Raw genomic sequence first — 72,089 nt, 5'->3', positions numbered from 1 at the left:
CAAAATTCTTGATGAGTATTGAGTACCTCATTCTTTGCATGAATTTGAGCTCTAGTCAATACTCCGGCATGTGGATCACCAAGAATTTGTTCTTGTGGATGACTTTGAGTCCATCTATCCATCGGAGGACATGTTGGATCAAAATCTAATGGTGCATCTTCGAACATTTTGTTATTTTCTTATCCTTCACCTGCCTTCGACATATTATCAGTCATATCATGAAAAACTTCAGGTGTATCATTTGAAATATTTGGCAAAGATCCATGTTGCTCCCCCTCAACAATTAGATCAATAATATGTTGCTTCCCCTCAACATTTTCAATTTCTTGATGTTGCACTTCTTTGAAAGTTTGCTCCCTCACAATGTCATTTGACGAACTCAAGTGCTTCCCCTCCACTTGATCATTGGGTAAAGCTGGCATACTTTTGATATGTATTGGAGAATTTATTGATGAATTTAAGTCAGCAACATCTTGTGTAATATTCGAAATATCAGAATGTTTCGACGCTTCATGTACTTGATTATCATCAGCATGCATTTATGCATCAATAGCATTATCAGGAACACCAAAAATTAAATCATAATCAAAATCTAATGAATTCAAACTTTCGGTTTCATCATTTGATTCATTAATGATTGGTTTTTGTTCAAAACATTTTTTTACTCTTTTGACATAATAATCATCAAATGTGAGATTAAATGTTTCTTCAATTTTCCTGGTTCGCTTGTTGAGCACCCTGTATGCCAACAAATGATGAGGGTATCCTAAGAATATTCCTTCATCAGCCTTGGATTGAAATTTCGAAAGATTATCCTTAGGATTCATAATGAAGCATCTGCAACTAAAAACATGGAAAAAATTAATGTTTGGTTTTCGACGATTAATGTTTTCATATGGAGTGATATCAAATAGACGGTGAATAAAAGACCGATCTAAGTAAAACAAGTTGTCGAAACTGCTTCAGCCCAAAGATATTGTGGAAGATTCACATATGTCAACATCGTTCTCGCTGCTTCACAAAGAAAGCGATTTCTTCTTTCAACAACACAATTTTGCTGTAGTATGTAAGGAGAAGAAAAATTATGCGAAACTCCTTTGTTGTTAAGAACGAATCTAGGACTTTGTTCTTAAACTCTGAGCCATTATCACTCTTGATCTTGCAAACCCTTTTCTTCAGACTTAATTCGATGTGTTTGATGAAATCAATCATCACTTGAGCTGTTTCTGATTTTAAACGAAGAAAATATACCCAAGTAAACCTAGAAAAATCATCAACAATAACCAAAATGTAACTCTTTTTTTTAAGTGTTTCAACTGTCGAAGGACCAAAAAGGTCAATATGAAGAAGTTCCAAAGGTTCAATGATTTTCAAATCAATAACAATTGGATGCCCTTGTCTGTGTTGTTTTCCTAGTTCACAAGTTGCACACAAAGTATCATTATCAAATTTTAAAACTAGTAAACCACAAACAAGATCTTTTACCACCAGCTTATTCAAATTATTAAAATTTAAGAGAGAGAGTATTCGATGCCATAGCCAACTTATGCTAGAAGAAGCTTTCGAAAGTAGAAAAACTGAAGGAACACCAACAATGGGTTTGATGTCAAGTGTAAACATATCACCTTTTCGTTTAGATTTCAGAAGAACTTCTTTTGTTTCTTATTTCGATATTACACTTCCTTTTTTGTCAAAAACAACTTGATTTCCAGTGCCTACAACGAAGTTGTGAAACACTTATCAAATTGTGTTGAAGACCTTCGACATAAGCAACCTTGTTAACTGTAAACTTGCCATCTGTCACCTTACCATATCCTTTAACCTTGCATTTGTTATTGTTGCCAAACTTTACTACACTTGCATTTTCCAAACTTCAAAAGTCTCTCAGCTTTTCCTTTTTTCCAGTCATGTGATGAGAGCAACCACTATCGATATTCCATTTATCATCATATTGCTCGTCACTCAAGACTTGCAATGTAACACTCTAAAATTCCAACCTATTTAAACTTTTCAAAAACAACCCAATTTCATAAAGTTATTACAACAAGGTTTTCAATACATTTATTATCAGAGTATTTCCCAGAAACCACAACGTAAACACATAAAAACTCGAGGAGCAGTACGATCATGTCTTTGCCTTGCCACGGTCTCCTGAAGTACCTGAAACATTTAAACCACAACTGTAAGCCCGAAAGCTTAGTGAGATACCCCCAAAATACCAACGCCATACAAACATAACCATATCATATAATCGATACAGAACAGCCATGCACTTCGGGTCTACTGTGTGACTGGTCTGCTGCACCGGCCTACAGTCCACCTGGTCCACCCTCCAAGTCTAGCCATATACATCGAGTCTACAGTGTGATTGGTCCGCCCGCACCGGACCTTCAATCCACCTGGTCCACTCTCTGAGTCTACAGTATGACTGGTTCGCTCGCACCGGGCCTTCAGTCGGCCTGGTCCACTCTCCGAGCCTCGGCACGTCTGGTTCGCCCTCGTGGGGCCTACAGCCTATCCGAACCGCTCGTTGGGCCTGCGGGATAACCGGTCCGCCCTGGGTATGTTGGCCTACAACACAAAGCAGGACCCTCCTCAACCCAACTCCAGCCTAACAACCATGTGCACATAAATATACAATCATATAACAATACGCATCCAACTAAACCGATCTAGCAGATCACATAACATAACATCATCATAACCAGGGTACCAACCTAACCGGTCACTAGCATAGAATCATCCTATATACCAAGATACCGAACTTAACCAGGTCTCTAACATATACCATCCTAACTACCAGGATGTAAACATAGCAAAGCAATAACATAACAACAACACCCGGATTACAATCCAATAAAGGGCCGGCCTTGGTGCCTTAGACCCTGTTGATATAGTGAGGATAACTCACCCCGCAACTGCCAACTGAAAAGATAAGACCGAGCTACTCCGACCACTGACACGATCTCCACCACTAGCCAACACCAAACCACTGAACTCAAAATAAATGCCAACAATTACCAAAATACCCCTGGAAGTCAACTGGTCAACTCTTGGTCAAAGTCAAAGTCCTCAGTCAAAGTCAACCTTCCTGACTGACTCTACTCGCCGAGTCAACCCACTGACTCGTCGAGTCCCTATACTCAGAACTTCCCAATCCATGACTCAACTCGCCGAGTCGCCCCAAGACTCGCCGAGTCCAACAAACTCTGAGTCCTTTCTCACTTAACTCACCGAGTCGTCCCTCGACTCACTGATTCACAGCTCAACCCAAAAAGGTTAGGACTCAACGACCAAACTCGTCGAGTCCAAGAACAAACCCGTCGAGTCCAAGGCAACATTCAACATACTCGCCGAGTTGTTCTTCTAACTCGTCGAGTTCCTGCCCATCTTCATCCAACTCGCCGAGTTCACCCATGTGACTCGTCGAGTACCTCCAGTTCTCAATCCATACAGAGGCTTTCCAGGCCATGCAGGGGCTCCAATCCATAGATCTACTCTCCTAAAAGCCACCCATCACGTAAAGTGGCAAACTTTATGTGAATACAAAGAGATCTAAGCCATACCCACTCTAGGCTAGGGTTTGGGACAAGAAAGCTTCACCCACAACTCAAGAACGGGGACTTTATGATCTTCTGGACCATCTCAAGTCTAGATCTGAGGTAGCAACCTCAGATCCAACCTCCAAACCCAAAATAACTCTAGGAATGCCCCAAAACTCAAGCAACAAAGGATCAAGGAGCTTAAGCAATAGATTATTACCTCAAAAGAAAGCTCCAACTGAAGAATGAACCAAATCTCTGCAAAGCCCCTTGATCCAATCTTCTTGCTCTTCAATTTCCTTCCAAGATTCCCTCCTCCAAGGCTTTAATCTCTCACCAAGGAAATCTCACACGAATCTAGGGTTTCTGGAACTCAAAGGGAAGGTAAAGAGGCTGGGGAAGAGGTGTTATGTTCTTTATATAGGGCACAACTCCCGGGATTAGGGTTTTCTCCATACAGCACCAACTCACCGAGTCCACCTATGCGACTCGCCGAGTTGGTCACTTAACACGCGACCCGAAACGTGACTCGACTTGCCGAGTCTACCCCATCGACTCGCCGAGTCGACCTTCTTATTTACACTTTAGCCCTTCAACTATGCTTCTGAATTTTCGAAATGTTACAATTCTCCCCCACTTAAATTAGGCTTCGTCCTCGAAGCGTACTGCTGCATACACTTCAGAACAAACTCTCGCACTGTGGACTCTGACTTCCCAATCAACTCAGGTTCTTCCAAACACTGCTATCAAACCCCTATAAAGACCAACTCTTTCTCACAGAGTCATGACAACTGCTTCATGCCGGCCACCGGCTTCTTTCCTTGCTAACAACCCTCCTTAACCAAAGATCACCCGAGGATACATTCACCACCCCAGATCACAACCACACTTGCCCTTCACAAAACTAGGCACCACCTTGAACCATCGGGTCCTGACCCGGTACCAAACTGCCATCCCTTTCCTTGACTAGCATAACCTTTATCGAATTCATTTCTGGGACTCATCCCGCTTCCACTCCAAATCCAACTCTTTTCTTTCCACGCTAACAGGATGACACATCCTTCAGCTCCTGAGCAACTCCCATGAGCTCTCCTCTGCAATCACATACACATGTTGAACCTGCTCTAACAACCTCGGGCTGGAAAACCCAACACACTAACGATACCTCCAAACATCCTTCAGGATGAATTACCGCTATATACACAACCTCCTAATCACAACCATACTAAAAATCCACAGCTCCATCCTTGCCTCCCTTCCGAACTCCTATGGTTCTATACCACCGGGAATTCATCCGCAACCTCGACAGACACCCAATCCGGATGCACATGCATACTGCTGGTATCATTACAGTGCTCAGCAACCATAATTGAAATACTCTCAATCATCCATTCTCGCTACTGCTTTCCACTTCCATGAACTAACACTCCCTCTCGGAGTTACATATCTTTCCCTTTCCTTATCCAAGGAAATCTATTTGCTAACCTTGCCACTTTAGACAAGTGCCACATTGTACACACCCCACTCTACACTATCCCTTGTAGAGTAACCGTTACTCCGTGCATCTTACATGCTCTGAATCTGCTCGCAAGGACTCTCGAGTCCATGCACTGCTTTCCACTAACTTGATCAACATTTGGGGCCAGCCCATATCAATCATCATTCCCTTGCGACGCATTTCCTCATTCTCCTCATATCGATCAACTAACACGTACAGAGTCTTCAGTATGTCTGGACCGCCCCTCCAGGCCTTCAGCCTATCTAGACCACTCTCGGAACCTTCAGCATGTCTAGACCGCCTCTCTGGGCCTTCAGCCTGTCTGGACCGTTCTCAGAACCTTCAGCATGTTTGGACCGCCTCTCTGGGCCTTCAGCCTGTCTGGACCGTTCTCCCGAGCCTTCGACCTGACTGGTACGCCTTCTGGCCTTCAGTCTTCCCGGTCTGCTCAACTATCATACATCATTCTAACTACCCTTCTAGGGAGTCCTTCCCATTCATACTGTTCTATCCCCTTAGGGGGTTCCAAACTCTCGTTCTGATCCTGGAATCCTTTCCATGGCCTAAACCCAGGCCTATCATTAAACACTATCTTTCCTGAATCCATGGTCTGCTTCGTGCCCCCACTAGTCTGCCACTTACTCATACCAGCCCACACTCCTGGCTAACTGAAACACCGCTGACTTCCAATCAGCTAATCAACCTCAAATATTTTTCGATCCTCCTGGGAATTTTCCAATTCTCCCCAATTAGAGCACTAACTACCGACCACCAGTGACCCAACCGGCGTTGCGCACCTCGAACTCTAAGGGAGTTCGACTCCCCGCTGACACTTCTCAAAACACAATTGCTATACCCGACAACAAGACAAATCAACCAAATCTGACCATCAATCCCTTGGATGCTAAATGAATTCAACCCCTAACTACCGACCCCTCAATAATACCATAAACCCGAAAGATCGAACGAATACAATGCCATAAATTATGCAAACAAGGCTAGCAGATATAATACTCCATAACAACCATAAGATAAAAAGATATCAAGAAGGAAACATACCCGCAGATGCATCCGGCTCTGCCCTGACCTCCTTTGCTATAAGCTGAAAAGCACGCCCCTGAGCCCTCGGGGGCTCTGCTCCACCCTGAACTCCACCCGAAATCCTCGAAGTGGCCGGTGCTGGAGCCTGCACCGGTCCTGCAGCAAGTTGTGGACAGTTGGCCCTCATGTGACCAACCTGATGACACTGATAACAAATCCTCATATCCTGAACTGGGGCTGACTGACGGCAATCCCTCGCATAATGCCCCTCTCTCCTGGACTTGTGGTACGCACCACCGGACCTACAAACTCCAGTGTGACCCTTCCCGCACTTCCCACAAGTGCGGCTGCTCTGATCTCCCAACCCATAATCAACGGTCTTGGACCGTTTCGGCGCCAGCTGCGACTGTGTTGGGGCCTGCCTCTGCTCTCTCAACTGTAACTCAATCTCCAACTCACGCCGCCGAGCGGCCTCCTGCAATTCCAGCAAGGTCTTGCACCTCTGCGTAGACACAAACTGCCTGATATCCCTCTTGAGCATACTCAGATATAGGGACATCTGAGCCTGCTTCGAAGCAAACTCTGGGCAAAACATTGCCCTCTCATTGAACATCCTGGTGATCTCCGTCACCGACTCCGAATCCTGCTTTAGCTCCAGGAACTCCTGAGCCAGCCTCTCCCTCCCAACCCGTGGAACATAACAGGTATTGAACATCTCCCGGAACTGATCCCATGAAACCGCAACCCTCTGCGCATCCGAATATGACCCCGTGGTCAATCTCCACCAATCCTTCACCCCGTGCCTCAACAGGTTCAGAGCACACCTCACTCTCTGATCAGCAGGGCATGAACACGTGAAGAAACACCCCTCCACGTTTGACAACCATCTCATAGCAACAATCGGGTCCTGAACTCCATCGAAGGTAGGGGGCTTCGTATTATCGAAGTCCTAATACTGAAAACCTCTACTGGCTCCTCCCCCTGCCGCTGCTACAGCCGTCGTAGCCGCCGCGGCAGCCGTCTCTCTAAGAGCTGCATAGCGCTCATCAAAATACTTGATTGACCCAAACAGTTCCGGCAACTCGGCCCGGAACAATGCAGCAACCTCATCATGCAGGATCTCACGAATCCTAGCATCCAACTCATCTGTGCTCAACTGACCAATAACCTCGGGCGGTACTGACCCACCCTGACCGCCCTCTATTGCTCCCGATCCTGATCTGGATCCGCTCCCAGCATGCCTCGTAACCACCATATTGAAATTACCACAAAACATCATACGCTTCTCACTAACCCAAGAACCGACTCTCGACCCAACCCTAGGGGTTGTGACTTCCTTGATACGCATATGGATCCTGTGCTTTCGGTAGTACGGGCCCATACTACCTTCCACACCTACCCATATTTATATCAAGTATCACCACAACGCCCAAGTGAAGAACAGGCATAACAAGCACTCAACCCTCACTCCTAGAGGAACACTGGAAATCTCATACAGAAGGAAACCCTAGGCTAGCAGGCATCATAAATCAGGCAACTCTATCATGCAATTCCTGAAGATCCCTAGCCTAGTACTAGCATGTTGTTCTATCATATCTCATAAACAAATAACTTGTATGGTATTTTGGGGTTACTTACTGGCTCCGGTTGATCGTACCTCTGCGTCCTCCTTTACTTATTTTTGAAAACCCTTTTTAAATTCTCTTTTGAAAACTCTCCTTGATTTGAGACTGGATTCACATGAATGGTCCTCCAATTCACTCAAACCAAGGCTCTGATACCAACTTGTAACACTCTAAAAATTCCAACCTATTTAAACTTTTCAAAAACAACCCAATTTCATAAAGTTATTACAAAAAGGTTTTCAATACAATTATTATCAGAGTGTTTCCCAGAAACCACATCGTAAACACATAAAAACTCGAGGAGCAGTACGATCATGCCTATGCCTTACCACGGTCTCCTGAAGTACCTAAAACATTTAAACAACAACTGTAAGCCCGAAAGCTTAGTGAGATACCCCCAAAATACCAACGCCATACAAACATAACCATATCATATAATCGATACAGAATAGCCATGCACTTCGGGTCTACTGTGTGACTGGTTCGCCGCACCGGCCTACAGTCCACCTGGTCCACCCTCCAAGTCTAGCCATATACATCGAGTCTACAGTGTGATTGGTCTGCCCGCACCAGGCCTTCAATCCACCTGGTCCACTCTCTGAGTCTACAGTATGACTGGTCCGCCCGCACCGGGCCTTCAGTCGGCCTGGTCCACTCTCCGAGCCTCGGCACGTCTGGTCCGCCCTCGTAGGGCTACAGCCTATCCGGACAGCTCATTGGGCCTGCGGGATAACCGGTCTGCCATGGGTATGTTGGCCTACAGCACAAAGCAGGACCCTCCTCAACCCAACTCCAGCCCAACAACCATGTGCACATAAATATACAATCATATAACAATACGCATCCAACCAAACCGATCTAGCAGATCACATAACATAACATCATCATAACCAGGATACCGACCTAACCGATCACTAGCATAGCATCATCCTATATACCAGGATACCGACCTTAACCAGGTCTCTAACATATACCATCCTAACTACCATGATGTAAGCATAGCAAAGCAATAACATAACAACAACACCCGGATTACAATCCGATAAAGGGCCGGCCTTGGTGCCCTAGACCCTGTTGATATAGTGAGGATAACTCACCACGCAACTGCCGACTGAAAAGATAAGACCGAGCTACTCCGACCACTGACACGATCTCCACCACTAGCCAACACCAAACCACTGAACTCAAAATAAATGCCAACAATTACCAAAATACCCCTGGAAATAAACTGGTCAACTCTTGGTCAAAGTCAAAGTCCTCAGTCAAAGTCAACCTTCATGACTGACTCTACTCGCCGAGTCAACCCGCTGACTCGTCGAGTCCCTATACTCAGAACTTCCCAATCCACGACTTAACTCGCCGAGTCGCCCCAAGACTCGCCGAGTCCAACAAACTCTGAGTCCTTTCTCACTCAACTCACCGAGTCGTCCCTCGACTCACTGATTCACAGCTCAACCCAAAAAGGTTAGGACTCAACGACCAAACTCGCCGAGTCCAAGAACAGACTCGTCCAGTCCAAGGCAACATTCAACATACTCGCCGAGTTGTTCTTCCAACTCGTCGAGTTCCTGCCCATCTTCATCCAACTCGCCGAGTTCACCCATGTGACTCGTCGAGTACCTCTAGCTCTCAATCAATACAGAGGCTTTCCAGGCCATGCAGGGGCTCCAATCCATAGATCTACTCTCCTACAAGCCACCCATCACGTAAAGTGGCAAACTTTACATGAATCCAAAGAGATCTAAGCCATACACACTCTAGGCTAGGGTTTGGGACAAGAAAGCTTCACCCACAACTCAAGAACGGGGACTTTATGATCTTCTGGACCATCTCAAGTCCAGATCGGAGGTAGCAACCTCAGATCCAACCTCCAAACCCGAAATAACTCTAGGAATGCCCCAAAACTCAAGCAACAAAGGATCAAGGAGCTTAAGCAATAGATTATTACCTCAAAAGAAAGCTCTAACTGAAGAATGAACCAAATCTCTGCAAAGCCCCTTGCTCCAATCTTCTTGCTCTTCAATTTCCTTCCAAGATTCCCTCCTCCAAGGCTTTAATCTCTCACCAAGGAAAGCTCACACGAATCTAGGGTTTCTGGAACTCAAAAGGAAGGTAAAGAAGTTGGGGAAGAGGTGTTATGTTCTTTATATAGGGCACAACTCCCGGGATTAGGGTTTTCTCCATACAGCACCAACTCGCTGAGTCCACCTATGCGACTCGCCGAGTTGGTCACTTAACACGCGACTCGACTCGTCGAGTCTACCCCATCGACTCGCCGAGTCGACCTTCTTATTTACACTTTAGCCCTTCAACTATGCTTCTGAATTTTCGGGATGTTACATGCAATCAATAAAAGAATTTAGGTCCCTAAGGTTGTTTGGGTCCTTGGTTATTAGAACAAACTGCATGATGAAACGAAGACCCTAAAATCCAATTTCGAAATTTTGATTTTAAACTATCAATTAAGTCCACTTCGTTAAATAAAGGTACAGAAGTGTAATCATTCGAGAGTTTAGAATCAACATTAACTTTCGCCTCTTTCTTCTGAGTTCATTTCTCACTGACTTTTTCTTTCGGAATAGCTCTCCATTGTTGAACAGTAGGATTTCATTCTTTGGATGACGAACTTCCATGAGAAGATTCATTCAAATACTTCTCATAAGCATCCTTGATCTATTCTTGAGAAAATTTCCTGGATTGAAAATTTTTCCTTTTCCTTCTAACCAGTGATTGATATTCTTCACATCAGTTTTCCTTTGACATATGAAGCTTTATGTGTTTGTTTCAAAGGCGGGTTTGGAAAATGAGGTTGTTCTGGCTTAAATTATTCTTTTCGTTTCTCTTGAACTTCCAACTTAACAAAATTTCTTGTTAGCAATCTAGTTGAAACATGTTTTGAAAATGATTTTGATAACCAGCATTTGTTCTTGCAAAGACTTTTTATGTATTCAAAAATCTATTTTGATGTGAAACACGATGATAATTCTTCTGTCCATTTGATTGAAAACCATTTCTTTGAAAATTGTTTTGTGAAAACCTTTTGTTTTGAAAATTATGAACAAAATTCTTTGATTATTGGTGTTTCATATAATTGTCATGATAAGAAATTTGAACATTTGATGTTTGATTGAAATTCAAAACTTTTGCTTTGGTTTTTAAAAAAAATCTTTTTGTGACTGAGTGGGTTTTGAAATTGAATTGTTTTGAACATTAAATGAATTTTGAGTTTTTGTCTTAACATGATCAGTCTTTTTCGGTTTAGACATTTTTGTTAAAGTGTGTTGTTTCTTTTTAGCTTCAAAATTCTACCAATAAGCTTTCTTTCGAGCTCTGTTCATTGAAATTCCATTTTCTTTAGACATCTTTTGAATATCTTCTTTTGAACATTGAGCATTTTGAGATGATTTTTTAAAAACATTGGCATTCGTTTGTTGTTCAACCTTTGATTTTTCTGTTTTAACAACCCAAGTTCGACTTGGTTTTTCTCTTTGAAAAGTGTATAAGTTCTTGGTGAGATTATTTTCTACAGTACTTTGATTAGAGAAAAATCCTTCTTTCGAAACTTTCTTGTTATCTTCTTCAACAATTTTATTAACTTTAGGTTTAACATTCTCTCCATTTCCAGTTGTGACAAATACTTGATTTGGAAAGATGACATTATTAGTGCACTTGAAATTCAGATAAGCAACAGAATTTGGTTCAAGATAATGAGAACCCTTTTCTTTCAGGATTTTGTCAAATTTCTCTATTTCTTCGTAGACCTGATCAACAACAACTCGAGGAATGGTTGTTTCATTCGAAACTTCTTCATCATCATCACTATGTGTTTGACTTTCTCTGATAGTCACATAGTCAGAATCATGAACTTTCGAAGTAAAGGGTTGGTCTTTGTCAACTTTAACCGAAGAATCACAACATTTTCTTTACCCTTAGCTAAATATTGGACATTAATGACAGAAAATTGAGAGCATTCAACAACTTCGTCTTCTTCAATTTCAGTGATATTGTTAAAATCATCTTCAATGTCAGCAAAATTGTTTTGGGATTCAGATGTCGAATTCTCAGTTCTTTTTAAAATCCTGATTGGTTCAGTTTTGGTCAAGGTCTCATTCACAATTTTAACTAATTCATTTGCATCCAAACGTTTATCAATTTTCACTATATCATAAGCATATGAATCATTTGGGACTTTGTCATATTCTAATATTTTCTTTTCACATTCATAGGAAGTTGAATCTATTTTCTCCCTTTCGAAAGCTAAAAAGGGCAAAAGTTTCCTATGATGTTCTTTGTTAATATCTGGTGAATGATGTAAAGTAGTTAATTTGGCATACAATCTCTTAGCAGTGTTACAGTAGATGTTACTTTGTTTATGTAACTCTTTATTAATAGACCTAATATCATCACGATCTGCCATTACATTAGTCAACTGAAAATCTAATTGATCTATCATGGTATTCTTGGTCTCCAATATCCTCTAAGTTTCTAAGAGTTGTGTATTGAACTTTTTGGCATCATTACTAGCAGAAATAACCAGATTATTAACATAAGTAATAGCATCATCAAACTCAGTTAATATCGAATTATATGCAATAGAGGGAATATTAAAAGAATGAAGAAGAATACGAACCTTCAAAGTCATTGGTGTTTTTTCAGCATTGGTAGATACAAAATAGCTTCCTGTGACTTTTTCTTCTTCCACTTCCTCATAGCTTGCGAACATAGCTCCATGAGAAGGATTTCACATTTCTTCATCATCAGATCCGGACGACCAAATTTGATATGTTCCCTCTTCTTCATCCCCTTTCACAACAAGGGATACTCATTTCGTTTTTGCTCTCACTTCCTCTAACCTCTCTGAATAATAAGCTTCATCCTTGACTCTGTTTTTCTTTTCATATTTCTTTCTCAACATGCAATCATTTTCCATGTGATTTGCTCCACTACAGTAATGACAACCAATTCAAGAATCACCTTTGAGTTTTTTTCTCCACCTTCACCGCTGCACCATTTATTTCCTTCTTCTTAATCTTCTTCTCTTCATTTATCTTCCTAGAAAAGGCTCCATTCGCTTCACCTTCTCTTGACATCGCATTAAAAGGCTTTTTCTAAAACTTCTTCACTCGATTGTTTGAATAAAACGCAACAGCTTCGTCATCAGATTTGACGATCAAACCTTCATCTTCCGAATGCTCCTTCTCAGCTACTTCTTTCTCAATCTCTATTCCAGACACTTTTGACACAAGAGCAAGAGTACCACCCAGACTAATCCTCATTTCTTCAGCTATCTCATTCACTTCTGATTTATGTGCTTTCAACACATTGTAGAGATCCTTCAATGAAAATTAGTCAAAAATTTGTTGAGTCTTTACCATAAGACTGACATTTCACCACTCTTTTCGAATCCCCATGATGAATGCTATATTGAACTCCATTGTTGACCTTGTGATTCCATATCTGTTGCACTTGTATATGAGTTCATTCAGACGGTCATAATATAATTCAATGGATTCTCCTTCTTTCTGCTTAAACTTTCTTAACTCCAACAGACATTGTTTAACTGAACTGATTTTTGTTTTCTCACTGCCCTGATACTTCTCCTTCAAGGTGTTCCAGATCTCCTTTGAAGTTTTGCAGCTACGAACATAATTGTATATAACTGGTGGAAGAGCACCACGGTGTTCTCGCATACATTTTCTTTTCATTTTTCAGCAATTTTCAGTTTGTTCATTAACATTTGAATTTGTAGCAGAAGTTCCAACACTTCGAACAGCAGAAGGAGGATGAACATCATCAGTGATGCATTTCCAGAGTTCCTCATCAAGTCCATTCAAGTAGTCCTCCATACGGCCAGCCCATTGATTGTAATACTCAGGAATCCATATAGGAATCTTTGTCGATGATCCTAGAAGATGAGAAAAAGAGGTCATGGTGTTCATGTTAAAGTTCGACATTGTTGTACGGAAGGTTTTTGAGAAAAGCTTCAGGAATTTGAAAATTAATTGATGAATCAACCAGAAATCAGAAATCGAACACTCGATTAAACAATCTAAACGCATAATCAAATCACTACTAAAGATCTAATAAAATTTTCATAATCAAAAGTGCATAAACTTTTGAATTTAGAACAAGACTTAAAATACTTTTGAAACTAGAGAAAATCAGATCAATGCATAATGATTCCTGCTCTGATATCAAATGTAGTGTAGATTGAATCAAGTTTGAAATACAAATTAGAGTAAAGAAAAGATTTAGAACACAATCTAAATATAATCTGGTTGGCTCAATATATTGCTTTCACGGAGTACGTAGAGGAAATAGAGAATACAAGTTGTTCTTCAAAAGCTCTATCTAACTCTAGTACGCATCCTATATTTATAGGGATCAAGAAAGCATACAATAAATATAAGGGACTAGACATTACAATTTTGAAACATAAATGCCCTTACAATAAACTAACATACTGACATTCGACAATCGGAATGACTTAGACAGTTTCAACACCTCACAATAATATTCGACCCTAACAAAGTTTTTAATTGTTTTTATACAGTGAGGGCATTCTATAATTGAAGTGTGGGGTAGGGATCGAATATAGGAATGAAAGCTTACTAATAAAAATTGGAAAAAAAATGACTAGGATTTTTAAAAAAAAATTATTAGAAAGATTTGAAATAATAATCTAAAATAGAATCAGTTTTTCTTGAGGGCAAGCAAAAGATAAGTGTGGGGTATTTTGATATGGTCTTATTTAACTATAATTTTAGGCCATTATCTTAATATATTTGATTAAAATATTATATTTTTAGATATATGACAATTAATATGCTTGAAAATGTTCAATTACAGTTAAAATGGGAGTTGTGATGCAAAAGGAGGAGAACGAAGCTGAAAAAGACACAAAAAGGATGTTGCTAGAAGCTTGACCCCTCGTCAGTATTTTGGCCATATCCCATGACTCGTAACTCCAATTGATGAGATTGAAAATGTGCTGAAAACTAGACACAATTTCGGACAACTTTCATGTTTTGAGAAAATGTTGATTCTCGATAACCACTACATGGTGATCACACCAAGACGTGGTGAATGGAATCTTCATGATTTTTTACGCTAACTTGGAGAATACGGGATATACTCTAGTACCATGTCGCGGTGGAGGTCAACCACGATGTGGTGGCCAAATTTTGGTAATTATATATATATATATATATATATATATATATATATATATATATATATTAGACATTAGATCGATTCTAGAAGGTAGAGGCCTTAGGGCTACAATTTTTACTTCGTTTTTGACGTCCTAAAACCCTTTGGGGTTGATTTTGAAGCTAGAGAGTCGATAAGAGCAAGGATTTGAAGATTCAAGCGCTATTGTATCGAGATTTCACTTCGGGTTAGCTTGATGATCATGTCTCGCAATCGTTTGGTAATGCTTTCTGCTTTATTTTACTGAATATGGTGTAAAAGCCTTTACTTTCACTAGATATTGATGAACCCTTGTTTATATGCTTTGATTTCATTAGTATGATTAACTGAATTTGGTTTTTACTTGTGTTCAATTGATTGTTTTACCTTTCATGTTAAAGTTATGATTTTTATTGTTTATTTCTGAGTATTATTAGGATTAGATGATCATTCTATCTTGATGTAATTGAATCATATGAATCTATGATCATTAGTTTTGTATGACTGGGACTTTGATCATAAGCCTAGGATTAGATAATATTAATCGGCGACTTTGATTGTGTTAGATAGAATTAGATATCCATGCTATGTTTAGATCGATTGTCATGATCATTGACGAGAAATCACTAGATCTTATCGTTCATAGTTCGAATATATTTAATTAATAATGTTTTCACTAATTGCATGATCATTGTGTTAGTTGTTCATTAATTATTAGTATTAGAAAATCCGATCAAGATAACAAGTAATATTACAATTTGGTAATCAACTCGTTAATCCATTGCACTTCTAATAAATCTAACATAAAAACTTGGGGAATTCGAATTCTAGTGGAATTACTTCTTATCTGTTGTTTCTAATTGATTCTCTACTTTCGTTTGTTTTTAGTTAGATCAAGTTTAGTTGTTTTGAACAAAAACCCCATCTTTACTTTTCATAGTTATTAATTTAATTAGCATGTGAATCATTTGATCTAAACCATCACGTTCTCTGTGTTCGACAGCCTTTCTTACCTTAAATTATATTACTTCACGACTAGGTACACTGCCTATTTGTGTTTAAGACTAGTTGAGATTAGATAGGATTTTATAAATAAAAAACTAGTGCACATAAAACACAATCAATATGACATAAACCCTAAAACTTTGTGGGTCGGGGCTGCACCAGCTACCACGTTGTGGCTATACATTGCCACGTCGTGGAAGGCATCTAAAAATACGTGCATGAAACTTTCATGCCACACTGTGGCCGTCTATACTCCACGCCCTGGCACTCAGTCTTTCTCACGAATCCTTCCTTTGATTCTTTCAAGCTCTCGGCTGACCTACACAATAAAACATGTGTTACAGGACGGATCATGTAACAAAGGAACAAGTCATCTTAAAGGGGGCATGGAGCACCTGGGAAAGGAATGGAGCATCTTGGAGCATGGATGTGCCATCCATGATGAAGATGCACCACTTAGAATGTTGGATGCGCCATTTAGGAAGAGGGTGTGCCACCTATAGACAAGGTGTGCCACTTTGGAATCAAGATGTGTCATCAAGAAGGAGGTTGTGCCATCTTGAAGGGGGATGCACCAACATAGAGGAACATGCGCCACAATTGAGGAGGGTGCACCATCTTGAAGGAAGATGTGCCATCTTAAAGGAGGATGTGCCATATTGAAGGTGGATGCGTCATCCTAGAACAAGGTGTGTGACTTTGGTGTGCCATGGTGTACTCTGGAGTATTAATGTTCTGTTGACGTGTTGTTGAAGCATGGATGTGCCACTAATGATCATGATGCACCACTAGGGCATCATGATGTGTCATTAGGTGGCTTGATGTGCCACATATGTTCCTAGTGTGCCACATGTGTTCCTGATGTGCCATGACATCCCTTTATGTGCCACTTATACTATAATGTACACTATGATTCTCAAGATTGTCCATGGATGCTCAAAAGTTGAAGATGCTCAAGGACATGCATAAGAGGTGTCACTCCATGGCACATGATGTGCCGTCATGGCACCTCAACGACGTGTCATGCACTAGAAGTGTCACAAATTGACAGGAGGTGACACTCAATGACACCTGATGTGCCAGTGGTGTATTGATAGTGTCAATGCAATGTCTCTCAAGGATGAAGGTTCTAGAAGCAGTTGTCTGGCGGCTTGTGATTGGTTAACACCTTTCATGGGACTATGGATTAATGGGCTTGGCCTATTAGGGCTCTAGGTTCGATCCCTAGTTTATAAATAGGGATGTCTACTAGTCATTTGTTAAGTGTCTATTGTATCTCTCTTTAAAAAAAAAAGTGTCTATTGTATCCTTAGTGAGTAGGACGAATCTCTATTGAATTGTACTTGTAACCTCTGTTTGAGAGCTTTGTGAATAAAAAATATTCTCCTCCAACCCGTAGACATAGATCACATTGACTAAACCATGTAAATATTATGTCTTTGTGTGCTTTTTGTTTTGTGTGTTATCCGCATTACTTCCTAACAAAGGTCATCAAATCTTGACAAACGACATAAGATTTGTACTGATTCTTGATAAGTGTCATCTGGCTTCCTAACAGTTTTTCATTTCAATATAAGGAACAACTCTTGATAGGGATTTTTCCTTCCAAAACTCCATAAATTTCAAGCCTATTTTGTGGAATTGTGGATGGTTGTTCCTACGTTCAAGAAGGGGATAGGAGAATAGCTATATAACTAAATACCTTCAACATCCCAAATACATGACATTCACTAAAGTCAAGTACAATCTTTGCTCAAATACATGATTCATCATTGTTTCCAAACAAACTATACAAAAAACAACAGGAATTGCTTTAAGTCTCAAAACACCACAAAATGAACTCTTTTATAGTTTAGCCAGCGATTTTACTTATGGATTCTCACCTCCTTCTGTTAGGACAACTAGTCCTTTATGAAAGCCACAACAACCGAACATAATTCGTCCCTGTGTTTGTTGTAACCATGGTTAGCCCCTTCAATGATTTTTAACTCATGGTTTGGTATAATCTTGGCAAACTCCATGGCATCTTCAACTGGGATGACCTCATCAACTGATCCATGAACAGTCAACACCCTGCAATCTTTATCAATTTTAAGTCCTGCTTCATGCATGTTTGTATTCAGACGTTCCATCAGACTTTCTTCAGTCACACGAAACGAAACTTCTCCTACATTTTATTAAACATAACTGTAAATCTGCATAAGGGTCTCCTGTGTTTTTAACTTTTATCATAATTGCAAATGGTTATAACCTGTTTTGGATTTAATGTCAATAAATCCGTCTTTTTTTGCTCTTTCTAAATAATCTTTTCCTAATCTCTCCTCGATGCCCCTATCCATCTTATAGCGACCAGACACGTTGACAACTGTCTTGATATCGTGATGTAAAGATGCATATAAGACCACCACATTCCCACCTGTAAAAAGTGTTTCTTTTTAACTTAATACAGATAGAACGACTTGATAGAAAAAGTCAAAGAAAAGGAGGCTTTCTCCATTAAGTCTTAAACTGTTTGTATTCGTCTATTTTTTACTTCCATTATGCTCAAGTGTGAAGTCAAGTTATCAAATTGTTTTTAAACATTATTTATCTGGATGACACTTTACAAGATTTATTTTTTACCTTTACTGTGTCCAATGACTGAAGTTACAACACGATTTGCTGCAGTGAAGTGTTGGATTACTGCTTTTAAGTCATCGACCTCCTTACTATAGTTTCCAAATTCAAATGAGCCTTCACTTTCACTGGAATACAACAAATTATTACTATTAGAATTTTTGCATTGTTATGTTTGGATAGAATTTTTGAAGTACAATTTCGTAATAAAAAATAAAAATAAAAATCTTGAAAGTAAAATGTGATAATTTGGTAGATTTTTCAAAGTACAATGCCTTAAGAAAAATGTAAATCGGAAAGTATGATGCTGGAATAGAAAGAAACAAAAGCTGGATGCTGTAATACACAACAAGTAAATGAAATTTATGTTGCAATTTAGCATCAAATTCTATAACAAAGTGTTTCTAATTGTATCTTTTTTAATCAACTTTAGTGTAATTAAACAATTTCGTGAAACTAAGATGATTCATTCCCGCTTTGAAGTTGATAATAAGTCAAAATGTATCATTGTCCGCTTTCAAACCAAGGGAAATAGAATCAAAAAAAAAATATTAAATTAAATGTATTGTGTAAAATGATGGACTCACCCATTTCCTGAAAAATCAAAGCGAAATACAGTAATTCCTTGTTTTTCCAATGCAAGTGCAAGATCCACCATCATACTATACTCCTAGAAACAAGAACACACTCACAATGAATCATCCATAAAATCAATAATACTCATGAAATTGTAGGGTTAAAAAGATATTTAAGTATTTTTGAACAACAAGTAAATGTTGTGAACTGAATTATTCCATGGGTTTTAGGATGGAAAGTTGGAATACATCGATCAAAGGATTTCATGAGTTCCAACGGAATTCAGATCCACATTCATTTGCAACCAAACATGGTATTGGAATGGAATCGAATTCCAATTCCAGCCAAATCCCACTGAATCCAGAGTACCAAATTCAATATAAGGCAATGAATTGTTGTCTTTTTGTTGCTGCAGCAGCTAAAAGATGATTTTTTTTGATGCAATATTCTTGTTTTTTATAGCCATGTGGAGCTAAAGCTTTGCTATTTTATAAGCTATATGGTTTTACTTTGTTAATTGTTATGGTATTCTTATTATTTACCTAAATATTTAAAAAGTTGAACATGAAAAGTGGCAAAAAAGAAGTTCATATCATACCTTTGTGCATTGGAAGCCATGGCATATGATTACAATCTCTTTAGACCCTGTTTCGTGTAACAAACCCACAAGTTTTTCTCCGTGTTTGTTTTGTATGATGATTCTTTGCAGTTCAATCCCTAAAACAATGCGAGAGGATTGCAATTATCTTTAAATGCCAATTCTCATATATATTATTAATGTAAAAATAGAGAATGCGTAAACAAGATCCATCTAATGCCCCAAATATATAGAGCCCAGATGAATATGGCAAGGTTACTACTCAATTAGCGGTTGAAATGAGGAAATTGGTGTGAACTTAATGGGGACAAGGCTTAATTTAGTAATATATGAAGCAAATGAGTCCATAGGATGAAATCTGGTGATGTGCTAATCATCAAATCGGAATTTAACCCTAAGAGCAAGTGAATTTGAAGTAAATTTGAAATGGGTGCATCGAAAACTGACCTGGGTTTTGCTCGACGTTTACGGAGGAGGTGGTGGTGGTGGTGGAGTCGCCGGCGGCCATCTGCAGGCTGATTCTGTTTGTTCTACTGTTGAGAGTGTGTGAGTGGTGATTGATGCGTATCGATTGTTTGAAGGGAGAATCTGATAAACAGGAAGTTTTGGAAGTATTTATCAAATTTGAGTGTATAAAATAAACCTTTTGGATCAAGCTCCCCATTCACTCTTTCCAAATATTATCCCGCATAAACTATAAACTATAAAGTCCTGCAGGCACATGTTGAATTTTTATGCTCCTAAACGTTTGGACTTCTCCGAACGAATTTTTTTTTTATTTTTATTTTGTGATGCATATTTTAATCTCAATATATCTTTTAATTGTTTATATAACTAGGTGTGAGACCCATGCAACACGGGTTGATTTAAAAAAAAAAAAAAATTAAACATTAAAATGTAAAAAAAAATATATTTTTTAATGTACGACTTTAAAATAAAAAAGGAAAAAACGTATTTATTGTAATTTAATATCATATATAGAATATTTAATACTTTACATATATAAGTATATGACTTTAATTTTAAAAATTGAAACAAACCAAAAATTGACAAGTGGTTAATATTTATTTCAAAAATACCATAAAATGACAAGTGTCAAAACTCATGAGAGATTGATATGTGAAAAAAAAAAAAAAAAAAAAAAAAAAAAAAAAAAAACCTTGATTTATTAAGGAGGATAGTATTATACATCATAACCAACTTAGCGAGTGCAAATTGACAAAGAGCAAACACATTTTATTTGGTCATTTGATATGTTTTTTATTAGGCCTTTTAAGAACTTGGGTATGATTCAATCATATTTAATCTATTTGATATCATATTTAAAAGTCGCTATTTTAATGTTGCCACTTCTAACATGTCTCTTACTCTGTTATATATTTGATATCATATTTATAAGTCTCTATTTTATTGTTGACTCTTCTAAAATGTCTCTTACTCGGTTAGATTTAGGGTTAGGTTATATTTAGGGTTAAGTCAACAACAGACATAAATGTCAGGCTCAATAAGCAACTATTAAACAATTAGCCACATTTGTCCAAATTTGTAAATTGCATCTTTTTATTATAGTAATTACGTGTATTGTTTGGATGTATGTTTACAAAATAATTATTATGATTTAAAGAATTCAAATTATCTAATTAAATAATCTTGTTGGTTGAGGTTAAAAATAATCTTTGATTATCTTAATAAATCAGCTTATCTTTGCATCTTATTTTCCAAATCTGATAAAACTAGAACCATTTTCCACAGAACTCACGCTTAGTTATCACAACTTCAAATCTAACAAACACTTTAGACACATATTCAAACACCTCATCATCAATATAATTTGTTCTCGGTTTTCATACATGCAAAAGACATGAGTATCCTTCTCATCCTCATCCTCAAAATAACCAAAAGAACATTGTATGCCCAATCTTTGTCGAGTCTAACAAACAAAACATAGCATTTAAAAAACAATGTGAAATCCCAAAAATGGAGCCTAATTCACCTACCTACCTTTACTTTGCATTATCTCGAACATTCTCTTATGAAAGACAAAACAACTGAAACTAATTCATTTTGATGCTTTGAGAATCCATGATTGGCTCCTTTAATGATATGCAACTTGTGATTTGGTATAATCTTTGCAAACTCTAATGCCTCTTCAACTCTCACAATTGAATCATTGGATCCATGAATTGTCAACACCCTACAAAAACATCCCACAAATCAAACAAGACACTTGGTCAAATTATTTTCAAAAAATTATTTCACTTAAAGAATTTGATTTTAAGTTAATTAAGTAGTTTTTACTTTTTATGTGTTACCTGCAATCTTTATCAATCTGCAAACATGCTTCATGCATATTTGTATTCAAACGATCCATCAAACTTTCTTCAGTCACACGATACAAGACCTCCCCTACACACCAATATTATTATTAAAACAATATATAGTATTTACGTTTTAAGTCCACAAGATTATGGTTATTGCAAATTTGGCACGAAAGTTTCAGATATACCGGTTTTGGCTTTAACATCGATAAAACCATCTTTTTTTACTTTTTCCAAATACCCTTTTCCCAATCGCTCTTCCACACCCCCTTCTGTTTTGTAACGCCCAGATACGTTGATGACACAGTGTATGTCATGATACTTGGCAGCATATAAGAGCACCACATTCCCACCTACAAGTAATAAGATGTGATGAGGATGAGAAGGGCGTTTACGTCTTTTTCCATGTGTAATGTGTGGCTTACCTTTACTGTGTCCAATGATTGCATTTGTGACACGATTAGCTTCAGAAAAGTGTTGGATTACTGAATGTAAGTCATCAGCCTCTCTACAATAGTTGCCATATTGAAATGTTCCTTCACTTTCCCTGAAACAAAATATATGCTATTTAACATGCCAGATGACAAAAAATGTTATCAAATTCCAACTCCATCTATCTCATAGCTATAGGATTAATGTAAATACAAGGATTAAAATCAGATAATCAGTTGGTTAAAGTTAGGGGTGTATAGGTGATTTTACAGTTGTTTCAAATGAATTGCAGATGTCTGTTTAATGCTGAAACTTACCCGTTTCCAGCAAAATCAAAACGAAATGCAGTGATCCCTTCTTTCTCCAGGGCAGAAGCAAGGTTCATCATGGTATTGGTTTCCTACAAAATCAAGAATCAATAACGAATTATGAAATTGCCACAACAATTCACTCCACTGATCTTAAATCACAAGGCAACAACAATTTCTCATGGTCCTAATTGGATCTTGAGTAAACAAACGATCAATGACAAGTCCATGATTGTCGCGATGAAACTAACAACACTTGAGATTATTAAAGGATTATAGATCAATTTCGATAAGAATAGATTTCCCCCTAAAGGATTCATCTAAGCATGTGAGATTGATCAATGGAAAATTAGATTTGATTTCATTTATAGCCACCAGTAATCAATACTATAGTCACATATTTGACATAAACATGTTAGTTTACTGGTTTAATTAGTTGCTATAGGGTCAAGTAACCCTAAGAAAAATAACTGGAAGATGATGAGTAAAAGTGTCCCGGGTGTAGCAAACCTTTGTTGATTGAAATCCATGGCACAATATCACAATCTCCCTGGATCCAGTTTCATGCAATATACCCACTAGTTTCTCCCCATGGTTGTTTCGTAAAACTATTTTCTCCTGACGGATTCCTGAAAGAAAAAACGTAAAACCCCAAAATCTTATAATCAAATTCGCATTATTCTATCTGGGTTGGCGGGTCGTTTCACTTTTGATCAATTAAACTAATCGGTTACTGGTCACCGGAAACTCACCTGGGTTTTGCTCAGTATGGGTGGAATTGGCGTCGCCGGTAGCAGCGACGGCCGCGGACATCTTCGCTTCTCTGCTTTTGCAACGATTCCAATAGCTTACTTGTTGGACAAGTAGAGCCTGCTTAAGACAAAAATCTGATGGGTAGCAATTTATCGTTGGAGTGACAAAGTTGGAGGGGCTTAAACGGTAATTATGGATCAAAGTTCCCATTCTTTTGGGCTTTAACCAATAATGGCTGAAAGGATGTTGAGACTTTGAGAGAAAGGACCAAGGAGTTTATTTGGTTCGAATTTTTATTTTAGACTTTGGAGTCTTTGAAAAATCGGTTTTCTTTCAATAGTTTGGAGTTTGGACTTTAGACAGCTGTCAACTTTCCAAACACAACAAAAGTTTTCATATCCCCTTCTCTTTTTATTATTTTTCCACTATTTATCTACGAAATACGTATGACTTTCACCTCACATACGATTACTTTTAACTTTTTAATTATTTAAGACAAAATTGCAAAAATGGTCCCTGTGGTATGCATTTTTTTGGGGTTTTAGTTCAAACCTCAACTTTTTTGGCTTCGTGGTCCTTTTGAGTTAGTTTCATTGCTTTTTTGGTCCCTCTGAATAGTGAAATGACTATAATACCCTTGAGTTATTTATTTTTCATTTCTTTCATTTTTTTAAAATCTAAACACTTATTTATTTATTTAACTAATTAAAAAATAAATCTCTCTCTCTCTCTCTCCCTTTTAATTTGTTTTTTCAGTCCGAATCAGAAACCCTAAAGCAATTTATTTTAATCAATCGCCTCCAATGATTCATCTGTTGAGAAAGGAAATAGGAGAACGGGGGAAGCTTAAGCTACCGACGATGGGAAAAAGGACCTCCGGTCTTTGGTTTTCGTCTGATCGAGAAGGATAATCACGAATGAGGCAGTGACTCGGTGATGAAAGACCCTTTGAGAAGAAGAGCACCTCCGGTGCCTTATTGGTTTGTAGCTGGGGAGTAAGGAAAGCACCTTGCTGCTTAAGCAACTCCTGCGCTTCTTCTGTCTCGGAAGGAAGGTGCGAAGGTGGGGAATTAAAAGGGGGTTTCCAGCTCCGATGTTTGCTCTAGGGAAACACCCACTTCGGTGGTGGGTTCAGGACAGGGAATGAAGAAAAAATGGAGGATGAAAGGGGGAAAGGCAGCAACGATCGCAACAATCTTCAAGGGGGAGGGGGGAGTTCATGAGATTCAATTTTGCTCCAGAGAAAAGATCTTCAAAGAAAGAGCAAAAAACTCATTAGAAGTAGTTGCAAGTTTTAGAGTGGAATCCATAATCTGGGCGTGAACACGTCGTTTAATTGAAGCCATGTTCTTATCACATCGCCATTGAAGATTGGCTTGGACTTGATTTTGCTTCAGTTGCGTATTGAATCCTGATATGAACTCCATTAGTGCAACGATGGAGAATTTTAAGGTGTTTCTGTGACTACTCTGGCAGGTGATTTGAGAAGAAAAACAGAGGTGTGCACTTGCACCGGGTCTGAGTATATTTAGAAGCAAAAGGGCAAAAGGACGTTGATGTTTTGTTTGCGATTTCATTTGATACAGAGCCACCGTTCTCTTTGTATGTTTCCCCAAGGTTGTTTCAGTGAACAAGCACAAAACGACGGTGGTTTGGGTAGCTCAACTCTAGGCAGCGATTGACCTGGAGGTTCTCCAGGGTTGTGTGAACGGGATCTTGATGCCAAATCCATAGTTAGGAAGATTAAAAATTGAGAGAGATAGAGAGAGAGAGAGGTCCTCTATTATTTTTAATTGTTAAAATAAATAAATATTAATTTTTTAAAAAAAATGAAAGAAAAATGAAAATTAAATACCCCAAGTGTATTATAGTCATTTCAATTTTCGGATGGACTATTTTCACATACAAACTAGTCCAAAAAGACCACGAAGCTAAAAAAGTCGTGGTTTGGACTAAAACCCCAAAAAAATACATACCATAGGGACCATTTTTGCAATTTTGTCATTATTTAAATATGAATTACATAAATGAAAATTGCATTAAAGTCAAATAAAATTATTCACCATTCCACATCACCGCTAACATTGTTTCGAGGTCCACGGCGACACAACATCACTAATTGACGTATTAACACTTATATATCACGTAGGAGTTCTTGTTTACATCTTGCTTTCCTTTTAAAGCTCTATGTTTTGATTTTGCGATCGAAGATGTTCTTCAAACTTTTACTTAAAAAAGTTTAAGTTATTTGGTTGCTTTTGCTTTCGTTTTTCTTTATCTCTTCTAATAGGCCGTTGGATGGGTTCTTCAGGTAAAATCTCTTCAACATCATTGTTGAGGTCGATTTATGTACATGCATCCACAGTTTGTGTGTACTCGTTTGATTCGGACGCTTTGGATTGTTTGTTGGATCTGGTTGATTGTGTAAGTATATCCGCCTAAAGTGCTCATTTTGGATCCATTTTTAGAACTTCTCATGGATTGTGATGGGTAAATGTTTTACCATCGTTATCGTTATGATATTGTCGGACAGTGTTAGTTAAGATGTCAAAATCATTTCTTCCACTTTTATACATATTGCTAAGAATGTTGAAAAAACAATTGAATTTGTTGCAACTAGCTCTCAAGTAGTGTCATTTGGGAAAAAGAGTTGTTATTTTGATGTACTCCCTTTTTCATTTCTGTGTGGAAATGATCTAAAATTCTTTGTCAAAACTCTTGGCGAATTTTTGTGGTTCTTGTCTGTCTTCATGATAAAGTTATCTTAGGAGACGAATATCACACACATACTAATGCAACTTCCTTGGCTTTGGACCAAGTCCTAGTACCTTTTTGTGTCATCGTTGTTGTTGTTTTTTTTTTTTTGCCTCTTATTTTTGAAGCTTTGGGTTGTTCCTCTGATTACGTTTTGGGTACCGAATCTAATATCGATTCATGCTCTTGTTGTTGAGAAGGTTGGGGTCTAGAAATTATTGTTGTTAGACGGTGTTTAGTTGGAATGGGAGTTGTTGTGGGAATTAGATTGGTTGTTTCTAAGGATTAGGTAGATAGCGTTACTGGAAAAAGTGTTTTTGAAATGGTTGCTGAAAAAAGTTTTGATGTTGAATTGGTGAACCTTGTAGCATATTCATGAAGCTACCACTCGATGAATCGAAACATGGGATTCAACTAGGTCTTTTATTTAGTGTGAGTTGACTCTCTTGTCTTGGTATGTGGTGTTGGGTTTGGGTTAGGTGGTGTGTTTGGGTTTTGCTTCATTGTTTGAGTAAAAAAGTAGACGAGAAAATATAAAGTTTAGAGAGTATAGAATGAAAAACCGTAGTATGGAAGTATTGCTGTTAATTGGTTAATATTTATAAGGAAAATATAAAATAATTTCTTTTAAATATCCAACGGGTTTTTTTTTTTTTTTTTGCTTGTTTCTTGCGTTGTGAGTCTTGGTTGAGACCATGTTTGGGCATGCCAACAATGAACCAGTCAAATATCATCAGTGAAAATTCACGTTTATCGAAACAATGAACCAGTTACCTACCAACAATGAGAAAGAACAAAACAAGTTTCAATACTCAAATTTATTTAGTTTATGCTCTATTAATTAATATTTAATATCACCCAAATATCATCAGAAACATCAAGTTTATCATATAAATACGCACACTCCTTGTAACAAGAATGCCACCTTAACATAGTAATTCAAATCAACATAATAGTTCTTTGCTACACAATCTTTAAAAACCAAAGATTCAATTTATCCCTCGTATGCTTTTCATATCACTACAAAATGTTGATAACCAGAATCACCAACCCAACAACCTAAAACTACCACCATATCTTCTCTTCGCGAAGTTTAAGATTTATTTTCTTGATCACCAGATTCAATACTAGGTTTGGTTGGTAGGTCAGGCATCATGACACGTCCACTCAGCGGGTCCACCGGACGTGTGTCACGGGGCCCACCTTTCCGCCCCATTGCCACCATGGGTGGTGGCGGCAGTATCCCCGCCCTAAATAGCAAACGTTGGACCGGGTCCGAGGGTTGTGCACCAACCGATAGCCAGTATCTGTAGCACATAAAATGGTTAGATGCAAAATATAGCAACCTACTTTCATATATTTGTTTTATTATAGATTTATAGCAACCTACTTTCATTAAGTACAATGCTATAGATGAGAAAAACATTCAAAGTACAATGTGTTACTATGAATAAAAATTGATAATACAATGTTGTAATAGGAAAAAGAAATGAAAATTGGATGCTATAATAAACTCTTATATGGATCATTATCTTTATTAGGGGCAATAACTGTATTTCTTCTTTTTCATCAAAAGATCATCGCAAATTGGTCAACCACAAAAACCAAATTATTTTGTTTCATATATAAATCAAGAAATTTTATCAATATTAAGAAAAATTAATAAGAAAATGGTGTATCAAGTAACTTACTTCACTCGCTCAAAATTAAGCCCCATTCGTTTGCCACCATCTTGGCCTGCATTAACAAGGGAATTAACCAACAATTAACGACATAACAATTGCTTCAAAAATGCAAATTCAAACACCATATGATTATAGAAGAAATCATTTCACGGAAGAGTCCTGTTTCAATCAATCGCAACTCCAAATACCATTAACTGAAAATAATCCCAACCGAAAGAACCCAAATTTGGTCCAAATCTTGAAAGTTTGTCATCTATAATCTTTAGACTGTTTCGCAATTGACATATACAAACATTCAGTTTTAATCTTGCCCTTGAGATTCGAGAATTTCATGTTGAAAATCAGATATTAATAGGTTCTGATCAAATCCCAGGATGGTTACACATTAGAATTAGTCGATATTATCAGAAAATATAAGAAATCAAGAAAGAACGAAGAACCTGGCAAAGGATTAAAGTAACCCAAGACCTCTATATGCTTTCCGTCCCTCGGAGATCTGCTATCGGCAGCCATTACTCTGTAAAATGGCCTGTTCCGGCATCCCAACCTCGCCAATCTCAGCCTCACCACCATTTCTGCCCGTTCTGTCTGGACGAAAAAGTAAAATTAGGGTTTTGGGTTTTCCCTCGATGGGTCAGATTTGTTTGCATGTCACCCCTTTTGATGGAATAGTTACAAAAACTACCACAAACCTTCTAGTATTCTAGTTTGATACCCTTAGTTTTTCGTATGTCCTATTTTGGCAAAAAGTTTGTTAAAAGTCCTTTTGGAAAAAATGAAGGGGGTCACCCGGTTAACCCTTCCTATTCAGCATGTTTAGTATGTCAAACCAACTATTAAACTCCCACTCAATTGCCACATACAATAATTGGGCGTCAATAACTCTAAATTCAATAGCCAAGGCCATGAACTCAACAAAGACTTTGTATGCTTCTCGTTTTAGAAAAAAAAAATCACTAATCACGTATGAACTGCATCATAAGAAATCGGAGGTTCAAATCAGAAAAGAAATTATCGGTGTCTCTTCTGATTTCAATCAACATTATTTTGGCTCTTCATTTTGTTCTTCGTCTTCTTTGTTATCAAAAGAGTCGCCTGATCATGAACATCAAATTTTGATCGATGACAGCTCTTCACTCTGTTCTCCATTTTTCGATTTCAACCAACCCTAATTATGAGCATCAAATATGATCGATGGCGGTGATTTTGATTACGATTTAGTTGCCATCCCAACTCCTAGATCAACACCTCACAAACATGTCAGGGGAAGCCAGTATAAAGCTTAATACAAGAAAGGATTGAGACATGGATTTGGTGTGTATCGATTCTACACCGGATATGCTTATTCCGATGAATGGTCAAAAGGTCAAAGTCATGGATGTGGGATTCATACTTGTGAAGATGGTGCGAAATCCCCAATTTTACTGCCAAAAAAGACCGATTTATTTATGCTTATTTAAAATCAGATTGTCCTTTTTGAAAAATAATATTGCGGAATTGTTCCCAAAAACATGATAATGATATTATTAATGCATTTCCAAATAAATGTATTTTATTTATATTAAAAACTTTCGGATGTCATCATTACTATAGTACACAAGCATAAACTGAAATAATACAAGCCTTACAAACATCTATTATTCTACTCACCAATAATCCATGAATATATCATCTGATTATCACACATGTGTTCTCGTGTCACTACCTGCACATAGGGTTTTCAACCCACAATAAGTAATTTTTTTTTAATTATATATTTTTTTCAAATCATTCAACCCGATTACATATTCTCGTTATCCTCACTTTTTGTCGCTAAAGCATCTAATTTAAGGGACCTTTCATAAGGATCATCTTCGGGATAGAAAATAATGCTTAGGGGATTCCTTGGCAATATATGTCAATAAGGAAACCATGGGGGGGTGGAGTACACTTAATGAACACTTAGTTCAAAAAACACCTACGGGTTGCGAGTCTGCTAGCGTTCCACTGGACTGTCTAGAATAGTTTGTGGTCGTTATCTATACTCCACTAGATGACTCAACATCAAGCACGTGTCATACCAAAAAGTTGAGGCCCCTTTCATCTATTTCATCTTTCATCTACATATCTATACCTAATATATTTATCGGTATAAAAATATGTATACAGTTTAAATCAGATAAAACATGTATAGATCATTCATCTAACATAGATGAATATTAAATATTTCATACCTATGTATAAGATGAAAGTGACCATGCACTCACTTGTTAAAGTGATGCCTCAAAACTTGGACAACGCTTCGCTTTTAACAACTGACTTTTCCTTTGACGTAACCTAGTATCATTATCACTAAGTCTTAGTCTAATATTTTACGTAACTAAAAATAGCCTAGACCTATCAATCATTCCAGTGAATACTGATGGTTCTATCAAATAAGGATCAGTCAGGCAGGACAGTTAGGAGGCAGGAGCATTTCGGTGTATAGCCTTTTCTGAAATCCAACAACTAAACCAACATGACCATTTTAGTCACCTCTCACATAAGTAGATCAATCAGTATTATAACTTGGAATTACAGATAGTTCTTATTTATAAGTTCATAACAACGACTATGACAACAAATATAAATTACACTAAAACAAGGCTAAGTGTAATTTAACTTACAGGGATTTTCTAGACAAAAGTCCAGAAATTCCATTGGTGGAACTCCAGGCTATTAGCTACAAAATGGGGCTACAACAGAGAGAATTCGAGAGAGAAACTTGTAGGGAATGAGGCAAAGGATCGGAATGTTATTTATAAGAAGGAAAATACCCATGCACGCCGCATACAGGGCAGGTGCGCGCCGCAAACCTGCTTGGGCGCTACTCTTCCCCTCTGAAAACTTGACACATGGCGATCAATAGGTGGAGCGATGTGGCGGCTTTTAGAAGGTCGTGCGCGTCGCGCATACGCGCACATGGATTTTCAAAATTGCATAACTTCTTCATACGAACTCCATTTTTGACATATTTTATATCCACGCGTATCTATCTACAAGATCTATAAATTTCATTTAGACTCCGTCAGCTAATTTTGACTTTATTTATTTTACACATGCTTAAACCATTAAAGTCCGTATAAAATGCATAACTCTCTCATCTGGCGTCTGTTTTCGACTTTCTTTATATCGTTGAACTCCTATTAACGAGATCTTCAATTCTCGTTTAGATTGGTTCGGCTAAAAATCGGCTGATCAAAAGTTCAATTTTTGTGCCCTCAATGTTTTGCTGAAACTTCAAGAAATCATAACTTCCTCTCACGAAGTCAAATTTGGATGTTCTCTCTAGGCATGCTCTTAGTTTGACAACTACTACGACTTTCGTTTAGATCACTAAGGCTAAAAAGTAACCTAACAAAAATTTGTTTTTTACGACGAGCGTTGCCGTATCGGGTCGAATCGTGAAACTTTAAATGATCATAACTGCTTTGTTATAAGTCTGATTTAAGCGTTCTATATATTTTCCGGAATCCTTGCTATGACTACTTCAACTTTCGTCAAGGATATCCGTCCTAATTATTATTCTATTTAGATGCGTATTTTATTCCTATTTTATTATATTCTATAAGCACGTGCACTACAAATAATTACACATAATACTCCAATAATTTTCTTTATTTATTTTCTATAAAGGTTACAATTGTTGACCCTAACTATTACATTATCTTATTAATGTCTAGCGGGAAAACGCAGGCATTACAATTCTCTCCCCCTTAGGATGATTCCATCATCAAAATCATGCGTTAACAAATAGATGTTATAGCGATTCTTCATCTCACTTTCTGTCTCCCAGGTGAGGTTCGACCCTAACGTATGTTTCCATCGCACAAACACTAAATCGACCATCTTACATCGTAACTTCTTCGTCTCGTAATTAGAAATCGCTTCAGACTCTTCGATTAACCTCTTGTCTTCATCAATCCTTATCTCCGAAAGCGGAATTATATAGGGAATTTCTCCCGTGAACTTCCTCAAATAACACACATGGAAAGTGTTATGAATACCATCCAGTTCTTCTGGCAGTTCCAGCTTGTAAGCTTGATTCCCAACTCTCTAAAGAACCTTGAATGGCCTAATAAATCTTGTACTCAACTTTCCTCTCTTTCCAAATTGTACAAGTACCTTCCATGGTGAGACGTTGAGCAACACCAAATCTCTAACTTCGAAGGTCATTGTTTGTCGCTTCTTGACAGCATAGCTCTTCTGACGATCTTGAGATGCTAACATCCTTTCTCTAATCACCTTTATCTTTTCAGCAGTCTGATGGACCATTGCGGGAGCCATAAACTGTTTTTCTCCAGCATCAAGCCAACAAGATGGCCTACGAAACTTCTGTCCGTACAAGGCTTTATAAGGTGTCATATTAATGCTCTAATGGTAACTATTGTTGTAGGAAAATTGTACCATGGGTAGATGCTAATCCCAATTACCTTGTAATTCTAGGGTACATGCTCTCAACATATATTCCAGTGTTTGAATTGTCCTTTCACTCTGACCATCAGTCTGTGGATGGTAGGTTGTACTCAAACACAACTTCGTACCCATTTCTTTTTGTAGGCTCGTCCAAAACCTCGACATGAAATGACTATCACGATGCGACAAAATCATTAAAGAAACACCATGAAGTCTTGCTATCTCCTTTAAGTAGACATTTGCAATCTTATCTATAGACCACTTATCATTAACCGTTATGCAATGTGCACTCTTCATCAATCAATCTATGATTACCCAAATCATATCGCGACCTTTCTTTGTCCTGGGCAATTTGGTTACAAAATCCAAGGTGATGTCTTCCCATTTACCCATGGGTACATGTAAAGGTTCCAAGCTCCCGTAAGGTTTCTGATGTTGTGCTTTAACTCTTGCGCAAGTCACACAATCAACAACATATTTTGCAACATCGAGCTTCATCATTGGCCACCAGTAATAAGTTTTCAAATCCCTATACATCTTGGTTCTTCCTAGATGAATCGTGTACATGGTCTTTTGAGCTTATTCCATAAGAATATCTCTCATTCCTCCTATCTTAGGCACCTATATCCTGTTTTGGAATACCTTCAACTCTTGGTCGTTCGAACCGGATTCCAATGTTTTGCCTAAACGTTCTTCTTTTCGGTTATCTCCTTCCAAAACTTCTTCCTAAGCTTTCTTAATATTATCCACACTTGTTGAGACAATTTCAATTCTCAACGCCCTTGGCCTTTTCCTTTCCAAATTTATCTTTCTACTAAAAGCATATGCTACGACATTTGCCTTACCAGGGTGGTAAATTATATCACAATCATAGTCTTTGAGTAACTCTAGCCAACATCGTTGCCTAATATTCAATTCCTTTTGACCATAGAGATACTAGAGACTCTTATGATCGGTGTAAAGCTTACACCTCATGCCATAAAGATAATGTCTTCATATCTTTAGTGCAAAAACTAGCACTGCCAACTCCAGATCATGAGTGGGGTAGTTCTTCTAGTGGTGTTTCACTTGTCGAGATGCATATGATATCACTTTATCTCTCTAGGTCAGAACACAACCTAACCCAACTCCAGATGCATCACTATAAACTGCAAAGTCTTTAACTCTGACAGGTAAAGAAATAATCGGTGCTTTAAACAAAATTTTCTCTAACACCATAAAAGTTGGTGTTTTTCAAACATGCATGTCCAATGCATGTCTTGAACTCTTAGTAGGTCAAAATAGGGCAAAAAAGCCAAGATTTCATGTATGACCCTCAAAGTCAATTCTAGACTAGATCCAAAGAGTCAAATGCTCCAAATGGCCTGGAGACTCATAAAGTTGCAAGCTTTATGAAGTTCAACAACTCAAGGCAATAAGATCTAGAGAAAGAAAGGGAAATTTCCATCGATCTACTCATAAAATCATCAAGATAAAGACTTTATACTTCCTTGAGATGCTAGAGGAAGGTGAACTCCTGGATCTTCTTTGCCTTGGACTCCTAATGAGGTCTTCCACCACCTTCTTCCTTCACAAGCACCAAAAAACTCACACTTTTAAGGCTAAAATCACAAAAGGGCTCTAGGGTAGGGTTTTTAAGGAACGATTTTTGAGAGATGGAGCTGATAGGAGGAGGCTTAAACGGGGTAAGGATCTTTAAATAGGTCTCAACCCTTAAACTCTAGGGTTTTGTGACAACCCAAGTTGTTCCGTTACATTTCCCCGTTACCATTAACGGAATATTCCAGTTTATAAAGTTCTGTTAATTAGAGGTCGTCAAATTTAATAAACATCCCATTTGTTTACATTTAATATGCCGTTAAGTCGTGATAAAAAGAAATAAAAACACATAACACCCATTTCCATTTATTTGGAAAATGTTAAGTTTTATTGTTACGACCACTAAATCGGGTGCGACCAAAAGCCCCGTTTAACGGCAGTATTGGGTAGAATTCCACTGAGCTCCAACTCCCACCCATATATAAAGGGGAGTAAACTCCATTTGGAGCTTTTCCACCCTCTCTCTCTATACTCTCACTCTAGACCCGTTTTCGCCCCAAATCCGCAACCAAACGCTTCCAAATTGTAAGTTCGCTTACCCTAGCTTACTCTAAACATTATGATTCGTGTTTATAGCATAGAATTGGACTTGGAACATGTGTCTACGGCCAAGGAGCATGCTTGGGCTGTAAACACTTAATAAGTGGGTTTTTAAGCAATTTAACCCCTCCAAACCAACATTGGGACTTAGATACGACCTTATGGCTTGCAAATCCGGACTTAGAACACCCTAGTCATGAATTTTGAGGAGCAAATAGCAGTTTACGGCCAAGGAATGTGCTTGGTCCGTAAACCCCTCAAACATGGGGTGTAAACTCATTTTTACATGCTTAAAAGCCATAGAACTCCACCAATAGCCTTGGAATAAATCCTAGAATCATCTAAAAATAGTTTGGGGACCTTAAACATGTCAAACACCCTCCATTTAGGAGTTTACGGCCAAAGCTTCCCAAGAAATAGTTCCAGGGCCGTAAACTCATAAAAACATGTTAAAGGGTGCCCTAAATTCATACCAAGGCTTAAGACATAAATTAGGGGCTAGTCCTTTGGGTTTGGATCAATTAAACTCAATAAAATGAAGGAGTAAAAGGAGTTTACAGCCTAGACATGTGTCAAGGCCGTAAACACCCTTAAACATGCTCAAAACATTGATTTAATCCCCCAAAATGGCATCATACTTCATTATAAGTTACTAGCAAGGCAATAAGGGCTTGAAACTTCAACAAACTAAAGGGATGAGAGTTTACGGCCGTAAACTCCCTTAGGAGTTGTCCCTAGGCCGTAAACTCCAATATAATGCCCTTAGAAGCCTTAAACCCACTCATGCCTTTTTGGAAAAGTACTTAGAATAATTCCATGAGCAAGTAGAAGCCTTAAAACACCCTAGAACCCATCACCATGAGTTTACGGTCGTAAACTCATGGTGAGTAGTCCCTGGGCCGTAAACATCATATAAAGGGGTTTACTCTCGGATAGTAAACTCCATTCCCTAGCCATACACGCCTTTAGACGCTACCCGGGACACCCAAACACTTATCCAAAGTGTTTTCCGCTCCTTTGAGCGCGTATATTTGCTTAATTAGTATTAAATATACTAATTATATGTGAACATATGTTATCATATGTTAAATAGGGTCATTGTGTGTGTTCAAGTCCTTGCGTGACACCGAACGCCCAAACGGCACCTTCGTCGGACCTACTTACACCAGGTGAGTTCATACCCCTGAATGAACCTTTTAAATGTTTTTACATGTTTTATAGGGGGGAATACAAGTTAAACATGCCAGTTATCATATCAATCACATGTGATTGATAACCCGCATGCACAAGATTTTACGACACTGTACACTGTTTTACTGAGTAGGACACTATAATGGTTTTCTAAAAGGCTTTCATTCGTTTCAAAACTCTTACTTATACTGTTTTGTATAAATTCATTCTAAACTGATTTATGAAAGATTTCCAAAGGTTTTCAAACATGTTTTTACAAAAGGATATAAATTGTGATTTTCTCCGAACATAAAGGTTTTTCATCAAAGTTTCTCTTTCACGACGTATACTTTTACCTATTAGATATTGTTGCTTCGCTTATACTTATTTTATACTCCTACTTAGTAACGTTTTCACTTATACTTGTAGTCGCTTATACCGATAGACGCTCTTACTTCACTTATAGTCGTCTCTACTTCGTGATACGCTTATACTTGTTCGACACTCCTACTTCACTTGCGACCGCTTTTACTTCACTTGTTCGACACTCCTACTTCACTTGCGACCGCTCCTACTTCACATATTAGACACTCCTACTTCACTTGCGACCGCTCCTACTTCACATATTAGACACTCCTATTTCACAAGAACCACTTCTACTTGATACACACTCAGTTGTAGTTAGATGTATGTCTGTGCTTGTATAGATGCATATAAATAATGATTAAAGGACTTAGGAAGGCTTGTCCGCCTTATTTCCTTTTCTTCGTTGAGATGTGGTCTGGTGGGATCGGATGTCCATCCGAAGGTCGTTTGATTCATTACTTATATATTATGTACACAAGCATAGACATACGGGTTTACTTCAGTCAATTCAGTTAAGAGTCTCTACCTCTAGTTCAACACTTACATTAGAAACCCATTAGTTGGAAGTCTCTACCCACTATTTGGGATGCATCTTCAGGACACGGCCTTCTCCGTAGTCTAGTTGGTAACCAGAGTCTCCTGTAGGGAGAGCGGACATTGTGTGTATAGATCTATATGGGATTGACAACCCCGCACCCAGACTGCTAGATACAGCCCCGACCTTCCAAGCCAACGGGTGACAAATGTCACATCTTATAGACGCTTGTAGGGCGTATGGAACTCTAGTCAGTATGGTTACGAGTATCCCAGGTTGCCTTATAATTCATGGCCTTAAGGTAACGGTATTTCGCCAGCAATCTGCACTGTATGCTGGTAATTCAATTTCAGAGTCACACTGTTTTGACCTTACAAGACATATCTCTCATTTGATGCTGTCTGGGGTTTGTATCCACTGTATTCACAGTATCCATTGTATTCACTGTATTCATGGTATTCACTGTTTTAGACCTTGCTAGACATATCTTTCATTTGATATTGTCTGCGGTCTGCATTCACTGTTTTGGACCTTACCAGCTGTACCTTTCATTTGGTACCTTATGGGGTCTGTGTCTCTATTTGTTAGACTGAACCAGGCGTGTCGTTCGTTCGATACTCTCCTGGAGTCTATGATTCCTTTGCCATAGTCAGCAGTCCTCACTGCTGAGGCATATGTTATTTCCCTGTTGTCTCTTGCTTTCTTTAATAATCAAATTCAGTATTTTGATAATGATAGCAATTAAGGGAAAACCACTTTTTACCACATAACACTGACCAGTCTTGGTAGAAGGCTGCTTTGATTAAAGAAAATATAGGATTTTCTGGAAAGAACTCTAATACACTATAAACACTTAAACTATTACTTTATAAAGTTATTTGAATGAAATGTCACAAAATACTTATGAACTCACCAACATTTGTAAAAATGCTGATACTCGCTTTTCAAATAACTTGTATTCTCAGGTTAGCATTAGACAGGTACATCTCGGAGTTGTTGATGAAGATAGCTTAGTATCATGTTGTATCTATTCTATTACTTGTATTACTTTGAATTGATGTATTAATGTAACCATGTAAAATTATTATTATTAATGCAATGTTTTGTTGTACTTTGATTACTATAATGCATGTGTTGTGATACTTGACATGACGTCATCCACCCCAGAACGTTTCCGCCGTTCCGGTTTTGGGGTGTGACAGGTTTTCCCCAACAGCCACTACTACGTCGTGGTGACTCATTAAATCCCGCGGCCCAAAACTCAACGCCACGTTGTAGTGAGGCTCCACAACGTTGTGGTTTCCAAAGAAGATTACTATATGTACTTGAAAATAATACCATACCTGGAAGGAAACCAACGCCAATTCCAGTCAAAGATACGAGGCAGACCGAGGGAGCTAGTACATGGAACCCGGGAATTGTCTTTTCCTCGTGTTCGTCACACTAATAAACCCTTAAAATAATACAATTTAGTGAGTTAGTGGTTACACTGCTCACGCTATGTGTTAGGTAAAATCGTCGTTTCCCGTTGCCAAATACACGATTAGGGCAGATCCTCGCATCTCTATTGAGAGAATTTTAGCCATCTGCTCTTGTGAGCCTCTCTTCCCGCAGTTTCATTCCGAACCGTTCTCAAATCTCTCCAGACCGGAGAGTGAAACCTTTCCCAGCATAAAGGTAACTTAGTAGGAACGACTCGCATCTTATGGCCTTTTTCCGATACTCATGTACCCACTTCGATTGCCAAGACTACATCATAGGGATGTAGGTCGACACTCAGACGACCGGTACCCAAGGCACGGGAAAAATTTATGCCTAATACGTTCAGGACAGAAATGTCCAGGGTTAACCATCGTCTCTCATTACCTTGTATTCCTTTCCGTGTAGGAAAACCATGCCACCGAAGAAGCGTAACCAATCCACAAGCAAGAAACCTACTCTCTTATTCGATGAAGCTACGTTCCAAGCTGCAGTCTCAACAGCCGTAGCAGCTGTCATGGCTCACCTGAATGCTAACACCGCCAATGTTAGCAAGGGCCCTGTCGGGATTTCCAATCCTGGCAATGGACAGCAGCAACCAACACTTCCATACTCAGCCACCCAAGAACCTCCACTGAACCCACTAAAGAGAAAACTCAAGATAGAGGAGGGAAGTGCCTCGGCTCAAGGACCTTCCGATGGGCAACGAGCTAAGGCAGTCTATACCCCTGTCAATCCTTCCCTCCCGACTCCAAGAAGACCGTACCTAGGAGACCTTCCCCACTGCAGCAAGTGCAGCTACCATCATCATGGTGCCTGCCGGGAGCTCTATTGTGCTAGGTGCCACATGTTGGGGCATACTACTCGCGTCTGCAGAACCCCGGTTGAGTTCATTACATCAACCCCCAATGTGGCGACCCATACAGTTTGCCACCTATGTGGTAAAATGGGACACTTCAATAAAGACTGCCCAACTGAAGGGAAAGACAGAGACACAGAAGGAGCCTGACACTACTGCTTAGGGAGAAGCATCAAGGAACTCGTTACATTTTGGTACGTCTCTCGATCTCGGATAACTAAACTAAAAACAATAAAAGACTAATTCAAATGTAAATTCTTCCCAATAAGGCGAAAGTCGCAGCACTGTTATAAAATTTAAAATTCATTAGGTAAAACTATAATGGCTAAACATATACGTTACGACCATGTATATTTAAGATGGACAGACCTAGAGTGAGCGAATGCCGCCTCATTTCCTGTTCCTCGTTTGGTTGTGGATTTAGGGCGGGGTCGCTCAGTCAACAGTCCTCCCCACCTTAAATATACATGACTAGTATATGTTAGGCGATTATAGAAATGCCTTGTGAGAATCCGTTCATGAAAAGGTACTCTATTCAGAAACACTTAGAACTCTCTATAGTTCCGCGTCGACTCTATCGGTCCAGGTATCCACGGTAGTGATACATAGGACGAAACTCGAGACGCCTAGAACTTGTGTGCCTGTTCGGCACATGAATCTATCGATCTTCATTATATATCATGTCGAAGTGTGCCAACTTCGACGACTCTATTGATCATGGTTTGACTTCGTGCAACCGTGTGTACATCCTTAGTGTTGTGTAAAAAGAACTTTCTCCATAGCCATGTCGGCAAATAAAGGTTCTCCCGAACCTAAACCTAACACAAATAATCTAACCTAATGCGATCCGTCAATCGTCCCTCTTATCTCAAACCTTCCGAAGTACCCAAGAGAGGGTATCGTGTGCCGTTGACCGACCCCTCGTAGTCAGATGAACACCGAAGTGAACGACACTACAGATACTCCAGAAGACGACAACCAACCGAAGCATACTCCGTAGAATCCCCGGAAAGACCCTTCGCACCTCGCACATCAGGTTCTTGAACCCAGAGAACAGAACTCATGAGACTGACCACTATAACCAGGTATATGCATAAAGGTGGCATATAATTGAGATCAAAAAGATTTAAGGTGTGTGTTTCCTCCCTATTCCCTGTTCCTCGTTGGGTTGTGGGTTTGGGGTGGAGTCGCACAGCTGAACATCCTGCCGACCTCAATTATATACTGCTTGCATACACCCGGTATTTGTAGTTAGGCTAAGCATGAGCTCTACCACGAACCTCTTAGAAAATCCCTTCACCCTATTCCATAGCATAGGAGCCGGAATCAAGAGAATCACTGCGGGTTGAGCTAGTAAAGTTTCGAGTGATGAGACCCTATACCCACTAGATTTGACCTAGACCGAGAAAACTCAGAACTTTCGGAAGAGTAGTTGCAGTATATGCTCGCACTACTCAGGCACTTCGCCCACCCTGTTATAGACAGGTAGTGCCTATCATCCTCCACCCTCTCGTATGGAGGAAATCGTCGTCGCCCTGTAGACGATAGACTTCATTCTCCGAAGTGAACACTAGGATACCGAGAACCACAGGATAACCTTCGTAGCCAAGAATACTCGATCAAAGTGCGAAAGTAGTTGCGTTAAGCCTCAAGTCTCGAATCCCGAAGAGATTATAGACTTGACACTAGCCTTGGTGTTAGTCGAGGAATTATGCAGGAGCCTGCGCTTTCCGCACTAGATCAAACGAAAGTCTTAGAGGTTAATTGGACTATTAGGTGTTCCACGAATACCGTCTCACGCAGAGATAGTAGAACCACCTCCCGAGATAGTCCAACACTCGTCTGGTGAAACCCTATCTCCCCGACCCTCAGGGTTTCCGTATCTCAAGATTCGTTAGTGCAGGTCCATTTTGCACAAGCTTGAGATAGACACTCTTCAGCAAACCGATAACCATAGTCACGCAACCCACTTGACGATCTAGAAAGTCTCTATCAGCCAAGTGACAGGAAACGTGAGACCAAAGACTACCCGAGCTTTCTAAGAACCAACCTGAAGGACTACACGCACAGTACGAGTGAGAACGTTAGGAACTTCGGAATGGCGATCACGCCAGTGATGATCTTGCCATAGAAGTATACTATGTTCTGAGTACATAAAAGTTCTACCACTCCGAGAGCTTAGGACCATATGAGAATTCTCATGGAGACATGGTCCAACCTTTTTCAGGCCGCTACTACCTTCGGATATACCACAAGATTCACACCCGATCGATCCACTTCTTAGACTCGATATGTGATTTCCCGACATCACTCTTCGTGCCTCACTCATCTTGATAGAATCCATTGAGAACCCTAACCTTGTAGATACATCAGTTGGAACCCACTAGCTACACGAGATGGAATCCGCATCCCGTACGTGAAGGTCTGTCGGAATGACAAACACAGGCTAGAGTTCACTTGGGAATGCGAGGACAACCGTGTAGGAAGTACTCTCTTACCTCTACTTGGCCATTCATACCTACTTCCTTGCCTAGACCTAAATTTCGGGACGAAATTCCCTCTAACGGGGGGATGATGTGACAACCCAAGTTGTTCCGTTACATTTCCCCGTTACCGTTAACGGAATATTCCAGTTTATAAAGTTCCGTTAATTAGAGGTCGTCAAATTTAATAAACATCCCATTTGTTTACATTTAATATGCCGTTAAGTCGTGATAAAAAGAAATAAAAACACATAACACCCATTCCCATTTATTTGGAAAATGTTAAGTTTTATTGTTACGACCACTAAATCGGGTGCGACCAAAAGCCCCGTTTAACGGCAGTATTGGGTAGAATTCCACTGAGCTCCAACTCCCACCCATATATAAAGGGGAGTAAACTCCATTTGGAGCTTTTCCACCCTCTCTCTCTATACTCTCACTCTAGACCCGTTTTCGCCCCAAATCCGCAACCAAACGCTTCGAAATTGTAAGTCCGCTTACCCTAGCTTACTCTAAACATTATGATTCGTGTTTATAGCATAGAATTGGACTTGGAACATGTGTTTACGGCCAAGGAGCATGCTTGGGCTGTAAACACTTAATAAGTGGGTTTTTAAGCAATTTAACCCCTCCAAACCAACATTGGGACTTAGATACGACCTTATGGCTTGCAAATCCGGACTTAGAACACCCTAGTCATGAATTTTGAGGAGCAAATAGCAGTTTATGGCCAAGGAATGTGCTTGGGCCGTAAACCCCTCAAACATGGGGTGTAAACTCATTTTTACATGCTTAAAAGCCATAGAACTCCACCAATAGCCTTGGAATAAATCCTAGAATCATCTAAAAATAGTTTGGGGACCTTAAACATGTCAAACACCCTCCATTTAGGAGTTTACGGCCAAAGCTTCCCAAGAAATAGTTCCAGGGCCGTAAACTCATAAAAACATGTTAAAGGGTGCCCTAAATTCATACCAAGGCTTAAGACATAAATTAGGGGCTAGTCCTTTGGGTTTGGATCAATTAAACTCAATAAAATGAAGGAGTAAAAGGAGTTTACGGCCCAAAGATGTGTCAAGGCCGTAAACACCCTTAAACATGCTCAAAACATTGATTTAATCCCCCAAAATGGCATCATACTTCATTATAAGTTACTAGCAAGGCAATAAGGGCTTGAAACTTCAACAAACTAAAGGGATGAGAGTTTACGGCCGTAAACTCCCTTAGGAGTTGTCCCTAGGCCGTAAACTCCAATATAATGCCCTTAGAAGCCTTAAACCCACTCATGCCTTTTTGGAAAAGTACTTAGAATAATTCCATGAGCAAGTAGAAGCCTTAAAACACCCTAGAACCCATCACCATGAGTTTACGGTCGTAAACTCATGGTGAGTAGTCCCTGGGCCGTAAACATCATATAAAGGGGTTTACTCTCGGATAGTAAACTCCATTCCCTAGCCATACACGCCTTTAGACGCTACCCGGGACACCCAAACACTTATCCAAAGTGTTTTCCGCTCCTTTGAGCGCGTATATTTGCTTAATTAGTATTAAATATACTAATTGTATGTGAACATATGTTATCATATGTTAAATAGGTCATTGTGTGTGTTCAAGTCCTTGCGTGACACCGAACGCCCAAACGGCACCTTCGTCGGACCTACTTACACCAGGTGAGTTCATACCCCGGAATGAACCTTTTAAATGTTTTTACATGTTTTATAGGGGGAATACAAGTTAAACATGCCAGTTATCATATCAATCACATGTGATTGATAACCCGCATGCACAAGATTTTACGACACTGTACACTGTTTTACTGAGTAGGACACTATAATGGTTTTCTAAAAGGCTTTCATTCGTTTCAAAACTCTTACTTATATTGTTTTGTATAAATTCATTCTAAACTGATTTATGAAAGATTTCCAAAGGTTTTCAAACATGTTTTTACAAAAGGATATAAATTGTGATTTTCTCCGAACATAAAGGTTTTTCATCAAAGTTTCTCTTTCACGACGTATACTTTTACCTATTAGATACTGTTGCTTCGCTTATACTTATTTTATACTCCTACTTAGTAACGTTTTCACTTATACTTGTAGTCGCTTATACCGATAGACGCTCTTACTTCACTTATAGTCGTCTCTACTTCGTGATACGCTTATACTTGTTCGACACTCCTACTTCACTTGCGACCGCTTTTACTTCACTTGTTCGACACTCCTACTTCACTTGCGACCGCTCCTACTTCACATATTAGACACTCCTACTTCACTTGCGACCGCTCCTACTTCACATATTAGACACTCCTATTTCACAAGAACCACTTCTACTTGATACGCACTCAGTTGTAGTTAGATGTATGTCTGTGCTTGTATAGATGCATATAAATAATGATTAAAGGACTTAGGAAGGCTTGTCCGCCCTATTTCCTTTTCTTCGTTGAGATGTGGTCTGGTGGGATCGGATGTCCATCCGAAGGTCGTTTGATTCATTACTTATATATTATGTACACAAGCATAGACATACGGGTTTACTTCAGTCAATTCAGTTAAGAGTCTCTACCTCTAGTTCAACACTTACATTAGAAACCCATTAGTTGGAAGTCTCTACCCACTATTTGGGATGCATCTTCAGGACACGGCCTTCTCCGTAGTCTAGTTGGTAACCAGAGTCTCCTGTAGGGAGAGCGGACATTGTGTGTATAGATCTATACGGGATTGACAACCCCGCACCCAGAGTGCTAGCTACAGTCCCGGCCTACCAAGCCAACGGGTGACAAATGTCACATCTTATAGACGCTTGTAGGGCGTATGGAACTCTAGTCAGTATGGTTACGAGTATCCCAGGTTGCCTTATAATTCATGGCCTTAAGGTAACGGTATTTCGCCAGCAATCTGCACTGTATGCTGGTAATTCAATTTCAGAGTCACACTGTTTTGACCTTACAAGACGTATCTCTCATTTGATGTTGTCTGGGGTCTGTATCCACTGTATTCACAGTATCCACTGTATTCATGGTATTCACTGTTTTAGACCTTGCTAGACATATCTTTCATTTGATATTGTTTGCGGTCTGCATTCACTGTTTTGGACCTTACCAGATGTACCTTTCATTTGGTACCTTATGGGGTCTGTGTCTCTATTTGTTAGACTGAACCAGGCGTGTCGTTCGTTCGATACTCTCCTGGAGTCTATGATTCCTTTGCCATAGTCAGCAGTCCTCACTGCTGAGGCATATGTTATTTCCCTGTTGTCTCTTGCTTTCTTTAATAATCAAATTCAGTATTTTGATAATGATAGCAATTAAGGGAAAACCACTTTTTACCACATAACACTGACCAGTCTTGGTAGAAGGCTGCTTTGATTAAAGAAAATATAGGATTTTCTGGAAAGAACTCTAATACACTATAAACACTTAAACTATTACTTTATAAAGTTATTTGAATGAAATGTCACAAAATACTTATGAACTCACCAACATTTGTAAAAATGCTGATACTCGCTTTTCAAATAACTTGTATTCTCAGGTTAGCATTAGACAGGTACATCTCGGAGTTGTTGATGAAGATAGCTTAGTATCATGTTGTATCTATTCTATTACTTGTATTACTTTGAATTGATGTATTAATGTAACCATGTAAAATTATTATTATTAATGCAATGTTTTGTTGTACTTTGATTACTATAATGCATGTGTTGTGATACTTGACATGACGTCATCCACCCCAGAACGTTTCCGCCGTTCCGGTTTTGGGGTGTGACAGGTTTTCCCCAACAGCCACTACTACGTCGTGGTGACTCATTAAATCCCGCGGCCCAAAACTCAACGCCACGTTGTAGTGAGGCTCCACAACGTTGTGGTTTCCAAAGAAGATTACTATATGTACTTGAAAATAATACCATATCTGGAATCAGGTGTTAGAACTCTCCCCCATTTAATTAGATTTCATCGTCGAAATCGCTGCTTACTAACATGACAAAACAACAGTTGAGGAATGCACCCGAAAATTTTGTACATAAAACGACCTTCCCAAAATAATCAAACCCAAACAAAAACTGCCAACCAGAAGAAGAATAACCCATAATACCATGCAAAGACCCAACCTTATATATCCAAACTTGGGTATCGAATTGGTCTGATTCCCTGACAAACCTCCCAAACTAAACCAATTGCTAAAACCATGACACCTATCCATCGAACAATTTATTCATCCATTGATGATAACAATTCCATAAACACACAAGAGATATAAAATACAGACTCCCTCGACTATCGGGTCGATACACTGCTGCTAAGAGCCCGAACCCTCATCACTTGCCCTTTATTCATAAGATGAAGCCATCCTGGAGTGCAGACACATAAGCTAAATCTCGAATCCTCCAACTGATGCCTTTGATATACAGATTTCTTAACCCCTCTGCTCTGGATATGAACCTTGCATGAACCACTCGCGATTCCCGACACGAGTTCCCACCAAAAGCATGCTCGAGAATGGCTACCCATGATACCTCCTCACAGAACCTTCCCTTAAACTGATGAATGTCCATTTGAATCTACCCCCATTCCTTAACCAGGGAACTACTAGAACCATGAAGAATGATCCTCGAAACACACCGATCGCGAACTTAACCCAAAACCAAAACATATGATGAACCCAAAATCTTAACAATCCTTGACTTTTTGCTATGTTGTTACCAACCACTGCTTTGACGAGCAACGATGATCAAACCACGAACTTCTGCGATACATCCAACCCTTACCGGTTCCGGTGCACCCCCACCCAGGCATCCACTCGATACAAAGACCAAGTACTTTACGACTTACGATTGCATAAGAAATTTCCAACTTGAGAATCACAATCTAACAACAGCTTGCGAATAACTGGAATTATAATGCCTACAACATGCCGAGACTTTCTAATACCAAACTGATACTTTCATCAATCCTTACCGCTTTCTTTATCCAACCAACTGATTTACGACTCGCCTGACCCCTATTAACGCATCCACACCGAAAGCACTACAAACATAAGAAATGAACCATTAAGATCACTAGGCCCACAACCTATGGTTAAAATGTTCCCGATAACCAACCGATATTGTTGTCATCGCATCATTGGCCCAACATTACAGGCCTGAAGATACCCACTTCATTCCATTACCTTGAAGGAACCTAAACAACTTCCTTACAATCCCAACTAAGCACCACAAAATAGCTACCAAGCAAAACCTTATCAAAACAAAGTCGCACACGATCCGCAGATAGGATAACGATTGCAATCTTGATCTAAATCAGAAGTTGTAACCCAAGAGAACCATGCACATAATTTGAACCAAGATCCCCAATGCCCTCTAGCCCAGCTCACAAGGAGTACCCCCATACACATACTTAAGAACCCATAATCTTATCCGAAGAGAAAAGAAACACCAAAGATAATCGAAAAGGCCACCTTACTCAAAACATAAAATATCCTCATGATAGTTCAAACAAGACCCCATACTTGTTTATAACTGAACGGATTCCATCACTACACCACTAGCTCAAGAAGTCCTCTAAGATGATCCTATAAGTTACCAAAATCTGAGTCTGCTACGAATTCAAAAATCCACTTCATCATTGAGGGTAAATATACGTAGAGACCAAGGGAACATAAATAAACTGCACGGGAGGGTAGGTGACACATTCCTTACTCTAAACTGTCACTACTTGAATCGTTTAGATAATTCCCGCTGAAAGACGAAGTCAACGACCAATGGTCTAGGACACCTTGAGACCTAAGCCAGAGAACCGCGACCCACCTGGAGCTGAACATACCCGCTTTTGGAAAGGGTTCACCGATCAACATCTACCCAACAAATCTGAAAGAAGCAAACCAAACAACAAACTAACAGAACCCTCAATGACTGACGCTCCACCTAAGAATCCCAATTATCCCCTATTTAGAACTTGAACTACCGCCCACTGGTGGTGAAACCAAAACATAACCCAAACAGCCCAACCAGGTACAACCATACTTGACCATGAAATGGATATCATCCACATAATGGTTCTCCAGATACAAATAAAACGAACCCCAATAAAAACCTAAATTTCAGCTAAAAACCTCTGAATTTCCCATAATGACCACATACAAAACATAGGAAAATACCGATTGTACAAACCAAACATACACCCCTTGCTTGCCACCCACACAACAATCCGACACCTGGCTTTCCCATCTCCCAAGGACACAACCCTTGCTCACATTGCTAAGATACTTGTGCCACATCAAACCACTTATGCACACCAGCACTGACATGTTGTTCCCAACTATTGCGACCAACATACCTCAAGCTGAGAATCCAACCTAACTCGGGAGGTCACAAGCCTATCCACTCCTTCTAATTTGGAAAAACTGAAGGCCAAGGTCCTTGCCACCAATAACGAAAATCTAATTCGAAAACCTGCCACTTAAGTTCCAAATGCAATTCCAAACCGATCATATCAACCGCTTCCTTCTTGTGCCTCAAGGCCCAAGGCACGACCTCTAACCAAACCTCCGAGACCTTCAACCAACATACTCATCCTGGTCTGAACCACTCAACCCACATCAATATCACCACAAAGTCCTGAACAAACACAAAACCCATCCTTTCCTGGGCAGCCCATGCCAAAAGACCGACATATACGGAACCACTGCCTCGAACCATGGCATCCAACCATGATATCTTGTTTAACCAGTCCTTAGAATCTCCGAAATCTTCATTGAATCGAGTATGGATCCTATGCTTCCAGTAGTATGGGCCCAATACTACCTTACACACCTATCCATACTTCCTTAAGAATCATCGCGGGTCCTCTAAGACCTAGTCACAAAATACTCCTGAAACCTGCGCAACAGTGAAACAACTGCTATCCTAAGGTTCCACACTTCTCTGCCATCAGCTGTTGAAGAACTCCTCACAATGTCAATTAGCTATCACATGAATACAATCACATGCAACAAAGCTCCGATAACCCTTCAAGTAACATACTCATCCCTACAACGGTTGGACCCAAACGAGAGTTGCGCATTAGAGTCAAATCCATTACTTTGAGATTATCCAACCTTTTCCACTTTTGACTTGACATATTCACCCAATAGCTAACTCACATTACCATGAGTTCCGCAAAGCACAAAGCAAGCAACATTCGTGCAGAGGAGTCGACTGACACTAAAATGCAATAAAATCGGACAGATCCTCATACGAAATCCTCGATCTTCAACTACCCACACCACGGGTACACCTTAACCCTATTCTCACTCTCCCCAGAGTGGCTAATCATTACTCGCGCTGACCTGCTAAACACTACACCCACTCATGAAAGTTCCACCAACCCTGCAACACTCGTGTATGCTAGCCATACATAACAACGGATCCTATAGACAGTTGAATACATGATCCTACCCTAAGCCCTTCATCAAACAAGAACAGGAATTAAGGCCAAACCAAACATTCTCAGGCTATAAAATCTTAATTATGTACAGCTATGATGCATACGCTAAGCAACTTCAGTAATGATGTCAATTTCATATAAAGAGGAATCCTGGGTTATCAGGTATCATACAATCTGGCAATTCTATCATGCAGTTCTTGAAGATCCCTAGCCTAGCACTAGCATGTTGTTCTAACAAATCACAATATCAAATAACAATATGGTATTTTGAGGTCTACTTACTGGCTCCGACTGATCATAGACATCGCATCCTCCTTACATATTTTGAAAACCATTTAAAAAATCTTTTGCCTTAGTTTGAGAATAGATTCACACGAGTGTTCCTCCAATTCACTTAAACCAAGGCTCTGATACCAACTTGTAACATCCATAAAAATTCAGAAAATTTAAACTTTTCAAAACAAGTGTTTACAAAAACCATTGTTCCCAAAACAATGTTTAAAAATCAGAATCATTTTCACATAGTTTTCAAAACTTTGTCAATATCAGAGCATCCCAAAAATCATTAATCCAAAAACACGAGAATGTGTATGGTCACGCCTTCACCCTGACAAGATACATTGAAGTTTCTGAAACCATAAACCAAAACTATAAGCACAAAGCTTAGTGAGTTCCCCCAAGGTACCAACAACCAAACTGATAACAAATACAAATAACAACATGCATACAAAGCCTTCAACATGTTTGGACCGCCTCACCAGACCTTCAGCCTGTTTGGACCGCTCACAGAACCTTCAGCGTGTCTGGACCGCCTCACCGGTCCTTCAGCCTATCTGGTCCGTTCTCAGGGCCTTCGGCCTAACTGGTCCGCCACGTAGGCCTTTAGTCTATCCGGGCCGCCCTTGGTCTGTTGGCCTTCAGCACAAAGTAGGTCCAACTCAACCCAACCACACACATACATACACAAACCATATTGGCATTTTCATAACAAATAAGCATACATATAATGTACCAATATAAACATTACCGGGTTTGTTGACTAGCAACACAAAGCAACACAGTCTCAACCCAACCTCACTACATCAACACATGTTACTGGAAAACATATAGCTAGAACAGATAACAGGCAGATCTAACAGATCACTAAGCATAACATCATCCTATCTAGCAGGATACAGATCTAACAGATCACCACAATACTCAATCACACGATAAACCAGGATAACAATCCAAAGGGTCACCCTTGGTGCCTTCGACACATAAGTATAGTGAGGAAAACTCACATCACAAGCTGCATAGATCTGACAAGGTCTGACTCCGAATCTTAACTCTCTACTCAAAGCCTACAACCACCAAGTGACCAATTTCCATCAAATTTCCAAAATACCCAAAGTACCATTAAGATCAAACTTAGCCAAAAGAGCAAAAGGTCAATAAAAGTCAACTCAGCTCGGATGCCACATTGTGGTACCCTTGTACCACGTCGTGGTGACCTTGTTGCGTCGTGGTTATGTTGATTTCAGCAACTTACTGCATTCAGCCACCTCATCTGATTCCAAAAGGTCTTAAATTCAGATATGGTCCAAGATAGGTTCTATATGGATAAAGTTTCCAACTTTATCCAATGGAACCCTATAAATGCATAAATCTTGACTTTTAAAGTCTAAAGCACTACATGCCTTCGCCAATAATTGTCCAATCCATGGGGTTACTTGACCAAAGCTACAAGAGACTCTCTAACACCATAAAAGTCAGTGTTTTTCAAACATGCATGTCCAATGCATGTCTTGAACTCTTATTAGCAAAAAGGCCAAGATTTCATGCATGACCCTCAAACTCAATTCTAGACTAGATCCAAAGAGCCAAATGTTCCAAATGGCCTAGAGACTCGTAAAGGTGCAAGCTTTATGAAGACTAACAACCCGAGGCAATAAGATCTAGAGAAAGAAAGGGAAATATCCATAGATTTACTCATAAACTCATCAATATGAAGACTTTATACCTCCTTGAGATGCTAGAGGAAGGTGAACTCCTGGATCTTCTTTACCTTGGATTCCCAATGAGGTATTCCACCACCTTCTTCCTTCACAAGCACCAAAAACTCACACTTTTAAGGCTAAAAATCACAAAATGGCTCTAGGGTTTTCAAGGAACGATTTTGAGAGATGGAGGCTGATGGGAAGAGGCTAGAAGGGGGCTAAGGATCTTTAAATAAGGCTCAACCCTTAAAATCTAGGGTTTTCTCTAACAGCTACTACTACGTCGTGGCACAATCACCACGTCTTGGTGACTCATTAAATCCCGAGGCCCAAAATTCAATGCTACGTCGTGGTGAGGCTCCACCACATCATGGTTGCCAAAGAAGATTGTCATATGTACTTGAAAATAATACCATACCTAGAACCGGGTGTTACATTTACAGGCTTAGACTGTTAAAGTTTGTGTAAAAATCATAACTCTCTCATACAATATATATTCTCAACTGTCTTTATAATGACGGATAGGTATGAAGGAGATATTCTACTCTCGTTTAGATCGTTTTTCCTAGCAATCGACCGATCTCCAATTCGGTTTCTATGTTGCACACTGTTACGCTATAACTGCTAAAAATCATAATTTTCTCAGTTGAAGTCAGATTTGGACGTTCTCTATATGCTTTGACGACTACTATGACTCTTGTTTAGATAACTAAGGCTAATAAGTAATATATCTTCGATTCGTATTTTACGACTCGCATGACCATGTTGGTTTAATTGCGAAACGTCAAAGAAACATAACTTCTTCATACGAAGTCGAATTTACACGTTCTTTCTCTCTCTCTCTCTCTCTCTATACATATATATATATATATATATATATATATATATATATATATATATATAGACACACACACACGAAAGTCATGTTGATGTTTTCTACATAATGATGAGGATTAAAAAGTAATGTATTTCTACTTTGTATTTCATAATAACTGCTTGTAATTATCATCTATGAAAGTAGTAAAAATAGGGTGTTACAAAAATATTATGACTTTTCTGCAAACAAAAACTTTATTATTATTATCATCATCATCATCATCATCATCATTTTTACTATTATTTATTAAAAATGTAAATAAATATACTATTTTTTAAATTCGTTATTATTAATATTGTTAATAATACATATAAATATGTTTAAATGAAAAAAAAAATATTAAAAATATTTTTTAAGGGTGAAGGTGGAGGGGGTGGTGATGCTTTAAACATTGAAATCATGAATGTCTGCTTGTATATTCTCACTTTGTATTTGGTAATTTCATATTTGTTATTATTGTTTTTAATTCATAATATTGACATTTAACGATTTAAAAGAAGTTGCATATTTGTAAAACTGTTTATAAATAGTTTAAGGTAGAAATATTTCTCATTTTGTATATAAATTTGTTTAAGCTAAAATGTTGTTTTTTTTTTCAAATCCAACAGATCCATTGCGAACATTTACATAAATAGCCTATATCAAAATTCAAAAGTATTAATTACAATATCTTATTTACTAAAAAGTAATATTACATTTTTTGCTTTATGACATTAGATCTGCTATGTTTTCAAAAAACCATAATAATAAAGTAATGAAAAGGACAAAATTCTAACTACTTACACACAACACATACAAACATAGCACACGCCCACACACTAATACATGTGGTAGTAGTCCTAATCTTGATCTTATCCTAGTTACAGACCCAAACTCGATTCAAGAATATATATATATATAAGAAATGTCCGCTTAGAGAACGAAAAGAAAAGAATAGATAATTTAATGATAATATTGATAGTCCATAACGCAAAATCACTATTTATAAATAATTTTAAAAATATACAACTTTTTTAAATTGTTAAAGGTTAATATTCTGAATTTAAAACAATAAAATGTTAATATTCTGAATTGAAAAGAATAGTTACAAATATGAAATGATCATATATAATCATACAATCACTATTCCCTCCACCTTCATCCTTAAATTTTTTTATTAATATTCTTTTAAATGTGTTTATATATATTACTAACAATATTAATAATAAAAAATTAAAAAAATAGTATACTTATTTACATTTTTAACAACAACAACAACAATAATAATAATAATAATAATAATAATAATAATAATAATAATAATAATGATAACAAAGTTTTTGTTTACAGAAAAATCATAATATTTTTGTTTGCAGAAAAATCTCAATACTTTGGATTAGTTTACAAAATAATTTCAAATTAATTTGTCACTAGTTTCAATCGGTAAAAATAGTCAAAATGCAAACTTTTACCGATTTTTAAGAATTTTTCGTAAACAAAAATTAATTTAGAACTAAAACGTAAGTTGGACCAAAACTTTAGAATTTTATTAAGATTTCTCAATAATAAATTATAAAAGTTACAATGACCCGATATATTATTGATATGTAGTGTAAAATGTATAGTATATATGCTAGTGACAATGATATATTATTGATATGTAGTGTAAAATGTATAGTATATATAATAGTGACAATAAGTCAATAACCAAGTATATTATCGATATGTATTGTTTGGTTTTGCTTTTGCCGCATGTGTGAAGGCTTTTGCACGAAAATGAAATAATGTAAGTCACAGAAATAAAAGCTTCGACTTGAGCCACGTTGCTTGCCAGGTCACTACAAAATTTATTTGCAATAATGACATAATAAGTCCTTCTGATATTAAAAATATTACTTCCAGTCCCTTGTCTAATACAAGTTTTAACTCTCGTTTCGTCTTTTTATTTCGTTTTTGGTTCATTTTAAGACTTGGGTGTTGCATTATATATATACTATTAATTACCAAAATCGGTTTGTGAGGTGTATCACTATTTATCTTAACTTTTATTTTTATCCGTCGATTGTTTGTTTTTTTTCCTTTTTTTTCTATGATGTTGCCACGATTTATGTTTCTTTTTTCTATTTTCAAATTCAAGTTTACTAAAACCAAATCATGTTATATATTGTCAAACATGCATTAGTAAATGTAAAACAATAGTTTTCTGGAAATAGCCATTTAGGTTCCGGTCATAGAAGATTTTCATATTTATAATTTTTCCTCTTAATTAATTTTTATTTAACAGTTTTCATCCCTCATAATTTTAAAGTTAATTTATTGGTATTTTATACATTTCGATTTGATCCTCTATTATATTTTAAAGTTACACTTTGATCCCTTACATATTTTTTAAATAATCTTTTTTTATCAATTTCTTTAGGATACAATTTCAAATCTTATTTTCATCCGTCTCCTCCGTACATAATTATTTGTATCCAAATTTTATTTTGATATTTTTGTGCTCCACATTATATGGTTTAATCATCCCCGTGATATGTATGGTGTCGATCTGCGTTTTTGAACATACTAGGGCTTCCACAACATCACGCGGACGGTCCAAACCCTAGTTAATTAGGTAAGTTTCATGATTTTAGTTTTACATTTGTGGCATTTTTCCTTTGGAAGATTTTCCAAAATAGAGACACATGTGAATTTTTTTACTAATTCATTCAAAAGAAAAATCAATATTTTGGCCGACATTTTAAGTTATGAATCGATATAACGGAAACACGTATATGTGGATCTAATAAAGGATTCTTTTCTTATAGGTTTGGGGAGTGATGTTTTCATTATGGGGCATGCTCATTTAAAAATTGTTTCATGCAAAGTGATAAGCCATAAAAAAACATACAAAATTTAAGTTAAAAAAAGTTTTAAGTTCATTTTAAAAATAAAAAAAATAACTGACACGGTGTGCTTAAGGTATCACAACTCATGTAAGAGTTGTGGCTTAATGGCTCGTTGAACTGATGTATCACAACTAAGGATTTGGGTCTATTTAAGATCATTAATCCCTAAGGTTTTGTTATTTTTAGCCTTCATCACCCTTTGAACGTTCCAAATGAAATTCTTGCCTCTTTTGAAGTCTTTGGAGTTCATCATCCTCTTACCTAAGTCCATTTTGGTGCTCATTTATGCTCTTATGGTGTTATTACTTGAAGGAAGCATGGATCATTTATGCTCTTATAGTGTTATTTAAGATCATTAATCCCTAGGGTTTTGTTATTTTTAGCCTTCAACACCCTTTGAACGTTCCAAATGAAATTCTTGCCTCTTTTGAAATCTTTGGAGTTCATCATCCTCTTTCCTAAGTCCATTTTGGTGCTCATTTATGCTCTTATGGTGTTATTAAGTGAAGGAAGCATGGAAGTTTGGGCAAGGAAGCATTGTTCTTGAGGAAATCAACCTTCATTTCAAACTCGTTTAAAATAAAGATTTTGTTGAATATACTAAGGCATTGAGTGAGAAATTTAGTTTGCCATCACATCATAAAGTTAGTAGCTGGTGTTGGTAAATACTAGATTAAGTTAAAAAAATAAATTATTAGCTTACTTGAGTAGTCCAACAAATACGGTTCATTTGACTATAAATAATTTGACATCTTTGTGTCAAATGATCATTTACATGGTTAGTACAACACACTTTATAAATGAAAATTAGGCGATGTACAAATGTATTAATAATTTTAGACTCATTAAAAACCACATTGGGATGATGTGGGGCGTGATTTATTAGAATGCATACACGGTTAGGGTATTAATGATGTTATGACTGGTTAGGGTATTAATGATGTTATGACTATAACAGTAGACAACATATCATCTAATGATGAAGCACTTTAATTGTTTTTTGTCAAAAAGTAGCCAAATTTGTATGATGGTGACAAACACATTCAAGTTAGGTGCATGACCGATGAGGTTGAGAGTTCAAGTCTCTTCAGGGACAAAAGTGTAACTAAAAGTAATTTAGGATTAAACTAGAGTATATGTGGGTCATTGTGCTAAAAAAAGAATAATTAACATAATATGTGTGTGTGCTAAAGACCCTTAGACATTAGACAATTTACACACATAATCACGAAATTTAAAAAATGCATGAAATATTGTAATATGGGATCAAAAAAGTTTTTATATGGTGTTTGTCCAAAAAGGTGGAACTTGACTTAGGACATATTGAAAATAGCTTTGGAATCAATTTTTTTTTTGTTTAAGTAAGAAATTGAGGATGTTTTTTATTTTGTGATCTAGACCTAGTGCCAAAGTGTTGATCAGATCTTGATATTTGCAAACTAGTGGTAGATTTTTTGAAAAAATTATGAATAAAACGGAGCTTCTATTAGGTCAAAGTTGTTGACACATTTTTGAAGAAAATTTGGGGTGAATTTCTACATGAGGAAAACAACTCGGTTACAATGTAAACGAAGTTAAACAGATACTTAAATAATTCAAAACTTGTTTTCACTACAAACTTTGACATTTTTAAAATGGTAAAATGTCATGTAGTTCCCAATTGTTGCCAAACGTAAACTTTTATTAATTTGTAGTTATTTTTTTTTTATTTTGAGTTTTTTTATTAATTTTCTGACTTTTATTATATATATATATATATATATATATATATATATATATATATATATATATATTTGTTGTAAGATATTTTGACAATACAAATTTGGACCATGGCATCTAAGTCAACGTTTACCACAGGCGCTCGTTTATTAGATCCATATCAAACAGGCTTGTCAACATCGATAGTCGAAACTTTGGTTTGCACCCAAGATTGTGTAAGAAGATCAAAGAATTCTATTGTACGTAGATGACATTGATAATATTTTAAAGGACGATAACACAGTGGTATCTAGTATGTAATAATTTAAAAAAAAAAAGAGTTTTTCTTTTATATGTAAAAAATATAAGGGGTAATTACAAATCTAGCATTTTTTCTTAATTACTTATCAAAAAATAGCCAAAAATACCACTTAGCCAAATATCGCCCACAAAATAGTAGTCAACTTATGGTTGATTATGGTCAACGCCGTTGACTACTGTTTTAGGCCGAAAAAAAATTCAGATTAGTAATTTTTCCTATTATTTTCTTTGGTTTGGCTACTTTTTTCTCTCAAAGTAACACCCGAAGAACAACTCAGTTTGTCTAATTTTCATCTAAATTTTACTGTGTTTGTGATTAGGAGTAGGTTTTGTATATGAGGTTAATTTTTTTTTTTTGAATAAAATTGAAAAAAAAGAAATATAAAACCATAGGTTTCATACGAAACCTACGTTGTACAAGTGCCAAATGCACAGTTTGTACAGTGTCGACTAGTACATCTTATAAAAAAAATTAAAACCGTAAGTTTTTTCACAAAACAGTAGACAAAACCCCAAAAACAGTAGATTTAAATAAAAAAAAACGTATTTTCCCCCAAAACCGTAGGCTATGGTTTGGGATACCGTAGCTAACCCGAGAGGAAACCTACGGTTTTCCAAAACCTACGGTTTTGTAGCTTACAAATGAAAAAAAAATTATACAAAACACGAAACAGTAGACGATTTTAGAAACCTACGGTTTCGTGGGCTATATTTGGACATTTACTAATTTTTGGCTAAAAATTGATAATCACTTCCTTAATTTGGCTAGATTAGTAATTACCCCAAAATATAAAGTTTATTGGTTTTCTATAAAGATTGAAGTAGTAATATGCTATAAAACGTAAAAAAAATATATATATATAATAAAAATAAAAAATAAAAAAGGAAAATTAGCTACGGATGATTACGAGTTGCTCCGTTTTGCAACTTGATTTTTATTGTTTACTAGGTATGAGACCCATGTATTACATGAGTTTATTTAAAAAAAATAAATATAAAATTTTAACAATTTGAAATTTTTGAATTTGTAAGAAAAATAAAATTTTTTTTAAATTATTAAAATTAATGAGGCTTTAATGTATTGAATATATTACATATATACATCATTTTTAATAAATACCTTACATATATATTACCTTACCTATTAAATGTGAAATTTTAATTTAATAAAATGAAAAATACAATAAAATGACAAATGGAAAATATAAAATTTAAAAATTCTACAAAATGCCATGTGTCCAAATAAATAAAAAGATGACATGTGGCAAAGTCATTTTCATTTATTAGGGTAGACTAGTGATTTCTTTTTTCACGAATGGTTTTTATTATTTACAAAAGGTTTTTGTTGTTTATAAATGATTTTTGTTTAACATTGTGTACATTTAGCTCTAAAACTTATACATTTACCATTTATATTTCGGTCCGGTCTTCGGTCCTAAAACTGCTCCTTGAAAAAATCTGGTATCCTTTGGTTCCATCACGGCTCGATACCTACCTTCTGGAAAAACCTGGTATCCTTTGGTTCTATCCCGGCTCGATACCTACCTTCTGGAAAAATCTGGTATCCTCTGGAAAAATCAGGTAAGCAAGTTTAGTCCTACTAAATTTGTTTGGATTTCTATATAAGTTTAACAAAAATAGTCGAGAGAAAGGAAGTTCAACTAGCAAGGTTTGTAATAACATGTGTTATATCGTTCTTAACCGGAGATATAAATAATAAATTCTTAGAAATTTTATTTTGTAAGCTAAATAAAAAGTAATTAGATAGAGTCTAGAAAATTACATCCAATATTCCAAAACATGATATGATAACATGTGCTATATTTGTGTTTACAATGTTATCCAAGTCTTGACGATTATATTTGCAAGTTGATTTAAGAAAATGAATATTAGAAAATTCCATCCACTTTTCCAAAACATGTCATTATCTTCTTGAATTTATGAGGGGTCTAAAGTGTATATCATATAAAAAGTGAAGGGGACATGGATTAAGTAGGCCCAAGCAACACATACATGTCTTAAATTTACCCTATACAAATGGCAACACCTCCATGAGCCTTTCGACACCTCTCTCTCAGCCTCCTTTCTTCCTCACCACCGCTAACCACCGGCAACCATCCTTCTTATATCAACAATCACACCCACCCATAACAAAATAAAACTCTATCCTTTTGCTCAAAAACACACACACAGACACTTTTTGTGTTTTCATGGAAGAAGGTAAAGAAACCATTCAGGTTGAAATGGACACCGGCGACGGTGGTGGTGGTGGTGGTCAAGATTTCGTAAAAATCATAGAAGAACCCATGGTGGGTTTGGGTGGAGATTTATCAGAAGGTAAACTGAAAATCAAAGAGGAACCCATGTTGGTTTATGATGATCAAGATGATCTTCTTGGTGGTGGGTGTTTGTCGAAATCTCCGGTGTGGGTCGCGAGGCCGATCGAGGGGCTGAGAGACGGTGGACCACCGCCGTTTCTGAAGAAAACATTTGAAATGGTGGATGACCCAAGAACAGATTCGATCATATCGTGGAGTGATTCCAACAAAAGCTTCATTCTTTGGGATCCTCATAAGTTTTCTACTGATCTTTTGCCACGAAGATTCAAACACAATAATTTCTCTAGTTTTGTTCGTCAACTCAACACTTATGTAAGTAATCCTTATTCCCTCTTCATCTTTTTCCTCTTTTATGCATTTCTCGACACATGGTGCCAAGTTCTTAAAGGGTTTAAGCTCAATTTTCGAAATTTATGAAGTTTACTTTGCAATCTTGACTCTGGATGTTGGTTGATTTAAAGTTAAATTCAACATATTTTGACTTGATTATTGCTCAAATGTTATAGAGGTTCAAGAAAATCGACCCAGATAGATGGGAGTTTGCAAACGAGTTATTCCAAAAGGGTAAGAAGCATTTGTTGAGAGACATCAAAAGGAGGACAAATCAAACACAAACCATACAAAAACAACCCGAACTCGAACCCCAAACGAACTCAACAATCGAATCCGAGCTCAAAATTTTGAGAAAAGATAGAACAGCACTCAGACAAGAAATCTTGAAAATGAAACAGCAACAAGAGACCACTAACAAGCATTTACAGATGGTCCAAGAACGTATGCAAAGAATGGAGTTCAAGCAACAACAGTTGATGGTTTTCATGTCGAAAGCCTTCAGAAATCCGATTTTTGTTCAGCTTTTGCAGCATCTCGTTCAAAAACAAGAACTGGATAGTGTTGAAATGTGCAAAAAACGGAAGCTTGAGAACATGCTAAGCACCGAAGAACTCGACCGAGTTCAACAAGTATGGAATATGATTGAACCTGACATGCACACTGTGTTGTCTTCTGATGAATCAGCAACGTTTCAAGATCAAAAGACTAGTGATCAGAGATCTGGAGTGAAATGTTCAAATTACAATTCTGAGAACTTCATATTGTGGGAGAAACTAATGGAGGATGAATTGATATTTGGAGATGAGTCGGGTAAGGAACATTCGGAAACTTTTCTCCAAGAATGGGAAGAACTAATCCCAAAATCTGATCCGTTGGTATAACATTTGTGAGTGGATTTTTTTTTTTTACATACTGGCGATCAATGATAGGCGTAGATGAAGAAACAAATGGGTACATAGTTTTGGGGTTTTGTTTTGTTGTGTGTCTAGCTGTTTAGGATCTTGTAGATATAATAAAGTGTTATAAAGGTAGTTTTGATGTGTAGTTTACTTGTTCTTTGTCGAAATGATGCAGAACGAAAGGAAATATGCAAATTGTAAAGGCACAGTGTAATGGCGGTTTTGTTTGTGACATGTTCGGCTAAACAATCGTAACAGCATCCACAATATATATAGTTGCTCTTTATGAGACTTTTTCAAGCTATTTTTTTTTTCAAACCAAAAAGTTGAATGAAAAAAAGGCTTAGGTAAAGTTCTTCAAGAATGAAAAAGCTTAAGCTATTGGAGGAGCTTTCTCTTTGAAAAAAAAGATACTTAAGCTATTGGATATTGGATGAGCTTTTTTAAAATAAAATAAAAGATGAGCTTTTTTAAAATAAAATAAAAGATGAGCTTTTTTAAAATAAAATAAAAATGGGAAAATGACTTGTATGGGTAAACAAATAAAATAAAAATGGGAAAATGACTTGAATGGGTAAGAACGTTTCAAAACCGTTCAAAAAATACCATTCAAGTTTGGTGTGTCCAAAAAACACCATCTAAGTAAAGTATTTGTACAAAAAACACCAACGAAGTACATTCTTTGTTCAAATTTGACATTTGATAACCGACAATTACCGGTAAAAAATAAGTAAAAGAAAAAAAAACAATAGGAAAATGACTCAAAGAGGCAACTATGTTTCAAAATCGTTCAAAAAACACCATCTAAGTTTGGTATGTTCAAAAAATATCATCCAAGTAAACTTTTTGTACAAAAAACACCAACAAACTATATACTTTGTTCAAATATTACCCATCGGTATCTGGTTCTTACAGGTTAAATGATAACTTAGCTTAACTATTATGACACGACATAATAATGATTGACAAAATAATAAATGATATATTCCTCCTTTAAAAACCGATTTAGGGTTTCTTCATGAACGAATGACTTCTTTTCTCCTATGATTGCTCTTCTTCTTCTAAAGTGATGATCTCGAACTCAAGTCCAAAACCGTAACTCATAACTTAAGGCAAAAAGGGCTCCTTTACCCCTGCCTCAATGGGCCTCCCTCCCCCTAAGGCCCAAATCCATAAAAAGCCCAAAAAGGCATCCAAGCCCAACTACAAGGCATCTAAGGCCTAATATGGCCCAAGAACCCCCAACATGGCTAAGCCCAAAAAATGACATGCTACAATCAGGTGGGTCCGAGGCCTAACTTAAACAAGTCTGTGCATAGTCCTATCATATGTTGAAGCCTCTGGGATTTGGATGTCGAGCCAGTACGCCCGACGTACTCCTAGCATACGCCCAACGTACTCGGCTAAGGTCAAGAAACGCCAATCATCCGAAGGCCATAACTTCTTCATTCTAAGTGTGATTTCGTCATTCTTTATATCTACGAGAGCTAATTTAGGCATCATACAGACATACCGAGGGTTATGGCCTTCAGATTGCAATTCTTAGTGTTACCTTAATACTAAATCAGATTTCGTTATTCCAAGGTCCAACCGAGGGTTATGGCCTTCGGAAACGAAATCGAAATCTAATTTTGGGTATTTATAGGCTTCTCATTGTTAGAAGAGTTTATAGTCTTGACCGGTCCTTTATTTATTATCCGGTCTACAGACAGGCACGTCTCTTGTCCTTTCCTTGTTATTTTATTGTTTCATACCATTACTTTTGCATGTTTCCTAGGATATGGTTTCGATACTTGTGTACGATATATTCAAATTTATATTCGTTCGTAACAAGTCGTGCTGTCTGTAACCCCCATTTGGTGATGGATAATGTAGGTTGTAGGGACCGAGTGTTCGGTTTGTGTTTGAGCCCAAGGGCATATCAGTAAGTATCAGTTTGAGCCTTTATGAAGTTTGGATTTATGTTAGAAAAGTTTTATGGCAAGGGAGAGTTGATAGTATTGTAGAGCTTATCGTTTCCTTCACGTGGATATAAAGAACGGAATTGGACTTAGAATGAAGAAGTTATGGTCTTCGGAAGATTGGCGGTTCTTGAGCCTAGCCGAGTACGATGGGCATACGTAGGAGTACGCCGGGCATACTTCCATAAAATCCAGATCACAGAGGCTTCAGCATATGCTGGGCATATGAATGGACTTGTTTAAGTTAGGTATCGGGCCCACCTGATTGCAGCATGTCATTTTTTGGGCTTAAGGCCATGTTGGGGGTTCTTGGTCCATATTAGGCCTTAGATGCCTTGTAGTTGGGCTTGGATGCCCTTTTGGGCTTTTTATGGATTTAGGCCTTAGGGGGAGGGAGGCCCATTGAGGCAGGGATAAAGGATCCATTTTTTCCTTAAGTTAAGAGTTAGGGTTTTGGACTTGAGTTCGATATCATCACTTTAGAAGAAGAAGAGAAATCATAGGAGAAGAAGAAGTCATTCGTTCATGAAGAAACCCTAAATCGGTTTTTAAAGGAGGAATATATCATTTATTGTTTTGTCAATCATTATTATGCCATGTCATAATAGTTAAGTCAAGTTATCATTTAACCTGTAAGAACCAGTTACCGGTGGGTAATATTTGAACAAAGTATATAGTTTGTTGGTTTTTTTTGTACAAAAAGTTTACTTGGATGGTGTTTTTTGAACATACCAAACTTGGATGGTGTTTTTTGAATGATTTTGAAACATAGTTACCTCTTTGAGTCATTTTCCTAAAAAAAATAATCAAACTCAAAAAGCTTTTTTATTGTTTCTATTGTTCTTTTATGGCGGGGAATTAAAAAAGCATTCTTTATTGTTGGGTTGTTAATGATTTTTTTCATGTTAAGAAGACAAAATTAGATATATCGTTATGGTCCAAATTTTTTTGATGGTACATTAAATCCATATTTGGATTTTTTAAATGATTTTGGACTCTCTTTGAAAAAACTATTATATAATTTCTTTTAATTCATTTATTATTTATTAGATTAAAAAAAAAGAAGAAAAAAGATATTTTACTCTAAAATATCATCATTCATCCCACACACATCCACTATCGTCATTGCCATATACCACCATGATTGCAATCAACCACCATGTCACTAACCAACATACCACCATCGACCATAATCATCACTGAACGGACAAAAAAAAGGGACAAATCAAAACCAAGCACAAAGAAAACATGCATGTCTTCAAATCCAAATCACATGTTCTCAAAATCCTCCAACCCTCTTTTCTCCAAATCCATAAAAAAACCATCAATTAAAAGCATCAAACCCTCTGTTATCCAAATCAAAATACGGTGGTGGCTACGATGTTTTCTATCAGAAGGGATCTGATGACATAGTGAAGATTTAGAGACGATTTCCTAAGCGTGTGTGCTTACACACGCACACACCCACATAATCGTTTGTTCTTGTTCTTGAATCACACACATGGTTTTCTTGTTCTTGAATCACACACTTGCATCCATTTCTGTCAATCTATTCTTTGGTTATGTTTCTCCTAACCCTTCGTGGTTTAGCTTGATTTACAGTCTTATTGTAGTTTCCTTCTTCAGATTGAGCTTTATTTATCACTAGTTCTTCAACTGGTGCAGTGAGAACCGTCTTATTCCCTTGGAATAGTTGTATGATCTCCTCCATTTGATCAACTAGCATTGCCCGAATTATAGCTTGAATTCCTGCCATTGTGATTGGTTCCGCTGTTGGTATGACTTATACTACCTGCTATTGTGATTGGTTCCGTTGCTGGTTCAGTCTGCTGATTCCCCTTATCATTTCTCAGCCCGCTATGTGTTCTTACCATGACATTCTGTACACCAAACCAGACGTTAAGTGTACAAGAACGTGAGTTTCTTCTAATATGGAAAATTTTAGTTATGTTTAGACACATAATCATCCTTATCACCCCGAAAAGTTATATGTCAGTTCTAACATATTAGTTATATGTTTAGAATCTGAACACATAAAGCTTCTAAATCAAGGTCGACAACAAACCTTAAATCTATTCAAGTAATAGCAACCTAGGTAGGCAACCTAAAGCCTGATATAATAAAAATCATGTTGGATTAGGTGTCTAAGCCCATAACTATAATTAATATTTACTGGATTTGATAGTAGCATGGTCCTTTTGGGTTGCCTTCACTCTAGCAACTTGACATGATGACTTTTTTAGAAAGAGGTTGAATTTATTATTTAGACTAATAAATTGATTTATTAATGTATTATGAATATAATATATTAATTATAAATCATGTTATCTAATTAGTATTTAATCAGAAATTAATTTGGAATTAACTTTGGGATTAAATGAACTGATTAAAGGAACATGGGTTGTTTTGCAAAGCATTGATAGTTGTGAAACTGGGCTATTGGACTCCTTAGATGGGAATGGACGAAAACTATAGGGAGGTCCTATAAGTTTCGTCCAAGGCCTCTAGATGAGGAGTCCATGAGCTGCTTAAGCCTTAAGCAGGAAATTAGGGTTTCCTCTAGAAAACCCTAGTAGCCCACAACTATATAAAGACCCCACCACCTATGATTTTCGGCCAATGCTTGCATTTGTGAACCCTAGTCAAATTTCTATGGGAATCCCTTCTCTCTCCTCTCATCCTCTTGCTAGTGGTGTTTGTAAGCCATTAAAGGTGTCACATTTGAGGCACTAAGCTTTCAAGAGTCAAGGATCTACAAGGTTTCTTGTTATTGCTACATAACAAGTGAGGTAAACTTCTAAACCTTAATTTTATGCAGATTTCTATTTATATATGTTAAATCTAGGGTTTTTTGTTAGTATTTAATTTGCATGTTCAACTAGTGAAAAACATAGATCCAAAGCAATTAGGGTTGCATGAACACATAGGTTGTAGTTATGATCAAAACTCATCAGTGGTATCAGAGCCTAGGATGTTTTTCAGTTGAATTTGATGCATATGTGAATTGTACAAAAGAGGAGGGAACATATTCGTCAATCTGTTCATAGAACTTGACGAGTTGGTCCAATTCGACGAGTTCACTGCCCAGAGCTCGACGAGTTGACTCGTCAGATCCCTGATTTTTTGATTTTCATATCTTGATTTGATTAGGATAATTACCTTAATTCGTTTTCATTGCTTAAAATTGAATTTTCTAAAAAGGTAATGGTATATCCTTATCAAAATAAACGATTTGGTCAAATTTTTAGATAAAGACAAAATTGATTTATTAATTTAATTATTTAAAATTTGATCTAGTATTTTTGAATAGTTTTAAAAATACACCCTATGGTTTTACAATTTAAAATTTAATTAAATAGTTTAATTTTGAAGTCTTAAATTTAAGAACCCTGGTATTTTAAAAGGTTTAAAGTACATCCTTATGAATCTTATTAATAATTTAATTAAGTGTTTATTTAAAATATAATTAATAAATCTATAAAGGGTTTAAATTTAATCAAATTAAAAGTTTAATATATTAAAAGATTAAACCCCTAGTATCTTAAAAGTTTAAAATACACCCTTATAGTATTATAAAATTTATATATATATATATATATATATATATATATATATATATATGGACCAACTTCATGAATGAGGCCCTAACGGTAACACTGAATTTTCTCGTTTATATATATATATATATATATATATATATATATATATATATATATATATATATATATATAAACGAGAAAATTCAGTGTTACCGTTAGGGCCTCATTCATGAAGTTGGTCCATAAGGGGTGTTTAAGGAAGCGACCTGTAAATTGACCGCCATTGGGTATCCATTCTTACACACCGCACTCTTGACTAGTGGAAGGTCGTTAGCCGAACGTGTTTGATAGGAAATTTAACCCTCATTAAAAGTATAATGTCATAAAGTAACTAAACCATTTCTATCCCATTCTTAGTTACTTTAGGAAAAATGTGAATTTGATGCTAACCCATGAAATTGCACATTGCACCTTATTGGTCGTTAGTGGAGTGTGTGTGGTTAACCGACACACTAATATAGGACTAATATTGTTGGCAATGGGTGTCTCGTAAATTATCATTGATCAATGGAGCGTGTGTGGTTAACCGGCACATTGATTGGGTGATAAATGACATCGAGAGTACCAAGCTAATTTGCATGGTTATTCACATCTCATTTGTGATCCTCGGCATCCCAGTCACAAAGTGAGAGCATAATCAAGATTAAACATGCCATTGAATAGTTCAATGAATCTCAAAAGATCTAGGAGTTTCATTTGATTGAAACTGGTAATTGCTTACCTACCTAAAATAGATTCAAATTTGATTACGACACCCCTTTTCAGAATTTGAATTGAAAATATGGATCCTAACCTTAATTTAAAATTTTGGGTTAACAATTAAGGACTAAATAAATCAACTAACTCTAATTTTCTTTTCTCCCTTTATAGATGTCGAGTCAAGACAACTATGGTCTTCCTAATCCTTCTGGAAATAGTTTTCCTACTCAATCTGAAGATGATCTTACACAAGTTGATCAAGGTGAAAGAATGTTCCCTTCTTCAAATTGTGGAACTGGAAATCATGCTTCTCCAACTCTTCCTCCACTACCTCCAATGATTCTCCCCGACCCACGTTTTCTTCAACTTGAAAAGTTCAAGGTTACTCAAGCCCGGTTGGTATGCAAACACCTAGATGGAAATTATGTGTGTGCACATGTTCTAAACATGAAGTCACAAATTGACATATTGGGAATGTTGGGTGTCATTTTCCTAAAGGAGTTGTCTGTTGACTTGGTTCTTCACTCACTTCTTGAGTCATATAGTCAGTTTGTTAAGGACTACTATTTGACTGACAACAACGTGACCCTTATTGATCTAACATATTTGCTAATTGTTGCTGAAGTGAACTGGTCATGCAAATATGTTTGAAGGATCAATCTCCCAAGTTTCCATGGACAATGAAAATGGTAACATTGGTAGTCCAGAAAAGGTTTCTCTTCCCAATGGAAAAGGATCAGCCAAGATCAAAATGTTTGATCATATGGTAAAAAGAAAAACTAGTTTTGAGATAGTCTCATGTGCTGTTCTTAAAGAGTCCATATGTTTCTATTTCCAATTGAAGGGACATTAGATGCGAAGCTGCCCTGTCTACCTGGAAGATCGTTGAGATAGTAAAGTCAAGTTGTATGACTCTACTACAAGTACATCCACTATCTAACTCTATTAATTTCCTATTCATAGATGCTTATTACTTGATGTGATAATCATATTTTTGATGTTTTTTTCATGATCTAAGAGAAAGAAGGAAGCTTAAGAGGAGAAATCTAATTCTAATCGTAAGAGATGGATTTCGGTCACATAGTTCAATGATCAGAATTTGGAGTTGTTGCTTAGGAGTTATGATAGTTTTTTATATTGCTTAGGAAATATGTAGTTTTCATATATTTGCATTGTATGGATAAATGTTTGTCCGCATATTTATCAATAAAGTGAATTTTTGGTTTTATCTCATTTACTTTATATATCATCGCAATGTCATTTATGAAAATTGGTCGTTATTTTTCTATTATTAGCAATATTAAATATAGATTTGCTTTTTTGTTATTTCATTTATGGTAATGTCATAATTGCCTAAGTGAAAAGGAATTCTCATCACCCAAGTTTTATTTGGATAGAAACTTGGAGTCATATAATTCGAATTGTGTGATGTTTGAGAATCTTGATCTTTGGAAGATTAAGACTAATACGTTGATCACATGTTTGTGTGAGTCAAAGTGAAAGACTAATGGATCTAGTACACATTGATATGGACTATTTGGATCCACCACAAAAGATAATAAATCTATTCGTCATGATTTGTCGATGCTTTAGTAAATATGGTTATACTTATAAGATTAAGTGTAATTCTGATTCTTTGAAAGGTTTCAAAGAATGGCAGAATGCATATGAAGAATCAATTAGGCAGAAAGATAAAGGTTTCTCCAATATGAAAGGAAATGAGAGTACTTTAGTATCATGTTTTATGATCATGTTAATGATTTTGGAACTATGTCACAATTGATCCTCTAAGTACATCTTAGTGATATTGTTTTTAGCTAAGAAGAGGAATTGATAATTTTTGGAATAGTTTAATCAAGTGATGATTCATACTTTGTTTCCAAATCAAGTTTTAGAGTCACACTCTAGTAACTACAAATCATACCTTGAAGCTCAGTAGGTTTATAACACCTCATGAAATGTGGAGAAGAAATGTTTTCTTACTCTAGCACATTTAAAATCGGTACTTGTGATGTTTTGGTTAAAACAAATATAAACTAATACCAATTAAATGAAGTGTTGTCTTGATAAGAACCCACACTAACTTTTGAATATTTGTTTTTTCTTGTCGAGGAATGTTCCTTGACAAAGAAATTTATATGTCAAAGAGTCAGTGGGAGTCTTATTGGTCTTGAAGAGTCTTAAGAGTCAATCAATAATAAACCTTTTAGTTATCACTAACACACGACATGAGGTTGATAACCTATCGTGTTGACACATTCTTGTTTCTGTGCACCTTCCTGTTGAGTCGGAAATTCTTATGAGTTCTATGGTTCTCATTTGAATGCAATAGGCAGAGCACGTTAGTCAATGATAGTACATTGGTCAATAGAAGTGAGCTACTTAAACAACATGGAAGATAAGGTAGGCCCTTGTGCTACAAGAAGGTGAGAAATTAAGAATAAGGAAAGTTCGGTCCATGAAACCTAAATTAGATCTTGGTTTTGTCATCAACCTTATCTTATGATTGTAGGTTTGAAATGAAAAATTCACATGGATAGGAACGCATATACCCAAAAATCTAAGTGGCAAAAGTTTTCGCTCTAATTCTTGAAAAAGATTATGAGGAAACACTTTTGCTAGTAGATTTTGAAGCTTATTGATATCATGGTTGCAGTGTGATAATTGCGTTCTCAAATTCGTATATGATTACGACATCCCTTTTCATAATTTGAACTGTGAGAATTGGCAAGAAATAGTTTGAAAGTTCACGAATTATTGCTATAAGTTATGAAAGGGTTTAAACACACATGCATGCTATCCAATGAAAGGTGTATGAGCTTGAGAAGTCTAGATGAAGACTTATCAAAGCACCGCGTATCAGAAATCTACACTTTAGTGAGGAAGTCAATAGTGTTGATTTCTAGAAGTCCAGTTGATTTTGTGGATACATGTCAAAGCTGTTGGATTAGGTGTCTAAGTTCATAACTATTTCTGGGATGTGCTTGACCCGGTTGGCATGATCCATTTGGGTTGCATGACATCATGCATTTGGATAGACTAAAATGAGAGAAATAACACTTAAGGTTTATTAATACTCCATCCGTCCCAAAATTATTGTCCACCTTACTATTTTAGTTTGTCTCAAAATTATTGTCCACTACCAAAAGTAGATATACACTTTTACCATATTACCCCTAACATTTAATAAAGTAAACTTGAATAATTACAAATGAACATTTCTCATTGGTTTTAGAAAAGGGCAAGAGGGTCATTTTACTCAAACAGACAAAAATAATGATTGCTTTTCTTAATCTATGTGTTTTTTTGTCTGTGGACAATAATTTTGGGACGGAGGGAGCATATTATAAGTTCTAATATATTAATAATATTATTTGATTAGTATTGATCATGAATTAATTTGGAATTAATTAAGTGATCAAAAGAAGACTAATTAAATATATGGGTTGATTGTGTAAAACACCTATTACTTGTATAGTGGGCTAATGCTCCATGGGTTATCAAGTTGGGCTAAAACCCATAGGATGCTCCATGGTGTCTTTGAACCCATGGATCATGTAAATGAAGAGCCATGTCAAGTTAGGGTTTACATGGTGTAACCCTAATTATGACACACTATAAAAGGAATATGTGAGCAACCAAAATCGGCACTAGTTAGAACAAGAGGGCATAGCCGATTTTAGAAGTGTTCTATTTCTCTCAAGGTTATTCCAAGTGTATTTGGTGTTGCGTGAGACATTTGAGGCATCACACTTGAGGTGCTAGGCTCACAAGGTTCTCAAGGAATCCAAACTACAAAAGGTATGTTCTTCTTCTAGCATTTATGTTTAAAAGTTCCCCATGGTATGCTAGATAGTTTAAGAACCTTGGAAAATAAAATTTGCATGTGTCATAGTAAAACATAGATCCAAGGTTTCTAGGGTTGCATGTACACCTTAGGAGTGTTAGAATGCTCAAAACCCAACAGTGGTATCAGAGCCTAGGTTTGTTTGGTTGATACTTGATGCAAAATTGTCAAAAAAACTCAATTTTTTTGCACTCTGCAGCATGAACTCGCCGAGTCCATGACTAAATTCATCCTACTCGTCGAGTAGGTTCGTGCACTCGACGAGTAGGAGCCCCAGAATGCAGATTTTCGAGTTTTGCTGCTGGAAATGGACTAGAAACATTACCCTAAACTGTTTTGGTCTTATAAAACTTGTTTTAGATGGTGTAATGGTTATACTAATCCATTTACAATAGGTATTATCAAAATTTCAAGTTTTATATGGTTAATTTTATGATTCTTGAAATTGTTGATATGCATGTTCATGAACTTATGGATTTAGAAGATCATAGGAATTATTTGTAACTTGATTTTTAGTTTAATTCTTGATCATTATGTGTTTTAATGGAATCCATAATTTGTCCTCAAGTTACGGATTACCAAAAGTTACACTTTGAAAGTCCATTAAAGAAACACATAGGTTATATAAAATGAAAAGTCACTCATTTTAATAAACCATTTAAATCATAAGTTATGAAAGATGAAAAGTTTTAAAAGTTACAAAACTTGCCCTTAAGTTTTGGAACATTCAAAGTCACTTTAAAAACTTTAAGTTCCAACCCATAGAATTTTAAAAGTTAAAATTCAACCCTTATACTTTATAATATTATAAGTTTAATAATAATTATATATGTATAAGAAAAAGTCGTTTTACCGTTAGTAGGCCTCATTCACAAAGCCGGTCTATAAGGGGGGTATAAGGTTGCTGCCTATAAAATGGCAGTTTCATGGGTGTCCACTCTCACCCACCGCTTCCTTGATCGGTGGAGGATCGTTAGCCGAACGGGTAAGATAAGGACTAGAATTCTCCCTTCATTAAAAGTATTAATGATGAATATAAAGTAACTAAATGCTTTTATAAACTCCCAATCTTAGTTACTTTAGGAAAATGTGAATAAGGTGCTAACCCATGAAACTACACTTTGCACTTTGCTTAAGTCGGTTAGTGGAGCGCGTGTGGTTAACCGGCACACTAGCTGGACTTAACAAGGTAAGAAAAGAGTAACTTAATGTTTATCATAGTATCGATGGAGTGTGTGTGGTTAACTGGCACATCGATTGAGGGGTAATACATTAAGGGTACCAAGTAATTTGCATGGTTACTTCACACCTTGTTTTGTGATCCTTGGCATCCCAGTCACAAAACTTGAAGGGCACACTCGAGATTGTAACATGCCATTGAAAGTTCAATGAATCTCAAAAGATCTAGGAGTTTCAAATCCAATTAAAACCTAATAACTTATTTAGTTTTTTATGGTGGAAATTGGTGAATTGTCATTCGCCTACCTTCAAATATTCTATAGCTTGGATTACGGCATCCCTCTTCCAAGTTATAAAATATTGTGTTGGGTCCTAGCCTTAATATTTCATATTGGGTGTTATTTTAAGGACTTTAAATCAACTATCTTGAATATCTCCCAAAAGATGTCTGGTTCAGACATTTATGATCTTCCCAAAACTCTTGGAACAAGCTTTCCAAATGAAGATGATGTCTCGGAAATCATACTTCAATTCCTCCACCTCCTCCAATTATTCTCCCTAACCCATAAGTTCAAGGTCACTCAAGCCCTATTGGCAAACAAGGTCTATGGATGAAGTCACATATTGACAAGCTGGGAGAGGTGGGTGTCAAAGTCTTGAGAAAGCT

The 72,089-nt window shown here is 37.2% G+C and overlaps 5 protein-coding genes across 6 annotated transcripts; 1 reads left to right on the top strand and 4 right to left on the bottom strand.

Moving 5' to 3' along the window:
* Positions 1–17,601: 17,601 nt before the first annotated feature.
* Positions 17,602–20,391, bottom strand: LOC145054666 (uncharacterized). Its single transcript, XM_079002900.1, has 6 exons — positions 20,140–20,391; positions 19,693–19,811; positions 19,106–19,188; positions 18,525–18,646; positions 18,154–18,318; positions 17,602–18,069 (listed from the first exon to the last, which is right to left on the bottom strand). The coding sequence occupies exons 1-6, from the start codon at positions 20,354–20,356 to the stop codon at positions 17,804–17,806; spliced, it is 972 nt and encodes a 323-aa protein (XP_078859026.1). The 5' UTR covers positions 20,357–20,391; the 3' UTR covers positions 17,602–17,803.
* Positions 20,392–21,495: 1,104 nt separating this feature from the next.
* Positions 21,496–23,805, bottom strand: LOC145054665 (uncharacterized). Of its 2 annotated transcripts, XR_013684877.1 has the most exons (8): positions 23,503–23,805; positions 23,261–23,379; positions 22,760–22,842; positions 22,436–22,557; positions 22,199–22,363; positions 21,991–22,098; positions 21,694–21,886; positions 21,496–21,622 (listed from the first exon to the last, which is right to left on the bottom strand). XR_013684877.1 is itself a non-coding variant. In XM_079002899.1 (7 exons), exons 1-7 carry the CDS (start codon positions 23,711–23,713, stop codon positions 21,706–21,708), a joined length of 975 nt encoding a protein of 324 aa, XP_078859025.1. In that variant the 5' UTR covers positions 23,714–23,804; the 3' UTR covers positions 21,496–21,705. The 2 variants fall into 2 exon arrangements, 1 of the variants encoding a protein (XP_078859025.1); XM_079002899.1 differs by having other exon boundaries at positions 21,496–21,886; positions 22,005–22,098; positions 23,503–23,804.
* Positions 23,806–27,122: 3,317 nt separating this feature from the next.
* LOC145054664 (Ribosomal protein S16 family protein) lies at positions 27,123–28,589 on the bottom strand. The gene is made up of 3 exons (XM_079002898.1): positions 28,383–28,589; positions 27,949–27,994; positions 27,123–27,564 (listed from the first exon to the last, which is right to left on the bottom strand). Exons 1-3 carry the CDS (start codon positions 28,513–28,515, stop codon positions 27,351–27,353), a joined length of 393 nt encoding a protein of 130 aa, XP_078859024.1. The 5' UTR covers positions 28,516–28,589; the 3' UTR covers positions 27,123–27,350.
* Positions 28,590–31,659: 3,070 nt separating this feature from the next.
* Positions 31,660–32,325, bottom strand: LOC145050641 (uncharacterized). The gene is made up of 2 exons (XM_078998859.1): positions 32,086–32,325; positions 31,660–31,929 (listed from the first exon to the last, which is right to left on the bottom strand). The coding sequence occupies exons 1-2, from the start codon at positions 32,323–32,325 to the stop codon at positions 31,660–31,662; spliced, it is 510 nt and encodes a 169-aa protein (XP_078854985.1).
* Positions 32,326–58,593: 26,268 nt separating this feature from the next.
* LOC145054663 (heat stress transcription factor A-7a-like) lies at positions 58,594–60,386 on the top strand. The gene is made up of 2 exons (XM_079002896.1): positions 58,594–59,217; positions 59,412–60,386. Exons 1-2 carry the CDS (start codon positions 58,777–58,779, stop codon positions 60,117–60,119), a joined length of 1,149 nt encoding a protein of 382 aa, XP_078859022.1. The 5' UTR covers positions 58,594–58,776; the 3' UTR covers positions 60,120–60,386.
* The last annotated feature ends 11,703 nt before the right edge of the window (positions 60,387–72,089 follow it).

This window comes from Lactuca serriola, chromosome 5, assembly GCF_051521515.1.
Source record: "Lactuca serriola cultivar US96UC23 chromosome 5, Lser_US96UC23_V15, whole genome shotgun sequence".
Classification (NCBI taxonomy): domain Eukaryota; kingdom Viridiplantae; phylum Streptophyta; class Magnoliopsida; order Asterales; family Asteraceae; genus Lactuca; species Lactuca serriola.
The sequence above is the reverse complement of the archived record's forward strand: the minus strand, read 5'-3'. Positions and strand labels throughout refer to the sequence as shown.

What these genes read in the sequence shown, in the direction of transcription:
- LOC145054666 (XM_079002900.1), bottom strand. Translation starts at nt 20,356, where the DNA reads ATGGGGAGCTTGATCCAAAAGGTTTATTTTATACACTCAAATTTGATA. An exon ending in ATGGCTTCCAATGCACAAAG is followed by an intron (nt 19,189 to 19,692) that starts GTATGATATGAA and finishes TCTTGTTTCTAG; the next exon opens with GAGTATAGTATGATGGTGGA. An exon ending in TGACATTAAATCCAAAACAG is followed by an intron (nt 18,070 to 18,153) that starts GTTATAACCATT and finishes AATAAAATGTAG; the next exon opens with GAGAAGTTTCGTTTCGTGTG.
- LOC145054665 (XM_079002899.1), bottom strand. Translation starts at nt 23,713, where the DNA reads ATGGGAACTTTGATCCATAATTACCGTTTAAGCCCCTCCAACTTTGTC. An exon ending in ATGGATTTCAATCAACAAAG is followed by an intron (nt 22,843 to 23,260) that starts GTTTGCTACACC and finishes TTGATTTTGTAG; the next exon opens with GAAACCAATACCATGATGAA. An exon ending in CGATGTTAAAGCCAAAACCG is followed by an intron (nt 22,099 to 22,198) that starts GTATATCTGAAA and finishes ATTGGTGTGTAG; the next exon opens with GGGAGGTCTTGTATCGTGTG.
- LOC145054664 (XM_079002898.1), bottom strand. Translation starts at nt 28,515, where the DNA reads ATGGTGGTGAGGCTGAGATTGGCGAGGTTGGGATGCCGGAACAGGCCA. An exon ending in TTACTTTAATCCTTTGCCAG is followed by an intron (nt 27,995 to 28,382) that starts GTTCTTCGTTCT and finishes TTGTTAATGCAG; the next exon opens with GCCAAGATGGTGGCAAACGA. An exon ending in CTTAATTTTGAGCGAGTGAA is followed by an intron (nt 27,565 to 27,948) that starts GTAAGTTACTTG and finishes TATGTGCTACAG; the next exon opens with ATACTGGCTATCGGTTGGTG.
- LOC145050641 (XM_078998859.1), bottom strand. Translation starts at nt 32,325, where the DNA reads ATGACACCTTATAAAGCCTTGTACGGACAGAAGTTTCGTAGGCCATCT. An exon ending in TCAACGTCTCACCATGGAAG is followed by an intron (nt 31,930 to 32,085) that starts GTACTTGTACAA and finishes TATTTGAGGAAG; the next exon opens with TTCACGGGAGAAATTCCCTA.
- LOC145054663 (XM_079002896.1), top strand. Translation starts at nt 58,777, where the DNA reads ATGGAAGAAGGTAAAGAAACCATTCAGGTTGAAATGGACACCGGCGAC. An exon ending in TTCGTCAACTCAACACTTAT is followed by an intron (nt 59,218 to 59,411) that starts GTAAGTAATCCT and finishes CAAATGTTATAG; the next exon opens with AGGTTCAAGAAAATCGACCC.